The sequence below is a fragment of the Tiliqua scincoides genome, chromosome 2 (genome assembly GCF_035046505.1).
Source record: "Tiliqua scincoides isolate rTilSci1 chromosome 2, rTilSci1.hap2, whole genome shotgun sequence".
NCBI classification, from domain to species: domain Eukaryota; kingdom Metazoa; phylum Chordata; class Lepidosauria; order Squamata; family Scincidae; genus Tiliqua; species Tiliqua scincoides.
Genome location: NC_089822.1, coordinates 31918471 through 31990559, shown reverse-complemented (window position 1 = coordinate 31990559; position 72089 = coordinate 31918471).

Here is a 72089-nt window from a genome sequence, read left to right as displayed (position 1 = left end):
TAACTTACGCTGGAACAGCCAGGCCAAGTGGCCTGCGTTGTATTCAGCACAAGGTGGGTGCCAGCTAGAGGGAACTTGGGGTAATGGAATATTTCCCCCTTACCCCACATAATACCCCAGCTACCCCATAGGGCTACTTGGATTTTCGCTAGCTAAATGACTGGTGCAAATCCGAACAGCCTGTGTAAGGTTGCAGGGCCCAGTACTGGGGGTCAGGATACAGTATGGGCTGCCGTCACTACTCCCACCCCCTTCCTGGCCTGATCCACCCTCCATCCCACTCCCCTGCCCCGAATACGCCCTCCCTGCCTCAGTTGTGCCCTCCCACCTTTTGTGTCAGCTTTTTTAATACTATCAAAACCATATCATGTAAACAGTATGAATTTCATTAAACATATAAAATATGTATTTATTTCAATTTTTTAAAAAAAATAAATAAAGTGTAATCATTGGAGAAGTTGTAGTTCTTCAACTACTGTAGTTCAACAGCCTTCACCGGCTTGTTGTGGGGGATAAATATGGCGAGAATTGCATATGCTGCTCTAAACTGAGGCAGATAAAAGTGTCAAATTAATAAATTGCCTTCTTGCATTTTTTCTTTCTCGCCTCACATTTGCTTAGACCCTGAAAGCCACTGCTAGATAAGAAAAATCAAAGTAGGTAAAGCCACTTGTCAGGTGAAAGTCAGGGTTGGAATTTCCCAAATACATTTGCAATGAGCTTTTATTAGGCTGGGTGGGGTATAATTTGAAGTATGGGAGTGTGTCTTTCCCAGGAATTTAGTTGTTGTGCATATCTTCAGCATGACATTTCCCTTCTTTCCTACCGGTGAAGTGGGTTCCCTTGAAATCTATAGCAACCTCTTTCTAAGTAAGGCGTATACAGTCAATGTCTTGAACCAGAACACGTACCTTTGCTCCTATATTTAGAAATGTACTCTGCTCTTACTCACTGGGTTTATATTTAGCATACCTGAAAGACAGATACAATCTCAATTTCAAAACTTATTGTGTAGGCGGCACTGTCAAACCCATCACTAACCTGTTTGTTTCTTTGCTGCAGTGGTTTTTAAATTGTTTCAAGGTACCCTGGAACTTTCTAGAAAGCTTCTCAGGAGTTTCACAGTGAGAAAATCAGTCATGAATGACAAATTTCCTGAAAGTCTTCTTGCCTCCTCCTACTGATCTCTCCCCAGAAACCTGAGAATGACAATTGAATGAGGCAACAGAGAAGCCTGCTCAGTTCCCCACATGGTCTCTATAGAGCTTACATGACCTCAAACCCTCTAAAACAGAGGTGTCAGACTTATTTTCATATAGTGGGCCAAACAGCATTAATGGAGCTTGCTGAAGGCTGGAAGTGGTTATCATTAAGTAGGAAGTGATGTCATTAACCTGATAATAGAAAAAAAGCAGGTTATCACATAGCAATTCATTAGCTGAAAATGACAGAAGAGAAAATGTGCAAATCTTCATAACATAGGCTGCCCTTTCAGCACCACTGTTTCTGCCATGGCATCTCTTCACAGCTCAGTGGCTGAGAGGTGGTCTGCAAGATGATACCTTAGCAAAAGTGGCACTGCTGAAAGGGCAGCCAGTGTAATAATTAGGCTCTCCTGGTCCCAGCCCCATACCAATGCCCCCAAGTCCATGAGGAAGCTGCTGGGGTTGCTTTGGAGGAGAGCAGTCTCTGTTTGGTAAGGCTCGTACATCCATCTTCACGTGCATCTGTCTACCAAACAGCAACTGTCCATTGAACATGGAGATGGCCTGGACAGCTTCAATTACTTGCTCAAAAGTCACAGTGCCGATCCCTTGACTTCTGCCATCTTTGTCTTTAAAAATGTCCGCACGGACAACCACACCGGCCATGCTGAACACATCCTTCAGTTTCTTCCAGCCAACTTTGTACTTCAAATTGGCCACAAACACAGTGCTTCCCAATCTGCCAGTCTGAAAAGAGTCAAAGAGGCCCTCTTTGCTGCTCCTGCAGCCCCACCCCTTTATCTCTAGTCCAGACCAGCACTTCAGTTCAACCAGGTGTCCTGCCTGTGCCTTATACAGGCTCTCTGCAGCCTTTATATCTTTGTGGGCATTTGCAAAGGCCTTCACATATGTGAGATTTTTCTCTCTTTCAATGCAAATTAGCCCTTTTAACTTGGCAACTTCCTCTCTCAGAATTCTCTTCTCCACATCCTCCTCACCTGACCCCCTGAGCCTTTTTAGGGAAAGGATGCCATATGTAATGAGTCCTCCCATATATTGCACCATCTGGAAAAAGGTCCAGAGAATGCTCAAAGTAGCCCAGACATTCCATAATAGGGCAGGAACATTTGCTTGCCATACAGCAAGGTCCAGGGCCTCCCAGATCTGCCAGAGATCCATTTGCTTGCTCTCTTGTTACACAAGGGGATACTACTTGCCTTGGGCTTGTACCCCACTCCTGGTACCAATTGTTTTGCCAAATCCCAAGCCACTGGGCCTTGTAAACCAGTCCAATCAATCAGAGTTGCCAATAAGCCAAGTTACTATCCAAAGTCAGGTTCCAGGTAGGTCAGTCCAATCCCTCAGGATATCCAAATCCAAATCAAAGTCCAAAGCCAAAGTCCAATCACAATCCAGTCTGATTCCCAATTCCATAAACCAAGTCAGTCTCCTCTCCTCTCCAACCTGCACTCCTATCATCCACCAACCCTGTCTGCCTCAGGTGCTCCTTATATCCCTGAGGGCCTTATTACCTTCCAGTGGCTCCAGCTGTGCAGCACACTCTGCTGGATGCCCAAGTCTTACCCTTAAAGGGGCCACTGCTGACATCACATCTATCTCCTCGCCAGTTCTTCCGCAATTCCAATACAAGATACGGCGACCAGAACTGGACACAATACTCCAGGTGTGGCCTTACCATAGATTTGTACAACAACATTATAATACTAGCCGTTTTGTTCTCAATACCCTTCCTAATGATCCCAAGCATGGAATTGGCCTTCTTCACTGCCGCCGCACATTGGGTCGACACCTGTCCACCCCCCCCCCCAAGATCTCTCTCCTGATCTGTCACAGACAGCTCAAAATCCATCAGCCTATATCTAAAGTTTTGATTTTTTGCCCCAATGTGCATGACTTTACACTTACTGACATTGAAGCGCATCTGCCATTTTGCTGCCCATTCTGCCAGTCTGGAGAGATCCTTCTGGAGCTCCTCACAATCACTTCTGGTCTTCACCACTCAGAAAAGTTTGGTGTCATCCGCAAACTTAGCCACTTCACTGCTCAACCCTGTCTCCAGGTCATTTATGAAGAGGTTGAAAAGCACCGGTCCCAGGACAGATCGGGGCACGCCGCTTTTCACCTCTCTCCATTGTGAAAATTGCCCATTGACACCCACTCTCTGCTTCCTGCCTCCAACCAGTTCTCAGTCCATGAGAGGACCTGTCCTCTAATTCCCTGACTGTGGAGTTTTTTCAGTAGCCTTTGGTGAGGGATCGTGTCAAACGCCTTCTGAAAGTCCAGATATATAATGTCCACGGGTTCTCCCAAATCCACATGCCTATTGACCTTTTGATCATTATCATTGCTGTTGTAAAAAATTATATCCCACCTTTCTCATGCCAAAGCAAATACCTAAGATGACTTACAAAGTTCCACAAGAAACTCACAATCTGTAACAATAATAAGTAAAATCATTTAAACACACACACACACACACAAAGTAGAACCATTGGGGTGAGGTTACTATTTGGTCCAGAAAGAAGCAGTCAAGATGCAGCCCTATTACAGAGGCACAGAGAGCAGACATCAACCCCTCATCCAATGCCAGATGAAACAGACATGTTTTGAGCCCTTGAAGAAAAGTTATGACAGAGGGGGTAGTTCTTAATTCACCTGGAACAGAATTCCATAGTTGTGGCCCCATTATAAAGAAGGCTTGCCCTGCACCATCATCCCTCTAACTGGGACAGAGGCAGCACTTGAAGAAGAGCTCCTCAGGTTACACAGGCCAACACACATTTTGCTTCCTTAAATGTTATACCAATTCCTGGGTATATTTGGGGTGCTGATTCCAAAAATAGCATCCATTTTGTCCTATCATGCCTAGTTTTGGAGACACGGCATAGCCTCTTTAGTGAATGGTTCATGCATCTTCCTCATGAGAAAGCCTACAGCATGGCTTCCTCATGAGGAAGCTGATTGAACCATTCACTAATGAGGCTATACTATATCTCCAAAACTAGATGTGATAGGGTAAAACGGATGCCATTTTTGGAATCAGCACCCCAAATTCATATCAAACCACCATAAAGTTTGGGAAAAACTTTTCTGACCTTCAATTTTGTAGGCTTGTTTTACCTAAGAGGGTGGGCTGGAATGGAGAAGGTGGACCCTCACCAAATATACCCCTTGACCAAACTGAGGATCAGGATGTTACAACCACCTTCACATGATTTTGTTTGGATTTTACTACTGAATTTTCATTGTGACAACAGGTCGCTCTTTCAAGAGGCCACTCCAGGCTGGCCACATAACCTGTGAAGTACTTGCACCTGAATCAATTTATTGTGCATAAGTGGAATGCATTTTACAGCTCAGTGCACTCACACACATTTCCTACCAAAAGAATTTCGGATGATTCATTTTCATTTAATAGGACCACATGCCAGAGTAATTGTGCACCTGTCAAGACACCCAGGCACTTGTCGAAATATTTGTTGATAGCCAGTTTAATAACTTGTTACTCAAAGAAGTGACAAGGTAGAAAAAGATCTGCCTTGATCGGCATTAAACCGCACCAGGCTACCAAATAAACTCATGATATGTACCTAACTGAGCTGCACAGAAAGTACGTTCCTCCCTGTGTTTTACGTGTCAGGCAATCACTTGCTCACCTGGAAACATAAGAACATAAGAACAGCCCCACTGGATCAGGCCATAGGCCCATCTAGTCCAGCTTCCTGTATCTCACAGCGGCCCACCAAATGCCCCAGGGAGCACACCAGATAACAAGAGACCTGCATCCTGGTGCCCTGCCTTGCATCTGGTATCTGACATAGTCCATTTCTAAAATCAGAAGGTTGCACATACACATCATGGCTTGTACCCCGTAATGGATTTTTCCTCCAGAAACTTGTCCAATCCCCTTTTAAAGGCGTCCAGGCCAGACGCCATCACCACATCCTGTGGCAAGGAGTTCCTCAGACCAACCGCATGCTGAGTAAAGAAATATTTTCTTTTGTCTGTTGTAACTCTCCCAACACTCAATTTTAGTGGAACCATTTGCAGAAACAACTGCAGAGTTCACTGCTGGTCTCACCGAGGCAGGATGGAGCCCATGCCCTTTTCAGAGTCTCAAGGTGCTGTCTGCATCTGTTGCACTACCAATCTAGTCAGTTGTGCTTGGTATATTGCTCAGCATATCAGTATTTGAAACAACATATTGGACAGCCAGAATAATCCTAATATCCCAAAATATCTCTTCTGCTGATGGAACACCATCAAGATGTGGTGCCCAAAGGCACTTTGATCTTAGAGGAAAAGAAAGCCTAGCTATTTGATGAAATGGGGGTGGGGGAAGAGAAATCTATCAGATAAAATTAAATCCTGACTTTCACCAGCCTAAACCCCTTTGGGGGCACCAGATCAATTTTTGTTCTCATCAAAACTCACCTTTATCGGCTGCTCTGTCTCTTCTATTGGATTGCTGCCAGCCCAGAGGGCCTGGCCTTGATTTGAATTTCCACCCATTTCAAGGGCAACATTTGCAGAAGGTGGAAAAGTCAGCTCCAAAATATAATCGGCCAGAAGACAGCCAAGGATTGCGCTTGACTCAATATTGAACAGGCGGCTTGGCTGGCCACTAGGGATGACACTGGACTACAAAGGATGGCATGGCAAAACATTTGCTGGGTTCTTTTGTCTGGAAACAGAGTTGACAGCACTAGAATAATTAGCCCAAGGGACTGCTGCTGGATGGTGAAGAAAAGGCATTCGTATGTGTGTTTAGTAGAACGGGAAGGCAGTATATGTATCATCATTATCATCAACAGCAAAATGTACAGTATATAGTGATTTTGATACTTCAAAGCACTTTACAGCCATGATCACTGGCTTTGGGGTGGCCATGTCTGTTTCCACCCTGTTTTGCCAAATTCCTGTTCTAAACTTGGCCTAGAGAACTTGTGTCCACTTTAAGCTAATTAGTTTCCCTCTTCATTCAAAATAACCCTAATTCTGCAGAAAGCACTGCTGGGTACTGCCCCCCACTAGGGTGGCTTGCCTGTTCAACCTGCAGAGGTCCTGTTTCTTCCCCTCTCCAGCCAGTAGCTTTTCCAGTCACCACAGCAACACCTTGGTTCTCAGCAGGTCTTGAGCATGACAGCCACACACCTGTCCCTAGCAGTCTCTGTCTGGTCTGTCTCCAGTAGTCTCCATCCATCTGTCCAGTCAATCAGTTCCCTTTCCTCCAAGCTCCTTCCTTCTGCTGTCTCAGGGCCCAATCCTATCCAACTTTTGAGCTCCGGTGTAGCCACAATGCAGCCCTGTGGTAAGGGAATACATATTCCTATACCTTGAGAAGGCCCCAGTGACTGCCCCTCCACCACAGGGAGTAGTGCACACCCCACTGGCACAACTGCACCAGCACTGGAAAATTGGATAGGATTTGGACCTCAGTCTCTCCAATTTCCTTCCACATGACACCCCACATCCTTTTTCCTTCCTCCAGGTGCTGCCTTTATCCCCAAGGGTCTTGTTGCCTTCAAGTGGCTACAGCAGTGCAGCATACTCACTGCAGTTCAAGGCCCTTGTGTCAACCCCATGCTTGCCTGCCAGAGCAAGGGGCCACTGTTGACACCGCCCTATCTCCTTGAGGGATCTTTCGCATTTCCATAACATGCCCTCACCTTCCCCTAGCTGAGTCAGGGCTTGTTTTCACATTCCTAATGATGTCATTACCTTGCTGCTGGGTTTGCCGAGCCAGGCTGCTTGCACTACTGGAATTGCACCCTGGGGCTCAAGCAGGAGGCAGCTGCCACAAAGGCTTAGAGCTGCAGTTCCCAAACTGTGGGTCCTTGTCCTACCAGTGATTCATGACCCACTTTTTGGTGGGTTGTGAAACTGACAGCAGATTAGGCTATGTACATCAAGGGTTAAACAACCTGCTACTTGGGGGGGGGGAGCCCTGAGGTCCAATCACCACAAAGGCCTGAGTGACTAATATAGTTAAACTTTTTTTTAAGGTGGGTCCTGATGCTAAAAAGTTTGGGAACCACTGGGTTAGAGTGTTGGCTATCAGCCAGGAAGACCTGGGTTCATAACTGTCCAGTGTCACCATCTCCCAGGCTAACCTACCTCAAGAGCTGTGGTGATAAAAGGGGGGGGGGAGCCGTGAACAATGCCCTGTAGTCCTTGGAGGAAATGCAGTACATAAATGTGAAAAATATTTAAATATCTCATTTGGTCCCTCATTACCTTTATATCAGCCCTCTAATATAGGCTGATATTGTTGTCCCCACAAAGCCAACAAAGGGGAGGAGCTAAGGTGGAGAGAAAGTGGCTTGACTAAGGGCCCAATCCTAACCAGTTTTCCAGTGCTTGTGCAGCCATGCACTGCATCCTGTGATGGGGAAGCAATCACAGAGGCCTCCTCGAAGTATGGGAACATTTGTTGCTGCATTGCAGCTGCACCAGTGCTTGAAAGATGGATAGGATTGGGCCCTAAGACCACTGCTGAGTTGGGGAGGGAGCTTCCAGTTCAGTAACTGTGTTTGATACACTACCTGCCTGACAGTTGTTGAGACTGTCCAAAACTCTGCCAGTAGAACCACCACCACCACCCCTGGACTTTGACATTGAAGATATTTCAAAAGAGTTGGGGAAGGTCACCTTCATCCCATAATGCCCTTGGGCCAGTTTGGATGATATTTTTAAGCTCGAACTGGCCCCATGCAACAAAGGATGTCTGTACTCATGAAGAGGACACATCCTGGCCCTTCCCATCCTGACGGGGGAATTCAGGGCTTTTTTTCTAGTTGCACGAAAAAGCGGGGCCAGCAGGTTCATCACTACATTCTCAAGACATGTGGGCTTTACTGTACAAACTTAGCACATCAATCAAAGTGCCCCTCTAGGCGGAAGAAAAATCCCTTCTCTGTGATTATGTATGTGGCCCATTTTGGTCATAGGAATGCACATATGGTGTTCTTTTGGAACATACTGAACAATAACAATAATAATAATTCATAGTACATTATGCAGAAAGTAAAATCAGCAGGTCAAATTCATGCCAACTGAAGCACATGTACCACCTGCTCCTATATCTTTGTGACAGTCTAATATACTACTTATTCTAGGCCAGGGGTCTCCAAATTTTTGGCCAGAGGGCCACATCAAATATCTGGCATGGTGTGGAGGGCTGGAAAAAAAATTTAAATATAAAATTTAAATAAATAAAATAGAGATGGAAATAAGATGAGTGAATAAATGAATGAATGGGTTCATTCATTCAACCTCTCTGGCTCTCAGAACACCCTCCAGACACAATCAGAGCACAGTTCTGGTCATGTTCAGTTGAGTGGGCCAGAGGCTTTCAGGGGACAAGAGGTTGGCTGCAGGCTGAAAAGAGGCTTGCTGTGGCCCCCCAGGCCAGGGGTTTGGAGACCCCTGTTCTAGGCTATTACCTTATTCCTAGTTTTGCAGGTGAAGCATTGAGAATCAGTGACTCACCCAAAATGATCACAAATTGACAAAAATCAGGAAATAAGCAACAAAGGGCACAATCCTATGCACGTCTACTCAGAAGTAAGTCCTATTGTGTTCAATGGGACTTACTCCCAGGAAAGTGTGGTTAGGATTGCAGCCAAAGTCAGTAAATGCAAGTAACAAGGTTACAACACACAACATCCTTTGCCTTTCATCTTCCCAAGAAAACCTCAGGACTACAAACCCCTTGGGGCAGATGCTGTTCTTATTCCTGAAATAACTTTGGCACTTGTGAACCACAGAGGAACAGAACATTCTCAGCAAAGGAAGGATAATTTGCTCCAGGTGGTCCCTAAAAGCAATGTAAACCTCAGTGGTGGTGCATGAGAATAGCACAGAGGAAGACTGGAAAGGGGGGCTGATGGCCATCTCTAAATATATTCTCAGCATTGAGAACCAAAATCTCACAAAGAATACAGGAAGTGGAGTAAGCTGTAGTAGCAGACTTGGCTTAATTTAAAGAAGTTCAAGCTTCCCCCTTTGCATGTAAAAACAATTCAGAAACATTTTGCCAATTGATAGATTGTTTTTCTTCATCACATTCCTCAGGTTGGGCTTCCTGTCAACCAAATTAGAATTTGTCAGCTTTTATCCTAAATAATTGGACAGGCACTCAATACCCTGTGCTGATGTAGAGCTGGGAATCTGTTCTCCATTGATGAGCAAAGAATGAACTTTGCCAAATAACCTTCCTTGAGGGCACCCATGATTGGCTCTGCCTGTTCCTTTTCACAAAAGAGTCACAGGCAGGGCCAATCATGGGTGCCCGCAAGGAAGGTTATTTGGCAAGGGCTGAAGAGATCAAATGGATTGCTCTCCCATGGTGTCATTGCCCAGATGCAGAATAGAACAAAAATGATTAAAGAATATGAAAGGATTAGGCCGACTGTCTTGAAGGGCACACCCTTTCTTTTGCTTCCTTCTTCCTTTCCAATTTTCTTCCTGCCTTATCTCATCATCCAATCAGCACTATAATCTCCTTTGCCATCTCTCTGTGCTATTTTCTATCCCATTTCCCAGCATGATATCTGACAAAGCCATTACAGGTAAAAGATAGCAAAAGAGCAAATGTAAATGATTGGAGGGAGCAAGGGAATAATCCCATAACATGAGAGTAGATGTGGAAGTCCCTTTGGAACCTTGATTGTTAATTCACTTTTTAGATGATCCATAGCCATTTAAAAATAATCGCATTTGCCTGTATCTTTAAAGGCTGCAGAAGAAAATCCAGAGGTAATTAGGCCAGGTGAGCCATTGAAAATTTACCCAGCTACACTGGCTAAAAATAGCCTTCCTGAGTTAAGTCAAGGAGGAAAGAAGACGCTGTAAAGTCATCTGACAATGCCTGGTCTACCCTTCAAAATGTATGCCACTATAAATCGGTCTTCCTGGTGCTACAAGGCTCTTTGTGATAGGGTTATACACTAAAGTCAAAGCGACAGGAGGATGGTAAGCCCAAACAAATGAAGCTGAAATCTACTGGGGCAGCTGAGTGAAATCAAACATGGGTGGTGAAAGGAACAAGGCAAAGACAATTACAGTTCTCCATTGTGGGTTGACACAGAGCACATGCAACAGTGCTAGCCATGCCAAAGCCAATCAAGTATGGCTACTGATAATATATTCAGTGTGCAGATACAGGCTATCAGGGACTACAGAAACAGACCCAAGAACTACTGCAGGTTTGACAACATTTCAGACCCACATGCATTATATGCAAACACACATAATGCAGTGGCATACCTAGAGGGGGGCAAGCGGAGCAAATGCCCTGGGCGCTGACCCTCCAGGGGTGCCACCTCAAGCCTTGCCCCTTGCCACCCGTTTGCCTTTTTTCTTTAAAGGGAGAGAAGCCAGCAGCTCTGCCAGCTTCTGTCCCTTTAATAAAAAAGCCTCCTCCTGATGGAGGAGGGGCACCCAGGATCGCTGCTGGAGAGGCAGCGAGAAGCTGCCTCTCCCACAATGACTCAGCACCGGACTGGGCCACCCCCTCTTCTTTCGTCATTTATAGGAGGAGAGGAAAGGGGCACCCTAGAGAGGCAGCGCGCCAGAAGTCATGTCTCCTGACACTCTGCCTCTCTAGGGTGCCCCTTTATTCTTCTCCTATAAAGGAGAGCAGGCAGCCCTAGTCTGGCATGCTGCCGGAGAGAAAGCTTCTCTGTAATGTAAGCAGCGCAGAGGTCTCCATTGCAGCAGTCTGGGGCTACTGGAAGCAGTGCCCAGCAGGGGAGCGCCGCCTGCCTCCTGAAAGCAGCACTCGCCTGTCTTGGGCGCTGCTTCCAGTGGCCCCAAACCACTCCAATGGAGACCTCCATGCCTCTTACAAGTGGCACAGAAGACTCTGACAGGGCATTGGCTGCCTCCTCCAACGAAGGAGGTAGCCACGCAGAAATAATTGTGGTGACAATGATGTTACCGCAATTACTTCCAGGTCAGGGGTGGGGGCAGAAAACGGGGTGTGGGGAGTGGAAAAGAGAGTGTGGGATCCAAAAAGTGGGAGTTGCCCCAGGCACTGGGACCCCCAGGTATGCCTCTGACATAATGGTAGACAACCTCATCACCATCATGTTTTTTTTAAACTGGAAAAACAACTTTAGAGACTGATTGGCATTGGAGGAGGGAAAGGTACCATCCTTTCCTTACCCATTGTTTCCCCAGTCCCAAGATCTCCTGTCCTGTGATTATCCTCAGTGTGCTTGACATAGTGACTGCCATTTTAAAAGGGCATTTTGGGAGGCAGTAATACTTATAAGCAATCTGTTTTATTGGCTACACAAGCTGCCATTACGTGCACTGTAGATAACAGGGATGGCCAAACCATGGCTTGCAAGCCACATGCGGCTCTTTGACATATAATGTGCGGCTCTGAAAAACATGTTGGCTGAGCTCCATTTTGTATCACAATTAACACAAAAGGTAAAACTTTCAAGCTTTATAATTATTTACCAGGTATAAACTGAGAGTCCACTGGGTTAAAACATAAGTTTAATGTTCATGGTGAGTAAATATGTTTAAGAATTTAACTGCTTCTTAAATATTGCAACTCTCAAACATCTTTCTTGGGGCTCTCAAATATCTGAAGTTTATTGTATGTGGCTCTTAAACAAGTCTGGCCAACCAGATACATAATTGGCCATCAGCCAATGGTGACAGTACAGGGTCCAATCCTATCCAACTTTCCAGCACTGGTGTAGCCGCAATGTAGCCCCAAGGTAAGGGAACAAATGTTCCCATACCCTGAGGATGCCTCTGTGACTGCCTCCTCACTACAGGATGCAGTTCACGCCCCATTGGCACAGCTACAGGGGCCCAGGAAAATTGGATAGGATTGGATCCATAGTCATCAGACCAGTTGGGAACTGCTCAGCCTACAGGCAGCTTGAGTTAGCAACCTTCTTAGATCCATGGGCACTGTTCTAATGGTGATAGTGCAACACTTTAGGGAGTTCTTTAGAAGTGTTCACAAAGCAGATAAAAATCTCACTTGGCACAGAGGGCTTCTGCAGGATGCTTTTGATGTCCAAACCAACATATCCAATACATTTAATATCATATTCCCAGGAACATAACATTTAAGGCCAGTTCTTATAGTTCCTTATTAGTAGGCTTTCTGCTTCTCAATTGCTGTCTATGGTGCCACTCCGGTAACCACTAAAATATGGAAACCACATGTGAGGTTGCATGGTGAATGGTTCTTTCCCATGCCAGCACCATCATCTTGTTCCAACTAATATCCTACTAGGAGCCACTAGAAACCACTAAGATACATTGGTAATGTTTATAATCCTACTAGGAGCCACTAAGATCTTTTGATAATGTTAATAAGACAAAAAAAATCTGCTAAATTTTATGTTGCTATCATTTTGTTCTGACTATTATTGATCATATTGTATTCAAAGGAAGTCAGTCATGACTGCATACTATTGAAGTCAATGAGACAAGTATAAAGTTGTGACTAACAGCCCAGTTCTATGCGGCAGCTGCATTCATGTTCTGGTTCTTTACGGCCATTGTAAATCTAAAACATCATAGAGTGCAACTTGAGTACTGCTGCTGCATAGTGGCCACCAAATGAGCCTTGGCACTGGTAAGTTGATGTGGAGGCAGACAGTACTATCTGTTTAAGAACTACAGTCACACTATGAGAGGCAGACAGGAACAAAGACCAACAGGGAACAGCAGATTCCCATCTCAAGTCTGGGGCACAGGCTCATTGAATAAAATGATGGGAAGAATCACCAGCACTATGTAAATTATTCTGTCTCTCTCTTTCTCTCTCTTCCCCCCCTTTGTGCCAAATGTGTGTTGTTATTATTATTATTATTATTATTAACAGTATTTATATACCGCTTTTCAACTAAAAGTTCACAAAGCGGTTTACAGAGAAAAATCAAATAACTAAATGGCTCCCTGTCCCAAAAGGGCTCACAATCTAAAAAGATGCAGAAGAATACCAGCAGACAGCCACTAGAACAGACAGTGCTGGGGTGAGGTGGGCCAGTTACTCTCCCCCTGCTAAAAAAAAGGAGCACCCACTTGAAAAAGTGCCTTACCCAATTAGCAGGGGTTAGTTGAATTCACATATGTTAAATAGGCATATGATGCAAGTCTACAGTATTACACTTCTCTCTCACATACACACTCACACCGGAATTGTGCTACACATTGGATTTCACATACTAGCGTACATCAGTGCTAGTATGAATTATTTAAATGCTTTACCAACTTTCCGGCACCAATGCAGCCGCAGTGCAGCCCTGAGGTACAAACGTTCCTTTACCCTGAGGAGGCCTCCATGACTGCCCCCACCACCGGATGCAACACACACCCCATTGGCAAAGCTGCATCTGCACTGAAAAGTTAGTTCGAACTGAGCTGGAGACCAACCTTTCTGTTAACCCAAGCCCTTTTCATACAGCTGTTAGCGGCTGTTCCTTCACATGATGAATTCCCTGGCAGTTAGCGCAGGATCGGTCCCCCTCAATCTATGCATGTCAATTGAGTGCCTAAGTAGGCCCCCCCCCCTCATAATTGGGAACTCTGCCTTTTCATGGACAGGGTCCTCTGCGCATTTAGCTGGTTGGCAACCTTCAGTCTCGAAAGACTATGGTATAGGCCTACAGCACCTGCTATTCCCAAGCAGTCTCCCATCCAAGTACTAACCAGGCCTGACCCTGCTTAGCTTCCAAGATCAGACAAGATCAGGGATGCACATTTAGCTGTATGCACAGGATCCTTGTTCAGGCATTCAGTGAACATGCTTAGTTCAGGAACATAGCCTGCTACCCTACCCCATGCATTAACTGAATGCATGGTGAAAGAGCAGCATAATGTATGTTTGACAACATTTCCCATGACATGTGCAATACAACTGTGCTGCTTCTGTGTGGCCTACACCTACACCAATCTGCTAACAATAATTGATACTGATTTTTAATTTGGGTTTACTTGTTTGAATTGCATACTATGTTTTTGTTGCTTCCTGCTTTGGGAACAGATGTGTTGAAAAATGCTTTAGAATGACTGATAGACATCATTTGAAATGCAAGAAACATGCTGATAGAGGTATGACTTAATTACTTTACTCCACAGGCTGGGAACAAGGTGATATTTGCATAGAGAGAAACCACATCATTCACCCCACCCAGGTTTCTTACATCTGAATATTACCAGAGCATTGTGTGGCCACGCCACACTGAAGTAACTAAAAAAAAAAACCTATTATAAAGGGTTGGTAGTATCCCAGTTGATTTAAATTAAACAACTAATTGGCTAAAAGACCAACTATCAATCAGTTGACAGCCCTACTAGAGACCCAGCATTGATGCCAAGTCTTTATTTACAGATTTTCCCAGCCAGACCAGGAATCAGTCCACTAAAATCCATTCATTTCAATGGAACAGATGGACCCCATACATTTCAATGGGGATTGAAATAAAGCATGCACAGAACTCACTTTATTATGATCAACTGAAGTGAATGGAAGTTATACTGCAATGGTACCTGAAGGGGTCCAGGCCCAATACTGAATGCAACCTGATCTTTTCAATTGCCTGCCTTGTCAAACCCTAGAAACATCAGGTCCAAACTGCAAACAGTGTGGTGATTCACACAGCCAAAGGCAATTCTTCCCCAGCTGAGTAGTAAAGTGACAAACATAATCTCAGCTCTGTAAGGGGAAAAAATTAAACATTCATGTTTTGAACTTGGGGTGGGATCTTTACACACACACACACACACACACACTAAAGTTCACATTTCTTATTCAGTGACAATGAGTACTTATTCAATGAAGTTGAGTACTGTACAGTGAGATTCTTGATACAAGAGGTAGCCTACATTAGTTCCACCCCCCCTTTGATCACTCTGCAGATGGAAACAGATTTTCAGGTTTGATAAAAAACACCCCCTAGACTTGCTAAAGAGTGGAACTTCTGACAGATAAACAAGCATTTTCTTGTCGTCTTCCTGCCTACAGGGTAAAGGGCTAAGAAAAAGCCATGTCTGTATTGATGAGGAGGGAAAAAGAAGATTCTCAGTGTTTTGTTTTTCAAAAGTTTTAAGTGAATGACTGCAATTTAATTAAATCACAGAACCTGCTAAATAAAATACGTTCCTGAAATTTCTGTTACAAGTCAACTACAAGTTTTGCTTTGCCCAATCTCAGATATGTAAAACTACTGTATAAACTCTACTACTTGAAATATTCTTAAAAGTGCCTTTTTTATTTATGCTGGGGAACTAACCCCCAGAAGTGATTTCAGTGCTAAAGTTTGGCTATCATTGAGAAATGCAGAAAAGCCACAAACCACTATTTTAGCAAAACTTCCCATGCAGCCTATAACTATAGTATATTGCTATAATGTGCAAGTCAGATGATTCAAAAAGAGTGTTGCCCCATCTATCCATGTCTCATCCTTACACACCATGAGTATAATTGTCTTTGTCCAGACTTTATGATATGCTTCACGTAGGGCTGCCAATTCTTGCTAGTATAACTTATTGCTCTGTTCCAGCAAAAAGAGTTCTATACATAGAAGCAGCCTTCCATGCACATAGTCAGCACACATGTGCACCTCACCATCCACATCACAAAACTCATTTGAAACTCATTTAACTGGCTGGATGTGTCCATGAACACCCACACTTGCTTACACATCACTATCCAGAGCTATCCCTTGTGATGGCGACTAGCTAACTGCCGATAGAGAGGGATCAGGGTCTGCACTTCTAAAAACTGCATGAGAGGAATGAACAGAAAGATGCAGCACAGAAATGAAAGAGGTGAGATCTCAACTGTGCACTAAGTTCCAGTGCAAATGCCTGCTGCCTGACAGGCAGAAATTCACACATGTCAGTTTTCCCTGGCAAGGAGATGCAATGATTCAACTTGATGAATCAAGGCATGGAGGTGCAAGGATTAAATTTGACATGCAGCTAGCATTTAAGTGCACAGGAATACTGCTGGAAGAAAGATGTTGGGTGCAAAGTCACACTCTCATGCAGCTGAGATGAATTATTTATACAGGAAAGTATCAATAGGATTGCAACTTTGGAGTGATTGTATTGATCTTAGGAACCATAGTGTTATCTGGGTAGGTGCATGGAGGGGAGAGTTCCAAGGAACACTAGAGAGAATTGAAACCAAAGACAGTTGTCATACTCAGATCAGCTGGTGCAGTGATAGTTGCACAGTGTCATTTGTTCCACTTTTCAGTCTCCTGGAGCACAATGTCATAAAGATTTGCAGCAATAATGTCTGTGCTGATGAAGCCTCTTTCCAGGAGTGGCATCAAAGGTTGTCCAGTTTCGGCTCTGGCTGAGAGACCACCTGGCCAGTATCTTCAGTACCAGTGGCAGTGATAGCATTGAGCAAGGGCCATTTCCCCTGCCCCCCAGTAGGGTGATGGTTTTCCACCATCTCTGCAGGGTGGTGGTGAAGGTGAGAGCCCTACCTTTCAGAATGTGGAAGCACCACAAAGTAGGCCCGCTGTCTGCCCTGGCTCCCTTCAAATGGAGCTGTTTCCAGGGCTAGAGCTCACCTGCACCAAGCAGAGGGTGTAAGAACATAAGAAGAGGCCAAAGGCCCATCTAATCCAGCTTCCTGTATCTCACAATGGCCCACCAAATGCCCCAGGGAGCACACAAGACAACAGACACAATCTGCGTCCCAGGACCCTCCCCTGCATCTGGCAATCAGAGGCAGCCTGCCTCTAATGATAAGGCTTGCTAGCGCATGCCTTACAACCTTTTCTCTTTGTCTTCACAAGTCTAAACCGTAAAACTAGGGCACAAGCCTATGCATGTCTACTCAGAAGTAAGTCCTATTGTGTTTGATGGGGCTTACTCTCAGGAAAGTGTGGTTAGGATTGCAGCCAGAGGCGCAATGCTATCCAATTTTCCAGTGCAGCTGTGCCAATAGGGTATGCACTGCTTCCTGTGGTGGGGAGGCAGTCACAGAGACCTCCTCAAGTAAAGGGAATGTTTGTTCTGTTATCCTGGGGCTGCATTGTGGTTGCACCCAGTGCTGGAAAGTGGGATAGGAGTGGGCCTTAGTCATTCTTCAGATGAGAAGAGAAAAAATAAAGTTGAGAGATAAGTACAAGGCAGTTGCTTTCCTCCATGCATATGGGACTAGGCTCCCACACCTGCTTGAGTCTGACAGCTCCCTTTTTCACCATGAAGCATCTCAACAAGCCAAATGTAGCAGGCAGAGATTTTGCAAGCATTTTCATGCCCCTCTAAAAGTGCCTCCCCATTTTGGGCATTTTTCAGGGGTACTGAAAAAGATATGAAAATGAAGCAGGTGGGTGGGGGGAATGTGCCCTTTTTACCTCTGCAATGGGCAGAAGCTCCATCTTGCCATGGTGCAGCCATTAAACCACCACAGCGTAATGGTGTGTACATCTAAGTGCAGATGTTGCCCCTCTGCATATTAGGAGCATATGTAAAGCATGATTTCCATGTCCACTGTATAATATGGAGGAGGGAGAATAGCACAGTTACAGCAACTGCTTATTTCCTCCTTTTAAGCAGGGACTAGAAGTGTGTTTCCCTGTGGTATCTGGAGTGGGCATTTCAACCAAAAGCAAAGACAAATGACAGATAAAATGCCCTGCTGCAGTCCCTCTTACTGCCCTTCCAAAGAATTTAAAATATGCACTGCTTTGAATCGACTGTCTAGACTGGTGGCAGGAACTCAGAAATGTTTCTGGCATCATTTGTACTCCTAGAGATCTGCATTGTCCATTTGTGGAAACTGTCCTCTCCCTGACTCCTCTGTCTCCCCCCCCCCCCCCAAGCAGGAGAAGGGTGGGATGAGGTATTAGCTTCCAACATTAAATCCTTCCTACCTATTCTTCACTTTCAAAAGGATCAGATGCCAACAGAAGATTCACACCTAGCAAAGCACTGAGGGCCATTTCAGTTATGACTGTAGTTAATGAAGCCAGCAAGCACTTAAGAATGAGAAAGGCATAACTTTGCATAAAAAGAGAATAGGCTCTACCCTCACATTTGGCTCAGCTATTTTCTGTTTCCATGAAGGGCTCCTCCTGTAATTCCTGTCTACCTGGCAGAAGGGAATGAGCTTACATTCCAATGATTATCACATTCACAACCTTCTCCAGAGCCAACATCTTATGCTCAGCCCTGACCTTTACGGCATTGTAAAAAGGTGCAGTTTCAGCAGTTTTCAGGTTAACTTCCTACAGGTGTTGCAAAAAATACAAATAGGAAAGTGACCCTGAATATTAGTGCTAGTCACAAAGCAGGTGCTGGTGCTCTGACAGAACCCAGGAGCACCACTAGATGACTGCTTGCAACCAGAGTGAGTGATAGCCAGAATTTAGTCCACAACTCACCAGTAGACCCTGAACCACTTTCTAGCATTCACTAGTTTCTGGAATTGTTGCAAATAATGCTGAACTAGAGGGTCTATGGTCTGATCCCACAAGGTCCTTTGTAAGTAAGCAAAAACTGAGAGATGCTATTGCTCAATGGTAGAGCATCTGCTTTGCATACAGAAAGTCTTACTCACTGTTTCCAAGAATACATATCTTCTGAATGATCAGAGGTTTCTACTACTTGTGGAACAAAGCTGTTCTGTGTGTGTGTGTGCTGTTCATAATAACTGTCAGCCATTATGGAGACACGGCTTGGGCAGTTTGCAATGAATCCTTCTCTGATGGTCTGGGAGAGAGAAAATGCGGAAAAAGGGCATGAAGGAAGTAGACTGGTGACCACACCTCCTGCAAAAGTCTCAGGGTCCAAATGTATTCAGTGCATGCCAGCTCACCACTGGCACACACTGTTGCAAACTTGCTGTAAGGCACATTTGTGGGTCCTAGTGCTGGTGGAGCACTGGAGCTCTGCCGCTCAATGGTTGCGCAGATCACCAAGCAGTGGAGAGGTAGATGGGCACGTGGGAGAAGGAGGTGGCATTCCAGGTGGAGGGGGAAGTGTAGCGAGGGTAGGGAAAGGGTGGGGAGGAGGTGTGCTGGGAGGAATTCTATCACTTACAGCAAAATCCTATGTGTTATCTACTCAGAAAAAGCTCCAATGAGTTGGGACTTACTCTGAGGTTAGGACTGCAGACTTAAACATGTATTGATCATGTATTGGGAGAAGTTGTCTTCCAGCTGTCTAATCCCAGATATGTGGGAGCAGTGGTGTAGCTACAGGGGGTGGCAACACAGTAAGTACTGTGGGTATTGCAACACACCACGTAAGCCGCCCCTCTCACTTGTCATCAGAGACATGTTGGGCAGCGTTGGACAATGTACTCCTGCATGTTGCCATCACTGCCCAGAATGGCTCCAACAGTTAGTAGGAGGCGCCACTTACACAGTACATTGCAGTTCTTGCAGTACTTACTGCGCCAACCCCCCTGTAGGTAAGCCACTGTGTAGGAGGTGGATCAGTGCTGAAGAGAATACACTCTGTATATGCACAGAAGTGCTCTTCCTAATTGCTGCTGCGCGTTCTTCACAGTGACTGAGAACTAGTGTGGTGCAGTGGTTAGAATGTTGGGATAGATGGGGGACATTTGGCTTCAGACTCCGCTGAATCACAAAACTCACTGGTGACCTTGGCTAATTCTTCTCTCTCAACCCAAATGACATCACAGAATTGTGAACATAAAATGGAGCAAGGTCACGTGCATGTTGCTCCAATCTCCTTCAAGGACGCAGGACTGGCCCATCCATGAGGCCAAAAAGATGTTGCCTTGGGCAGCGTATTTGTGAGGGCACCCACCCCTACTTGCCTCCACTGCACCTCTTTCTCTTTTCATTCCCTGGACTGAAAAAGGAAGATGGGGACAGAGAAGAAATATGGAAGAGAGGAGAGTGCTGAGCTAGAATATTGGAGCAGAGGCTGGCATATCACCAAGTAAGCATTTGGCATCAGAAGGTCTTGGGCTGGCCCTGGAAGGAAAGGTGGGGTAAAATAGAAATAAATGGATTGTGAGCCTAACTATAGTTAGATCCCAAATATGCCTATGAGTACAATCTGGAAAGGAACATAGGTATGATCAAGACTCTTTTTATCTAACTCACCACTGATGTGTAATAAAATATAGTGCGAGCCCTCCAGGCCTTACCTGATGACACAGGATTCTTTGCTACACTCTCAGCCTGCCAAAGAGGTAGAGAGAACTCCTTGGAACAAATCTGTTTTGTCTAACCCTAATCTCTTGAGTGCAGCCAGTCTCTGCATGCTTGCCTCCAAGACATGCCATTCTCAATTAGGTTTAATTCTACATGAAATAAAAGACATTTCATGTCACTGGATGCAGCAAGTACATTGCTATGGACAGCTAGAGTTTCTTTTCCAGTAGCAGTTCCAAGGGTCTCCTCGCTGCTCAGGTGTGTAACATATATATCCACTGGTGTCGCTAGGGGGGTGCGGGCCGCACCAGGTGATGCACGGGTGTGTGTGTGTGTGTGTGATGCGCCCTGGGGGGAGGATGCGCTAACATCGCGGGGTTAGGAGCTACCATGTCATGCCATACACCGTTGGAAGCAGAATGGCCAGCGGAGTGCAGTGGAAAAAACAATTGAAATTGCTCCTTTCGTTCAAAAGTTATGGCCAAAAAACCGGAAGGAAAAAATGCATGGAGCCCTATGGAAAGTGAAAGTGAGCAGTAGTGTGTTTACTGGCGAAATGAAGCCACGTGGCCATGTTTACTTGCGAGTAGGCAGATGTGCCTTGGCTGGTGGTCAGGGCAGGCAAAGGGGAATGTGAGGACACCAGAAGGGACCTGGTCCGATGGAGCTGCTCCAGAAGGTAGCCTCCCACCAAAAAAAGAACAAAAAAGAGGCTTGAAGGGTAAGGGGAAAGTTTTCTATTTTGCGCTTGCAAAGCCAGCTGGGTCTTTATTCTGATGTGCCTGAAATAGAAGAACTTTAAACTGGGTACTCAGGAGGGCTGGAAATCTCACTGATTCTTTTTGGGGGGTTGTTATTGCAGGCAGACTACAGAGTAAGCTCCATTGACTACTATGGGACTTACTTCAGAGTAGACATGCATAGGATTGGGCTCACAGGCTGCAATCCTACCCACACTTTCCTGAGAGTAAGCTCCATTGACCACTATGGGACTTACTTCAGAGTAGACATGCATAGGATTGGGCTCACAGGCCAAATTAACTTACTTCAGAGTAGACATGCATAGGATTGGGCTCACAGGCCAAATCACAAATTAATTTACATTTTAAATTTACATAAGTTTACATAAATGAATATATTAAAGATGAACTTATACAAATGAATGAAGGTCTTGCAATATAAAAGGCCTTGCACAAAGCAAGGCTGGCCTTTCCTTTGCTGCCACTACTGCATCACAGACGTCAAACAGCAAGCAGTGGAGGAAGCCCTCATCCCACAGCTCTCGCAAAGAGGTCAAACAGTTGCCTTCACGCTGAGAACAGTTGTGTCAGGCCAGTACAGGCTGCAACAAATCTCTGGAGGGCCAGAGGCTCATTGGAGACTGGGGACTCCCTTGGGGCTGCATTGAAAGACCTCAAGGGCTGCATGTGGCCCCAGGGCCGGGGTTTGGGCACCCCTGTGTTAGAACACCAGACTGGTAAATCAGGCAGAGATATAACAGGCAGCACTATCTGTGGTTGGACACTTGGCTTTACAGGAGACTGTGGTCTGTTTAATGAATTGATTTCTCTGGGCACATTAGCAGTTCTTCCTAGCCCAAAGCCTGGGAACAGAGGGCGGAGTAGGGAAAAGGGAGAGAGTGCAGGAAATTATTGTGGAGGGATTGGACTCCTGTACTGCTGCTGCTGCCTCTTCAGTCTGGAGTGGGGCTGAAGGTTCTTTTCCTGCCTGCCTTTATTTCCTTGTGATATCAAACCAATTCTTCAGTTGTCTTCAGATTAGTACAGTACTTACATCCTTTAATTACCATGATGAATTACACAGCTGCCACTGATCTCCTTGTCCTTACTTGTCTGGAGTACTAATGGGATGTTAATTTCGTCTTTTGAAAGCACCAAGTCTGGTGTGGATTCTCTATTTACTTATGTTAATGATGAGTCAAAAAGAATCTGGGGCTGGCAGCACATGACTAATTGGCCAGTTTGTTTTACCCTCCTCCTTGGGGATGCTGATAACATTTTTCTCCCCTGCCAGAATGCAAATCAAATCCACTATCAGCAGAAAAAAGGCCTGTGCTGTTTTTGTGGTGCTGGTTTTTGAAGCAAGGTTCGAGCAGGAGCAGAAAAGGCTGACTGTCTAAGCAGTTCAGTCAGTGAGGAGCTGGTGTGCAGGGTGAACAGCCTTTCACTAGAAAGAACAGGAGGATTTAAGGGGGGGGGGGAGTGAGAGAAGGGATTTAATGAGCTGTGTGAGCAGCAAAAGAATTACAGTGTAATTAACTCCCAGAAGATCTTATTGATGCTTCAGCAGTGAACCTGCAAGCAGGAGATGCTTCCATCTCCATCTGAATTAAAGTTTAATTTGGTGTCAAAGGGCAATGGAAAGCCCTGAATTATAAAGCAAAGAAATCAATGAACTGTACAAGGGAAAAGGTCACCCAGCTCCCCCACCCTCCCTCCTAGAGGTTGCTGAAGGCCAATTTGGAGATAGAGCTGTACCTTCAGGTTCACAGGCAGTGTGATAGAAACTCCCCACCACCACAGATGTAAAGATTTGACACCCCTACCCTGTAGTGAGTGTTTCCTTCCACCTCCACTCCTCATCCACCTTACCGTACCCCTTCGCTCTGAGTCACAGTCCCTCTAGTGAATGCCCACTCTGCTCTTCATGAAGGTGAAGGCTTCATGCACCGTGTCCTTCAAGTAAATGCAAACTGGATCCTGATTCTGAGCAGGCTTACTTGAAAGCAAGTCTCACTGACTTCAGTGCATCTTGTTTCCAAGGAATATGCATAGGACTGCAGTTAAAAAAACTGGATATCCTGGAAGTGAGACCAGAAGGTCCTAGGAGATGTTAGTGGTGCATCCATCAGTGAGCAGCTCTGTTTTTGTTTTATGTTTCACTATGTAATGTTAAAATCAATGTTTTAATGCCTTGTCTGATGTTTTTGGAGGGACCGTGGTGGCATAGCAGGTTAAACCGCTGAGCCAATGAGCCTGTTGACCGCAAGGTTGGCCGTTCGAATTCGTGTGACGGGGTGAGCTCCCATTGCTTGTCCCAGCTCCTGTCAACCTAGTAATTTGAAAGCATGTAAAAATGTGAGTAGATAAATAGGTACAACCTCAGTGGGAAGGTAACGGCATTCTGTGCACTTCGGCGTCTAGTCATGCTGGCCACATGACCACGGAAACTGTCTATGGACAAATGCCGGCTCTTCGACTTAGGAATGGAGATGAGCACCATCACTAGAGTCGGACACGACTAGACTTAACGCTGGGGAGAATCTTTACTTTTTGATGTTTTTACCTGTTGTGATATTTTGGACCTGATTATAAAACTTAGTAAGCCACTTTGGGCGTTTGCTTTGGGGATATAAGTTTCTTAAATAAATAAAATATATCCTGGTATGGCTATCATTGTGCCTGTGTACATGGAAATGCATTGGCACCTCTCGAGAATAGGACTGGGTCTCTGGGCACACCGACATGCGCACATAGTACTAGGCAGGAAAGAAAGGATGGAAACACTTTATCACCAATTTGACTGTATATGAGACAAGGAAAGGGGGGGCTGTGGGTTGATGGTGATGCTGTGCCAAGGACCAAGATTACCAGTCTGTTTCTTCTGTGTAGTGTGTTGCAGGAGTCATGGGGCAAGGAGGCTGAGGCCAAGTGACCCTCCTATCTCAGAGCAGGACATCAAAAGTCTGAGAAGAACTTTGAAGGGAGCCCAGTGACTAGGCTTCTACCACAGCTGTTTAAGGAGGGAAGCAGAGTAAGAGAGCCAATGCTTTTTGTCCAGGAAGAAGGGTGCACATTGCAAGAGGGCCAACGAAGGATGGATGTTGAACCCATGCTGGCACAGTGGCTTAAGGCTATAGATAGGAGAGGGGGAAAGACTGAAAAGGAAAAGGAAAGCCAGTGGTTACCAGTCCATGTTTGTCCATTGGAAAAAAGAATCTAAAAGCCAAAGGTAACGCATTGGGACCTGCTAAAATATCACAAAATAATGAGCAAGCTTTTGAGTTTGCCAGAACAGTTTATCAAGCTGGCTGTTAAACCCCAAGATCTGCAGTTCTGCTAATCTTCAGATGGACAGAGGGATATTTTATGTATACTCAGTTATTGTTGCATCTGCTAGTTGTAAGACAGAGTTCGGCTTGCACCAAAGGCTACTTATTGTTCTTCTATATTTTGAAATAGAAAATCCAGCAGTAATTCAGACCTCTTTTCTGGCAAAGATGGAATATTTATTTATTTATTTTGAGGGCATTCCGGTTCCTTGCAAGGCAGAGAGCTGAAATAAAGAGGAACAGGGTAGTCTTTGCATTACCAAAGATGGAGATTCCATTTAGGTGGTGAACTTGGTTAGTTGGCAGTAATATCCTGATCATAGTTATTTTCATTGGCATAATTAGTAGTATAATTAATTCCATTGGTGCACTACAGTATAGGTGTAATTAATTCCTTTTCAGTTATGGACACAGGAACAAAGAACCTCCATCACGGCGATGCATTCACCTCTGATATGTAGTGTATAACCCCCATATTGACCCCACTCCCCCTGGTTCCTCTGGGCCTGAGCAAGCACCCTTTGGAAAACACAGTCCTTGCTAATAGAAGACTCATTTCAGACTTCTTGTGTGAACTGTTTTGAGAACGGGAGACAACTGAAAGGGAACCATTTTCAATTTCAGCAGCGATTTCAGAAACTGCTAGCGAGCATAAATTATAGTCCTCTTCAATGAACAGCTATTAGAGAGACACTCGAGTTTCCAGCTCAGCTGTTCGAATGGGCTTGAATAAGATCTGGGAGAGACTTAATGTGAATGCAAGCAAAATACAGCCAGCAGCAAAAAGATACATTGCTGTGGCTCCAAAGCATTTACTTTAAGCAATCAAGCAGATCTGAAGATGTCTCCATTTGACAAGGTTTTGTTTTTAATTGCTCTTTTACTACTGAACGTGTTTTAATTCAGAGTTGGCTGAATGGAGGTTACAAAAGCATTATTTGCTAACAGTCACTGAAGCTTTTCCCAGCATTTTTAAGCCTGCACAACATGAGGATGAGGATGATACCATTTGCAATACTAATTTTTTATGGTAACAAAATAGGCATAAAGCCTTCCAGATACTCAGTCCTGAATTTGTTTTGGATGTGCATCCTTCTGTCTTGGAAGGCCTGAATTTGAAAGCTGTCCAGTGAGAGGGAAATTACATGTACTATGTAGGAAATGGTGGCACTTTCAAATACTCACATCACCGGTAGCATTATCTAATTAGTTGGTTCATCAATGTATGGAAGCAATAATGCACAGCTGAAAAGTCAACTCAGGAGACTAAAAAGCAAATTTAATATCTTTACCTCTTTATCTCCAGACAACTGGAGATAACAGGACAATTAGTGTACAACTGTATGCTTTCAAAGAATTACATGAATTTTTTTTTCATTTCTCACTTGCCAAATGAGGAGCTGCTAGATGGAAAATGATAATAAAATACAAGTTCCAGCGATACTCAGAACTATGGTCACAAATCAGCAAAGCAATCATGCCCTGGTCCTAACCACATTTACCCAGAAGCAATTGCCATTAATTTTGGTGCAATCTGCTTGGAAGTAAACATATTTTGAAGTTTGAGCCTGCAATTCTAAACCCTAGACTTTACTACTGGTGAACAAGCCTCACAGTTATTACTAGGGGAAAAAAGACTGACAGAACACAGGAAGACTTTCTTCCAAATAAACATACATAGGATTGAACTGTAAACCAACTGCCCAACTGACAAACCTTGTACTGGCAGTGTTTGGGCCAGCTCCACCTATACATGGAAAGGGTCAGTATTGCCAATATGTTTTGTGGGTTTACTTTTCCACCAAAAAGATCAAGGCAGATCAACATTTTCCAGACAGTATTGTGACAACCCTATTCAGGATATTCCCCAGGCAACTTGCCCCCACTGAAATGTGATGGAGTACTGACAGCAATTTAAAGCTACCCTCTGGCAGGCCTCCCATCAATAATTGTAATGCAGATGCCACTTGCCTTCCCTGAGGGCATGAGCTGCCTCAAGGCTGTTGTCCTGCCTGGCAGAACAGGGTGCCCCATTTGCACTTCAGCTGCACCACTGCAAGTGAATCAACTCCATTATTCCCAATACAGACACTGGAAATGAAAGGTGGGTAAACTAAAGGGCGGGAGAGACTGGGCAGTTTGGACTGGATTGCTCACAATTTAGGTTTCAGAGGGCATTGCAGCAAACAGCCAATGCAGGGACAAATATCATGGGGGGGGGGGGGAATTTCTAGCAAGAAAATGGAGAAAGCCTTAAATCTACCCCATGATCCAGATTTGGATTAGAGTGTCCTTGCCTCTACTTAGCAAAGAGATGTTGCCAGACTTAATTACATCTCTAAATGATCCATTCCTCTTAATGGGTGGTTTGGTTGTGACTTTGGTCGCATCAACAGAGGGCAAGGCAGTTCCTTCCTAAAGGGAGCCACCTGGAGCTGAAACATTGAGCAAAGTGACTCTTGGGGTTACACAGATCAACACCTGAGTTCAACATGCCAGTTTTTGAATAGGCAGACCAAATAAATAAGCAGGTCGCCAATTGCGTGCATTGATCTTTAACCACTGTTGTTTTTTTTCCTTTCTCCAAAATGATGGTGTTGGTGTACACCAACTATACTGAAGGTATACTGAAAACTGTAAACTGAATGAGGGTATACTGGGTATACTGAATGAGGAGGCACTGCTGGTTGGACAGGAATGAGTGAAAAGGCAGGCACACTTAGTAAAGACCGTCACTATAGCATTCGGTGGCACCCGAAAAGACCCTGCATTCTCTCTTATATCTGGTGTAGACAGAGACCCTGCCCATGCTCAGAGTAACACTTTATGATCTTGTCATGTGACTCCCCCTTCCACCCACCTGCTTTTGCTTTTATCCTGGTCAGGTCTAGCTCTTCTGTTTTGCCTCCTGTCTTTTACTAGAATCTTCAGCTTCTGCAGCCCTTTCAAGGCCAAGATCTACCTGATAATCTGCATTTTGGCTTGCCACCTTTTTGACATGTCCCTTGAATGTGTTTTCAGGCTATCTCTCTTTGAAAAATTTATATCCTGCCTTTCCCATGCCAAATCAAATCCCCAAAGCATTTGCAAAGTTCCCACAATAACATGTACAATGTTTCAAAACAATAAGTAAAATCAGTAATAAAAACAATAAAGCCATGGGAGGGGTGGGAGACCATTTGGTCCAGAAAGAGGCAGCAGAGCCAAAACCCTATTACAGAGGTGCAGAGGGCAGACAGTGACCCATCACCCAAATGCAGAGGAAACAGAAACTTTTTGCGTCCTCACCAAAAGGCTACGAGGGAGGAGATAGATCTTAATTCTCCTGGTAAGGAGTTCATGCCCCTACACTTGCCCTTGAGCCGCCATCCCTCTAACTTGGGACAAATGCAGTACTTGTAGGAGAGCCCCCTCAGATGACCTAAGAGGGTAAGCACCTTTAATCATTGGGAGTTTTGGGTACCACACAGGTTGTGCCTTTCTGTCCCTGGCATCTGGTTTGAAAGCTATGTCATGCCTGATCAAATCCTGATATTCGGGAACTTACCTTCCTAATCCTTCTCCCCCCCCCCCAATCGAGCATACCCTACTTTTCATTTTGTCAGTTCAGGCAAGCCAATGCCTTTCATCTCCTTATGATGTTTAGCAGTTGTTTATCTGTCTGTCTATAGATCTGTCTGTTCACCTTTTCTTCCTTTCAATTGGTCTAGACAAGGCAGGTACTTTTTGAAAGGTGAGAAAGATCCTAGGCTGCAATATTTCTCCTGAAGACCACATCCTTCACAACCTGAAGACCACATCCCCCCAGGGGCGGGGCAAAAAAACTGTCTGAGTATTCAGGCTTGAATATCCTTGTGACATAACCAGCCACTAGACACTTTCCTGTCTTAACCAATTTGCAGGATCACTTCCATGAGGAAATGTGGCCAGAGGTTTGGGCTACAGTTGAATGGGACCATGGGTCCCAAAAGGGGCCAAAGGAAACAGGAAGGGATGCGAGAGGGTCCAAGGGGAAAGGCAGAGAATCCGCAGATGGCCTAGGAATGCAGTGTGTAGGAAAGTCAACGGAGCTAGGGCAGGACCAGCTCAGGAGTAGGAGCAGGCAGACAGCAAGGGAAAGGAAAAGAGAGGGTGGGGGAAGGTTCCCAATGAGGCCATGGATATAGGCAAGGGAGGCAAGGGAAGGAGGAAGCAGGCATCCCCAGAACTGCAGGAAACAGAGGACTAGGAAAAAAGAAAGTGGGCAAAGTCTGTTTGGGGCAGGTAGGGGAAGCTGGAGCTACAACCTCTCACTGTTTTCACATTTCCAATATTTGATGAGCATCTTACTGGCAGTACATAAAATCCGTGGGGATTCTTTGTCCCATCCACATGAGAAAATTAACCAGCTTTTCACTGTGTATCTGTCAAGATACTGAAAAACTGCCAAAAGCACCAAGCCAAGGGAGTCCTCCCAAACAGCTTTAGTTAGAGACAATTAACATCTCAAGTTCATCTTCTCTTTCAGAGAGGCACTAAAGAGGCATTCAGAAGCAACAATGCTGTCATTCATGGACAAGAGCTCACCTGGAGCCTTTGCCAGGACTTGCTCATCCTTTCCAGGCAAGAGTGGCAAAGCAAGAGTGGCAAAGCACATCAGCTTGGGAGGAGAAACATTCAACAGCTACCTTCAGATCGCCGACAAGGACATTGTCCATGCAAAGAGAAAAGAAATCAAACTGGCTCCAGTCGTATCTGTGCACAGGAAGGCTCTTCTTCTGTGGGGCAGTGCCAGGAAAGATGGACAGAAATGTGAGCGTGGTGAAATTGATCAAAGGGTTGCTCTTGCACTGATATCAAGACAATATATAAGAGGATGTGGGAGAGAAAAACAAGGGGTTTCCATGTGTTCTGGGAACTTTCTCCTGGGCTGCCCATGAGACAATCAAGCCGCAGGGAAGCACATGTGGGTCCTATTGATTTCAGTCCAGGAATGATGCAAAGCTCCACTTCCAAGTTTCGTCCTTTGAAATAAACTTGACCATAAAGTGCTTAACTTTGGCTTGATGTTAACATTTGCCTCATGTGTCTTTCTTAAGTCGGGTCCGAGTTCAGCAACACGTACAGAGAGAGAAGCGATCATAATCTACCTTTGTGGAGAATCTCATTTTTTAAAACCGTTTGAGGATGTTGTTTTTGTTCTTTAATGTAAGCCTCTAGATTTCACTGATACTGAATAAAGCTGGAAGAAATGATGTCAACTTATGCTAAACGCAGAGGCATGTGTGTGCCTGAGCCTCCAATTGCCAAACACTCTGGATTCAACCACCATTCCTGCCCCCTGCAGTTCTGACCATTCATTGCCCTGCAATGCTGGCCTCCTTCCACTTTGTCTACTTTGGTGTTATTGGAAAGCAGCTTCCAAGAACACCAAAGCTTTACATTGCACCAGAGTAAAACAAACAACTCCCCCTGTGTTACTTTTTGGGACACATAAGATTATTAATGGGCTGAACAGCTATGAAACTAAGTGCTTCTTAAGCCCCTCATCTTAAAATTAAGGCCACTATGTCAACTGCTGCTAGTAGAGAAGTATCAGATTCCCAGTGGGACACATGATTCCCAGTAATAAATTAGAGCCATGTTACAAGAAGCTTCCTGACACAGAAATTTGTCAAGCTATTGGCTAATAAACTGTTTTAAGTGTAACTGATGGACAGATCCTCAATCCTAAGATATGTGCTGCCATGGATGTTGTGTATACTGCCTTCGATGTTATGCATTTAATGCTTATTGCTTTACAAAGAGCTAAACTGGGGCTTTTCTGGAAAAGTCCCAGAGAGAGAAATGTAACACTGCTTTCAGTGCAATGTTTGCTGCCCGTAACAGTGACCCTTTGAAATGATCCTGGAAATGCATACTCATGAAAATGCCACACTTCAGATTGGCCATCTATTGTTCCTTCATTCTCTTGAGATGAAAGCTGAGTCTTGGATAGGGTTGCTCATAGTGAGACACAGATTATTATTGTTGGCAACCTTCAGTCTCGAAAGACTATGGTATCGCGCTCTGAAAGGTGGTTCTGGAACAGCGTCTAGTGTGGCTGAAAAGGCCAATTCGGGAGTGACAATTCCGAGACACTGAGACACAGAACTGTGAGACACAGAACTGCAATCAGAAATGGTGCCTGCCGTGTTGGTTTTCTCCCCTCCCTTGAACTGTGTAGGATCCTTTACCCTATTTCATGATGTCATCACATTTGTATTTCTTCACCCTCACCAACGATGTGGAGCAGAAATCTAAAATATAGAACTGTCAAGATGTCATAAGTGATCCTACATGTTTTTTGGGTGGTGGGTGGGGTAGAACTCAACACAGAAACGTTTTGGGGCAGCGGACCCATAGTGCACATGCCATATGACATTGTTCATTCCAGGCACATGAATTCATTAACAACATAACTCATTAACAACAAATGATTCTGCAATGGAAGCAGGGTGGCAATTAGCTGCTTCTCTGGGAAGGGTACTTACCTTGCCTTCCTCTGGCACCATCTCTGTTCAAGGCACCGCTTTGAGGCAGTCACCCAATCAGCCCAGAACTCTTGAGTTTACGGCATGCTCTGACAGATTTCCATGTGCTTTTTGAGGCACTGTCATGAAGGAACCAGCACGAATAGAGTTCTCTGGCAATGCACCTAATTCAGGAATGTATGAAAAATGTTACCTCTTTTGTCTTAGGCAAATATGTTCGCTCACCCCACAAGGGAAGCAGGAGGCATCTGCCAATCTCCTGGAGGGATAGTCATTAGCATTCAAACAGGCACAAGTCTAACAAGGACAACTTTTGAAAGGTATTATATAAAGCAGGAAGCGTGTTGGAAGCCCAGCACACACCTAGCTGCATTCAGAGGGAACCTTTTGAAGTCTGACATATTAATTGAAAGGAAATTGAAAAGCTTACATCAAGGAATGCGGAGCTTTATTAAATCTGGGTAACTACAAGCAATTATACAGAAACAGAACCAAGAAAGGAAGCTTAACCCTAAGATATTTGTTATTTACAGCCTTTTGTAAGTTACAGAGAAACCATAGCTGAGCGGCAGTGCATGTGGTTCTCAAAGGCCCAGGTTCATTCTTACAAAATATAAGGCAGTTCCCTACATGCAAAATGTGTGCAGGTACCTTAAATTAGTGGATGATTTAGGAATCATTCCACTGACTACAATGCAGCTGGAAGGTTGTTTATAAGAATTTTGGATTTCTCAGTAGGCTCAATAGGCTTCAAGGCACTCTTTCCTGCATTCCTCCTGGAGACAATTATAGGGGGATATAAGGTATGGTTCAGGGCCCAGAGGATCCTGCATCGGGCCTTGATCTTGAAGGTCTTTCAGCCCAATCTGTGATTTATTTTTCTTCATTGTGAAAACGTTCATAGTCTGGTGTCAAACAGGCCACACTGACAATAAAATTGAGATAACATATTGTATGTTATCATGGTTAGCATCTTGTGGGCACTATAAAGTGCTCAACACTTGATGTACATGATCTCAGGAATCGGTACAACAACAACCCTGTGTAGGAGGTCAATATTAAAATCCCCCATGACTCCGAGATGGTGATTGAGGGCTTACCCCTTTATTGCTGCCCCAACAACAATTTACTCCACAATATTCTTTCACAAAAACCCTAAAATACACAATGATCTCGCTTATGATGTATTCCTATGTGGTTCCCAATGTCAAATAAGTTTCCCTGAACCCTAGATTCCCATTACCATTTTGGCCTGTCAGAAACCAGGACAAATTGCAGTGCTTTATACGAACATAAGAAGAGCCCTGCTGAATCAGGCCAAGGGCCCATCTAGTCCAGCTTCCTGTAACTCACAGTGGTCTCTGGGAGCACAAGCTACCTGCACAAGCTACCTGCAGCCTGTTGCTACATGCCTGCATCTGGCATTCAGAGATAGCTACCTATAAAAGGTAGAGACAGGCTATCTCTGAAAGTTACAGGTTAACCTATGATGAACTTCCAGCATGAATTGTCCAATCCGCATTTAAAGGCTTCTAAGCCAGGTGTAATCACAATATCCTGTGACAAGGAGTTCCACAGATTAATTATGCACTGGGTAAAAAAATATTATCAAACACCAATACAAGTGATTCCATGTGGCAAAAATTGCAAGCACAGCCCATATGAAAAAACTGGCATGCTTCTCCAGAAAGCAGTGAAGGACAGCCACTTTTGGCATCAGGCGCTAGAGCTCCTGCCTCCATCTGTGGATCTCACTTAAAAATGAACAGAGATGATATCATGACAACTTTTCAGAACCAGAACTTTGTTGGATCAGGCCAAGGTCTGCCTGGAGCTGGCTAATGCCCAGCCACTTGCCTCTGGAACAAGAAGTGCAAAGTCAGAGCTGCCCAGCAATTAGCTCTCAAGGTTGCTGCCAAAGACCCTATATTGGATACAAGAGCTGCCGGGGACTGTCCCTGCTATCTTTGGGAGGTAGTGCATGTGCGCCGCCACTGAGCTATGGCCTTTCCCTCACTCTACAGCTGTCTCCCTTTATTGCCCTGACTTCTGGTGCTCAATATAAACTGCCTGTGAACAGCAGTTCCACTTAGCTGCTTGTCTTAAAGCTGTTGGTAGACCATGAGTTTCTCCAAGAGTTTTTTCTCATAGGCCAGCGTTGCTTATAAAATATCTGAGAGTCACTCTTTTGAAGATCAAAGTATATTTCAGGGTGTACATTTCTATTTGTTTACCCTAATACTATGGAGTCATTCTGCAGAAAAGAACACATACTGGCTTTGGGCATGCTGTGTACATGCTTTATGTCAGTTTGATCTTTTTATTATATGTTCAGCAGTTCCCCTGCCCCCCAGAAACAACTGGTGAGAGCATTGCTACAAAGCAGAAGAGAAAGATCATATCTTTCGGTGTGTGTGTGTGTATTTTTTAAAAGTGAACCTGAAGGACAAGAATAGTCGTGTAAGTCTGAATTTGCTGTTTACTAGGGAATGGCAAGCAAAACAATGCAAGGAATGCTAAAGGCACATGGCCCAATCCACTTCACATAGCCTGCACAAGAGAAAGTCTGTTGCCTCCCGGCTGGGATGTTGACCTGAGGTCATGAGGCTGCACATATACAGAGCATAGAACATCAGGCTGCAGCAGAAGGACAAGTGACTCAGCAAGGCCTTCTCCATCAGTTTTAGAGGGGGTCAACTGCTGTTTGGTTCCTTTCCCTCTGAAAACCATGACATATAATGGCATGAACCAATGCAGGAGAACTATGCGTGTTATAGCTTTAGATTATTCTGTTCATAGTTAGTGCATGCCTCTGGGCCCTGGCAGAGAAGGCTAGAAAGAAGAAAGTAGGGCACATTGATATGCATTGTCTTATCCAAATCAGATGATGCTAGATGGGCAGTACTGCTCCTGAGAGACTCCTGCTTCTTGGAAGGTTTTTCCTCTAGAACTATCACTGCTTTTATCACAAGCATTCGCCAAACTGTGCAGCCTTGCGAACAGTTTCATTGGGTGATAATAAACTATCTCAGGGAAAACTGTAATGATGAGTGCACAGGAAATGCTTATAGGCATCCATGAACATAAGAACATAAGAACAGCCCCACTGGATCAGGCCATAGGCCCATCTAGTCCAGCTTCCTGTATCTCACAGCGGCCCACCAAATGCCCCAGGGAGCATACCAGATAACAAGAGACCTCATCCTGGTGCCCTCCCTTGCATCTGGCATTCTGACATAACCCATTTCTAAAATCAGGAGGTTGCGCATACACATCATGGCTTGTACCCCGTAATGGATTTTTCCTCCAGAAACTTGTCCAATCCCCTTTTAAAGGCATCTAGGGTAGACCCCAGCACCACATCCTGTGGCAAGGAGTTCCACAGACCGACCACACACTGAGTAAAGAAATATTTTCTTTTGTCTGTCCTAACTCTCCCAACACTCAATTTTAGCGGATGTCCCCTGGTTCTGGTGTTATGTGAGAGTGTAAAGAGCATCTCCCTATCCACTCTGTCCATCCCCTGCATAATTTTGTATGTCTCAATCATGTCCCCCCTCAGGCGTCTCTTTTCTAGGCTGAAGAGGCCCAAACGCCGTAGCCTTTCCTCATAAGGAAGGTGCCCCAGCCCCGTAATCATCTTAGTCGCTCTCTTTTGCACCTTTTCCATTTCCACTATGTCTTTTTTGAGATGCGGCGACCAGAACTGGACACAATACTCCAGGTGTGGCCTTACCATAGATTTGTACAACGGCATTATAATATTAGCCGTTTCGTTCTCAATACCCTTCCTAATGATCCCAAGCATAGAATTGACCTTCTTCACTGCCGCCGCACATTGGGTCGACACTTTCATTGAGCTGTCCACCACCACCCCAAGATCTCTCTCCTGATCTGTCACAGACAGCTCAGAACCCATCAGCCTATATCTAAAGTTTTGATTTTTTGCCCCAATGTGCATGACTTTACACATTACAAATCATGATCAAATCCAGAGGGTTGCCCCTGTAAATTGTTTCTGAAAATGTAATCAGCCTGCAACTGTGAAATTCTGGAGGATTTTAAAATATTGCACTTCTATGTAACAACCGGAAACAGAAAACAATTGTTAAAATATAAATGCATTGAATGGACTATTTGTCCATGTAGGCTGTTTTCTTTCTTTCTTTTCTTTCTTTTTTTATTTTTATTTTTTGGGGGGTACATAAAAAACACTTTTCTGAAATGAGGCCACTTCTGTTACTCCCAGATTATGTATCTGAATTTCACAAAAAGCAGTTTCCCCAAAAGCTGTATTTGGAACTCTGGAGAAGACCAGAAGCTTGGAGCAGTAATATGAAGTTTAAAAGTAGTGGGAGGGGGGAGGGAATGTTGAGCATTCCTGACACTTCTTCATCCCTCTCCTATAGTGGCTCTTTCTGTTTTTAAAAAAGAAGGTTCATTAAAATGTAACATGTCATGTATCCCATAGTCAGTCAGTTCCAGCTTAATGCAAGTTAAGCATTCCCTCCTCCTGCCCTTGTTCTCCACAAGAGTTGGACCTACTTCCAGGGCTTTTCATTGCAGAGGGACAAACCTGTAATGGGAAATTCCAGAACTACATAGAAAATGTAGTTTGGCTTTGACTATAGAAGACTCTGGCTCAAAAGAAACTGCGGAGATGTGGAAAGCATCTGCAAAAAACATATTTCCATCCTGCTGATGCTCCAGTTTGCTGATTGCAACATTTTCAGCATTTCTTCAGGGCTTTGTGAAATAACTGGAATTTTCCAGAAGACTCCTCAGGTTCTTTTCTTTCCTACTGCCTGCCCACATGGCTGGCAGCTATGGCATGGCCTTGACTGCCAGCAGGCAACTCCTAAGCAATTGCATGTCAAATAAAATTCCTAAGAAAGCAATGATATGTCTTCCCAGCGCTGCAAATTCCACCCAGCCAACGACGGACAAAACAAAATACTCTCCCTAATGCCAAAACAAGGGCCATCCTTCTCGTCTTCTGTCCCTGGAGCCTAAGAAAAAGAGCAAACACTTCTGAATCAAGGACAATTAGTAGGGAAAAAATTAACATTACATGGTAAGGGCACAATATTATACCTCTGCTATTACTGATTAATAATAATTAGTATTTAAGTAATACTTTCTCTAAATATTTTACTCCATGTGCCTAATTTCAGTGATCCTTCTAACACATTAACTTCCATACAAACATACAGATGAATGTATGGCGGCTCATTGCCAGCACGCAATGTTGCAAACGAGCCATGTGGCACGTCTGTGACCATTAAGCACTGGGCTAGCACCAGAGCTGGCCCTGAGTGAGCCTTCACTGGGCCAGCACCAGTTGGAGGCCGGCGCACTCCATGTGAAGCACTGAATGGTGGAGAGGTAAGTGGGGGCATAGGAGGAGGTGTTCTGGGGCAGGGGGAGGCAGGGGAGGGTGGGGAGATGGCATGATGGAGGTGGGAGCGGGGTGGGACTGGTGGAGCTCTACTCCACTGGATCCAGAGCCCTATGCTGGGCCTTGCAGCCTGACATGAAGCACCAAATAGCTGCCGCTGAGTTTGGCTACTTTCCATACCCAGATGAAGCAGACAAATGTCCCCTTCCCCTGAGGAGTCACCGGTGGCTACCCGGCATGCTCAGAATGCTGTGGCAGCCATTTTGGTATCGCAGCAGCCCCGCATGCTGGGCAACTCAGGATTGGGCTGCTAGTTAGTATACCTTTAGGGATGCCAGCTGTATATATTCATGGATTCTGAAGGAGCTGTAGGATTCTGGATTCTCAGGCAGTTGTGCGTCTTTTCCTAACCCACTACCGGAGAGCCTTTCAGTGTTCTAGTCCTGAGCGATGACTCCTTCCCAATCAATCAGATCATCTGTTGAGACCTTTGTAGCTTTTCTTAGAGAAAAGAAAACATTGCATGTTTGGAAAGCACAATACAGACGCAAAGAATTTTTTCTTAATATATCAGTCAGTGAAGACACAGAAGACAAGAGCTTGCAAATCCTTCCTCTGCTGTGTATACCTTTTCTGAAATGTACAGGGTGACTAAAATTTGGCTACATTGGGGAGAGTTGGGAAGATGGATCATGTGAATTTAATTCCTCCCCCCATGATCACTATTCCAAAGTATAATTTGATCACTATTCCAAAGTATTCTAAAGTGTTGTAGCTTTTCCCCTCTAGCAGAGGTAGGTTCCACACTACATCTCCACAGGGAGTGGCATTTTCCATCACCAAACCCCTCTGTTGACTGGAACAAATTTGCTTGCAAACAACACCTTTTTCCAGGTCAGCCAGCAAATTCCAGCAACAGCCTGAAAGACCCACTGCCAGGCTCCCACCCAGACCCACATTACAGCCAACATCTCCCAGCATGGAATTGTTTTTGCACATAATGTATTCTTTGGCAGAGGCGACACGGTTGGACCGAGTTGCAGCGGTCCGCCAACAAAAACACAGAGAAGCAAGAAAATCGTAAAATGACACAACCTGGCCAAAGGGAATTGAAAGTCATATTGTGCATCAGTGTAAAAAGTTAGTGTTACAGCTATCTCTGATTGCACATTTGCGGTTTGTGTTCTTAACAAACTTACGTAAGAGCCAGATGAGAAGAAACCCCAGAAGTCATGTTTTATTTCACTGGTACCGCCCCTGGGCACACCTACCTGTTGCAAATGCTTTTGACAATCCCATCCATGGCCAGTTTTCCCTTTCCATTACACTTTAAATGCTTCTTGTGTAGTGAGGGTATGCAACTCAGACTGGAGCTTGTTACTTTTATAATAGTTCTCTACAGGAGGAAGCGTAAGCAATCAGGTCTATTTCAAAGCATAGCCCAGCAATTACAACATCAGTACTTTGGTTTGCCATTTATTTTAAATCTTGTAGTGAGAATTGGGCTGCAATCCCGTGTGTGGCAACTTGGGAGTGGGCCCCACAGACCTGAATGGGGCTTGTATTTGTGTGAATATGCACAGGATTGGGCTGTATAGTAGATCCTTTCATACAGGAATTAGCAGGTTTTCTGTACACAGAGAGAGAGAGAGACTATTTAACATACTTGTCCAAGGAGATGAGGCCAGCGTTCATACCCCTCCCCCTTTTATTATCACAATAATTTTTTCTAGGCTGAGACATGGGCTCCAACTCAACATTCAGAATGCTTTAAGGTAACATTCAGTCAGTTGTCCTCCTCAGCCGGCCAAACACACAGAACATCAATTCCCACCAGAGATTCTGAGACTTGTGCTCAAGGATCCAGGTGACTATGGGAGCTTCCATCATTGAAGCTTCCTTTGCTGCTGCCTTCCTTTGCCCCAAGGTAAGAATTTTTCAACTGGGATGAAAACAGTATCGAGGCAGATGCCTGCTCCTGGTGGGCTGATAGTGCTTGCCAGCATTCAAGCCCCACAAGATGGCTTACTGGACGCTCCCTGCTTCATGTGTTTGTCCTGCCCTTAGTCTTATTGGCCAGTGGGCTGTGGCGGGCTGTGCATCACATTTCAGCTTGATGTTCATGCATGTGCATTACAGACAAGATGCTTCCCCACATCTTCAGGAGAACCTGGAGAGGAAGCTGAACCCTAAGGATGCTCATTCTAGCTGCTGACACTGCTATCATTGTCCCTGTACAAATTTATGGTGTGACCACCTTTGGTATTCTGTGTATGGTTCTGTTGTCATCATGCCTCAAGAAAGATAACCACAATGAGCAGTGGGCTGGAGCAACTTCCTTACAAAGTAAAGCTGCAGCATTTGGGGGTTTTAGTTGGAAAAAAGACAGTAAAGGGAGGGATATGATGAAGACTTATAAAGTTATGCATGTGCAGAGAGAGTGAAAAGAGAGGTTAGTTTTTCTCCCTGTTTTGCAGTACTAGAATCAGAGGGATCATCCAATGAAACAGACTGGTGGAAAATGCAGGGTGGACAAAATAAGCAACTTCTTCACATAGCGCATAATTCATCTGCAGAATTCAATGCACCATAGGATGTGGCGCTAGCCACTAGTCTGAATGACTTCAGTTAGTCATCAGCACCATAGTTAATTAATAAATTAGTTTATTAGTTTGGATGACTTTAAAAAGAGATTGGACAAACGTAGAGGGAAAAGTTCTGTCAATGGTTGCTGGTCATGATGGCTGTGCACTGGGTTCAGCAGCCATGAGCTCTTGATAGCAGTCGTGGTGGGGGAGCAATGGCAGGAGAGAAGTAAGCCCGACTCTCCTGCTTGTAAACTTTCCAAAGGCAGCTGCAAAGCCACTGTGGGAAAGAGAATGCCTTTGGCTTCTCCAGCAGGGCTTTCCTTGTGGTCTGTTATTAACATTTTAACCAGGCATGCTGCAAAAGCAAAACAACAGGACAAACTACAGACAGCAACTACAGGCAGCCCAGGGATAGGCTTCAAGAATGAAAAGTTATTCCCAGTAAACGGAGATGTTGGAGCATGTGTGTGGCAACTCATGTTGCTGTGGAAGAAGCAGCCTTTTACCTTCCTGTTCTGTTCTTTTCCTGTGCATAAAATCAGACCTGGCATGAAATGCACCTGCAAACTCCCACGACACTGTGGGGCTGTGTGTGTGGCCTTCCATGAATCCAGCGTGCATGTGAAAGGACTGGTCCAATATCTATTAAGAGTAATGAAATATTCCCACTGGGTGGAAATGGCATGCATGTACTAAATCCTCATGTATATAGTTAGATTACCACTGCCAGCACTGTTCTTATAATCAATCACATTTTCTTTAAAGTGTCACTTTATGAAAAGCTGGTGTTCCAACAGAATTTTTTTTTTTTTAATCCAGGCATTTAATACTCATCATCCTGACATCCTCAGCCTTCCATAAAAAAACACATCAAAAAAATCCAAGAGCCTTTGTTTTCTTCTGGAAGCAGCAGGGTGGCAAATAAATATTTAAATAATACCAGCACTCCTTGGGGATCCAGGATTTTTGGTGTTTTCTTCTTTATTACATTTTTTCAGAGTAATGTGGGGAGAGATAAGTATCTGGAATTAAATGCCTACCCCACTCCAGCCATGAATGGATGAGGTTTCTTTATACTGATGGCCCAATCCCATGGGCCTTTTATGACAGCGGAATGAGCATGTCATAAAAGGCCCAATGGCGGTTTGTACTGCTGACAGGCCAGTTACTGTCTCCTGCTGTGGAACACTGACCCTGGTTGGTCAGTGATGGGGCTGTTATGGATGAGTGGGGGGGGGGGAGCAGGGGGAGTTTCAAGCAAGTGAAGGGAGGGAGAAGGCAGGCGTGGATCCTGGTAGCACCAGCATGTACTAGGATCCTATTCCCTCTTTTTGAACCTGCCCTGCCCCTGTTCTCTCCAGCAGAAGGTCTGAGAGGTCCCATCAGCAGTTGGGTAGGCTGCCAGGGCTAAGTAAAGTATATTTTTACTTACTTCCTGCTGGCTACCCCACCACCACCACTATAGCATGGAGCACACTCTTTCTTCGTGTGGGTGCATGCTATAGTGTGGCAGAAGACAGGATTGGGCTGTGAGTCAGACTCTTGGTTCATTTAGATCTGTGTAGTCTACACAGACTGGCAACAGCTCTCCAGGATTCCAGACAGGGGTTTTTCCCTCAACTTACCTTCAGAGGCCGTCCTGGGCTTTTCCCCACCCAGGGCCATCTCTGCCTTTTCTGCCCCCATGCTCCTGACCCAGAAGTAATTGCAGTGACATCATCCTCACTGCAATTACTTCCATGTGTCTGCCTCCTCCATTTCCCCTTTGAAACAAAGAGGGAAGGAAGAAGGCAGCCCAGGCTCCAACAGAGTCTTTCATGCCAGTAGCAGTCCTGCCATTAACTGAAAGGGGCAAATGCCCTGGGCATGGAGCCCCGGGAACCTCTATAACTACGCAGAAGCCTTACCGAGGCTCCCAACGTAGTCAGAAATTGTGCTTCCAGTTTGGAGGAAGCACAGTTTAAGACAGCGGGAAAGCTTCAGATGGCTTCCCCGGTTTGTCCTGGAGTTGCACTAGGTTCTGTTTTGTTGTGGGGGGGGCAGATTTGTGCATGGGGTGGTGGTGATATCTCATGGGGAGCTGTTTTGCCAAATCCCAAGCCACTGGGCCTTGTAAACCAGTCCAATCAATCAGAGTTGCCAATAAGCCAAGTTACTATCCAAAGTCAGGTTCTAGGTAGGTCAGTCCAATCAGTCAAGGTATCCAAATCAAAGTCCAAAGCCAAAGTCCAGTCACAATCCAGTCTGATTCCCAATTCCATAAACCAAGCCAGTCTCCTTTCCTACCTCCAACCTGCACTCCTTCAAAACCCACAATCCTTTCTATCTCAGGTGCTCCTTATATCCTGAGGGATCTCCTTTAGCCTCTAGTGGCTGCAGCTGTGCAGCACACCTCCAGCTACCACCTGGGCCTTAATCCTGCATTCACTTAGAGCAAGGGGCACTGTGGACACCACACCCTATCTCCTCGGTAATATCTTCCGCAATTCCAATACAGGAGCGCCATCTGAGATCTTTGCCCCAGACACGGGGCTAGGGAAGTCTGCCATTGTTTTACACTGCTTCTAAGCTGCCTTGACAGAAGCGAGCCCCCCCAGCGCAGCACCCGGGGTATTTGCACCCCTTGCTCCCCTGAGTACGCCACTGCTTACCTTAAAGATACCAGGAACTGGATCAGGAACCTTCTGCATACACAGCTGGTGCTTTTCTACTGAGCTGTCTGGCCCCTCACCCAGGCAGGCAGCAGTGGCATCATGGTAAATGTTGAATTATAAGATACCCTGCCGCATGCCCCACTTAAACAAACAAATATTTAAATGTCTACATGAGTGCACTTTCTTGTCCTGCCGTTTACTGAAACTTTGATGTCATCAGCAGGTGCTGCCTTTGAAATTTTTTCCAAAGGATCTTAGCTGAGAAAGCATCAGGATCTACAGGTGACAAACTGAGAAATTTGCCTTGGAACATAGACTAATATATTTACATTGTTTTTCCTAATGATTGCCTGAGAGACAGCAGGCAGCTCATGTTGTATTAAAGCTACAATCCTTTTCAAAGTTATGTATTTCCATGGCATGTATTTCTGAGTAAGCATGCATAGGCTACCACTCTGATATACCTCTCAGATTTATTTGGGATTTATTGTTACAATCCATTTTCCCATTTTATGCATATGTTTTCAAACTATTGCAACCTGCTCCAAGAGTTGGGGTTGACTCATTTCAAGAGTCCGTTACTCTGAGTTGATATACTGACCAAGATCAGAAGAAAAGTTTGGTGCGTAAAATCTCTTTTACTGCAGGATGTGTAAAAAATATTGCAAGACCTATTAAAAAGTATGCTTTTCATAGTATCAGAACTGTGGATAATATGAGTATCCTGCAGGGCACATTCTAGTCAGTGATCATTGACTAGGGAGTTCGTTGATCAGTGCCATGCCTTCATAATAGAAATCAGAGGGGTTAGAGCAGTGATTCTCAAACTTTTTAGTACTGGGACCCACTTTTTAGAATGATAATCTTTCAGGACCCACCAGAAGTTATGTCATTACCCTGGAAGTGATGACATGGTGGGAAGTGACATCATCAAGCAGGAAAAAGTTTAACACCCCCCATATGACAGGATCAAATCAAATCAAGTAAATTAAAGGTTTATCATATATGTTTTAAAATGTATTTAAAATAAAGAACTGTCCTAATTTCCTAAGCAGTTGCTGATCCATTTTTTTAAAAATTCCCCCAAGATCCCAAAGGCTGCAATCCTAGCAGCCTGTTAAAAGCACAGATCTGTAAAATTTCACCAAATGCAATCACATACCATGGTAGCATCAAGTCTAACATGTGAAAAATAAAGTGCACATTGAAATGAATGGGGACCCACCTGAAATTGGCTCGCGACTCAGCTAGTGGGTCCCAACCCACAGTTTGAAACACTGGGTTAGAGGCATTGTGGGAACACAAGCAGGAGACCTGGAGAAGAAATGTAAACTGCATCATGTGAAGAGTACTTTCCATCAGTTATTGATGGCATGCAAGGAACTGGATTTAATGGACCCGATCAAAAAGTTCATGGCATACTTGAAGCAAAAGTATTTTGAGAGAGGCACAAAATCAGGTCAACTGAAACTGGCATTTCAATTAGCAAAAAAGCAGAAACAAAATATGATCCTTTTCTATTAGGTATGAAATAGAAGAGATGATAAAAGCATATTTTCTGTTTTACTGGCAGTTATATGTCAAACAAAGGAACCTTAGTGAGCAATGTCTTCCTGTCTGAAGACAATGAAAAGGGAAACAGGCCACACCCCCTCCAGGAAGTAATAAATCACAAGCACTGCTCTAAACAGCATGGAGCTCCAGGTCTCCACAGCTTTGCTGCTGCATATTTTTTTAATCAAAGCATTGTGCAGATGTAGGCACAGCCTTGTGGACTTCTTTAATTACTGTATCACCCAGGAATTTACCCCCTTTGGGTAAAACTGTTTTGATTTCAAAAGCTCCCACAAGTGGCGAGTCTTATAGGCCAACTGTAAGGGTTAATGGAGGGCAAGATGGGAGGAGCAGGTAACAAATGGCACTCACCTCCCTGCTCTTTGATTCACCCTTTTGATTGAGTAAACACAGATTGAACTGGGAAGATAGTTATTCTTGCCTCAGCCCAAAGCTAGGAGCCCAGACAGGAGAAGACCCCCTTGAGAAAAACCTTCCTTCCGCGTTAATAGGGGTGTCCAAAATCCAGGCATTCCCTTAAAATCAGACAGTTATGGAGCATGAGTGATCTGAAAGTAATGGCAACCCACTGCCTCCTGGATGAACTGAGATCAGGCAGGTGATGACACATCAAAAATAATCCTGTCCCCCTTTCCTGACCCAGATCCACCCTCCAGAAGTCTCCTTGGACTTATCCCAGCTAAAGAGCTAGCACAGGTCTGAGGAGATGCATTGACAGCCAGGTGGCCTATCGGGAAGTAAGTAAAAAAGATTTTTATTTATCTCTCTCCCAGGCCTTCTGGTCACACACCCCCACTGTAGCATACAACATGTGGTCCATTGGTGGCACTGTATGAGATGGTCTGGTAAGGTAGAGGACTGGGCCTGCAGTCCAGGATTTTATTCTGACTCAGAACAGGTACAAATGTCTCCTCCAAACTCTTTAGTTCAGATTGTACAATTAGACACATACAGCCCAACTGTTGGATATAAAATAAAAGTTATTGGCCTTTAAATTTAATAGCTGGACAACAACATACAATTTTCCTGTCTCGCAAATTGGTTAGACGTAGACTAGTTTGCTATCTGGGAGTAAGGCAGGAGCAGGATCTGTCAAAATTGTTTCAACTGGATGATGGGAATAGTATATTATGGAAGACCAAGAGAGGTGGATTCAGTGACATCTGCCTTGGTTTGCCAGGATTGCTACAATGAAGATGGCTGTTTTGCCAAGATGATAGTTTCTCTTCATATCACTACCATTGTTTGTTGAGAGAGAGCAAACCAAGAGAGCCAGGATGGTGCAGCGGCTCGGGAATTGAAGATCTGGAAGATCCAGGTTCAAATCCCTGCTCAGCCATGAGCTTCCTGGTAACCTTGGGCCAGCCACTCTCAGCCTAACCTTCCTCATAAGGTTATTATGAGAACAAAAGGAACCATGTACACAATCCTGAGCTCTTTGGAGGAAGGGTGGTATAAAATATGAAAAACAAATGTGAAAACAAAAGTTGAAAAGTTGGGAGAAAGTGATGCAGGCTTTGATATGACCCGGAAAACATTCCTACATGGACATATCTGCTGTGCAGGTCTATACAAAAAAGTGGTCTCATTCTTCCCAGTCTTTCACGGTATTATGAAGGGATGCAAATTCACTTCTTGAGCAATGAACCTCAGAGGATAAATTGGAGATCTGCTTTTTGGCTGAAACTGGCATTAATACGACTGCACATTCCCAAATTTCCTGAGCAATGAGTGGTGGACAGTGTGACCCAGATTCAGTTGTCTTTGAACAAGAGAGCACTGGTGACTCTGGTAGGTTTGCTTTGTAATATCAGCTTTACTTACAAATACACAAGAGCAGAAATGGAGACAAACAGCAGGTAGTCCTACAAGGCAATAGAGCCACTATTCCACATTGGATCCCAGGGAAAGAGACCCCAGCCCCAGCATTGGCAGTGCCAGGCTGCTGAGATAAAGCTCTGCATGGGTCTACCATGGAACCCCCTCCCCTTCCCAGATGGTGCATTAGCTGTAACTAATGTCACCAGGGTTCAGAGGTAGCCCAAGCCTGCCCAAATCAGGCAGGCCCTCTGCTGGGTTTGAACCCCTGGCCAGAGCCCAATCTGGCTGATCCCCAGTGCCACTCCTGCCCCCCCAACGCAACTCCTTCATCCCGCTCCTCTCTTCCTTTATGCCTTTGAAGGCTCAATTCTATCCAACTTTCTAGTGCCGATGCAGCTACAATGCAGCCCCAAGATAAGGGAACAAATGCTCCCTTACATTGAGGACGCTTCTGTGACTGCCCCCTACTGCCGGACGCTATGCAAATCTTGTTGGCATAGCTGCATTGGTGCCGGAAAGTTGGATAGGATTGGGCCTTCTGAGTTATGTTGGGCAAAAACATTCCCCCAACTGGCGGTCCTGGCTGCCCCCTACCCTGGTGCCATGGCATGGAATGCCCAACTAACTGGAAATAATTGTGGTGACATCATCATGTCACCACAGTTACTTCTGGTGTTATTGCACTGTTCTAATAGCCTCCTCCTTCTTGCCCCTTTTTTAGAGGAAGAAGGGGAGGCCATCAGAGCATATGGTGTGGAACCATGCTGAGAGTGGCTGCGAGCTTGCAGCCACTCTCAGCACAGTTCTGTGATTCTCTATGGGCCTCCCCCTTCTTCTCCCCTTTAAGAAAAGGGGGGAAGAAGGGGGAGCCCTTCAGAGCAGCATGGTCCGCAGCAATGTGGCTGAGCGCTTGCAGCCACTATCAACACAATTCTGCACTGCTCTGCTGGCTGCCCCCTTCTTTCCCCTTCATTTTTTTAAAGGGAAAGAAGGGGCAGTCTTCAGATCAGCTGCAGCTTTTAATTTACTTTTTTTCCCCTAAGGGGAAGAGGCAGGCGGTGCTCAGAGCAGCTGCCTGCCTCTACCCCTTTTTTAAAAAGACATAAAAGGTGGGTGCTTGTCATGAATATGTACAGTTTAGGCCTAGTAGCATGTAGTGCCTGAACCAAAGTAAACCAGTAACAGAGAAGTGGCTTGCAGTTCCTGGCTGCAAGGATGTGAGTAACAACAGCCAACGGAACTCAATGGAAGGTGATAATGTAGCACCTAGGCAGATAGAAAGGCGCCCATCAAGGAGGGAATGCAACTGTAGACCTCCAGTGGGGAGGGGAGAGCTGAGAGGGGTAGCATCCAGCCCCACTTCGGGAAGATTCTGTCCCCAAGAGTTTCTGATTGGACAGTTTAAAATGAGTTCAGAGTCACCTCAGTCCTGTTAGCAGGAGAAGTATAAGAACAAAGCCCAAGGGGTGTGTCTTGTTCTTTTGGTGGAAAAGGTTGTGGGTGCAAGATCCTGCAGGGAAAGCCTGATCCACCAGGGCCAGGTGGCCTCTTAGGTAACTGGGGGCTGAAAGATCTACAAAAGGAAGCTGACCCAGGTGAGAGTTAGGGAATAATAGAGATAGCCAGTTAGCTTTGTTATTTTAATGCTGATATGTTTCCTAGAAGTTTTATGCCTCTAGCATTTGCTGCCTTTTGTAACTTATGTAACCCTATGTATTTGATAAAGTAAAAATCCTTTTACTAAGTTGTTTCATTGTCTGTTGGGGACAAAGGTTCAGAATCCTGCCTAGCCGTTCAGCAAGCTACCAAGTACTCATTGAGGACTAGTAACTTGAGGACCGAGGCTTTAATTAAAGAAAGTGCTCAGTGCCTGCAAGGGATAGAATTAAGCCTAGAGGGTCTCAGTGTCCCTGGACTGAGACAGTGGCACATACAGGGTGGCAGTACTACCAAACAGGGGTCCTTGAAGGCTCTAGGGTTTGAAACCAAGAACTCTGAGCACCCCCAAACCCTGATAGTGTACGACAGTGCTGCTGTGGGGGACTGGATGGCAGTGTGGCGGCACCCCGCAGCATGTCACCTGGGGCATTTGCAACCATTGATCCTCCCAGGTATGCCAGTGGCTCCCTCACTCTGGCCCCATTGCCTGAAGAGAAGCAAGTGAATGCCCTCCCAGTCATCCACTGGGCCTGTCCTGCCTCTGTAAGATGCTTTTTTCCACATTTTTATACCCCTCCCTTCTTCCAAGGAACTCAGGGTGGTGTACATGGTTTCCCCCTCCTGCTCGAATTCTTACTATAATAATGTACGGTTGGAAAGGATGTCTTTTAAAATATCTTCATGACAAAAGAAAACAGAGCCTGATTTGGGCCTTAAAGACAAATTTATCAAATTCTCGTTCGCGAATTTACAACAAAACTACCTTTTTAAATCTGCTATAAATGGCACAGCAATGCTCAAATGAGGAGGTGTGTCAGCCAAGCAGAATACCGCTGCTTTGTGTTTTGTAAATGTTCAGATGTTCGGTACAAATGTGCTGATTTTATAACAGCAGCTGGAGAGCAGAACCGATATTTAATTCCAAGAGAAGCACTGCAGAGGAATTGCCTGGAGATGTGCCAGAAGGTCTTTAACAGCTGGAAGTTGAAAAGTGATTAAAGCTGACAGCAATAAACGCTTCACGTTCATAAGTAATTAGGTTTAGATTTCTGTACAAATTAACATATTATTGTCCAAACTCAGAACACTTTCATGTGGGCCTTTACTGCCTTGATTTTTCTCCCCCCACCTCAATTTCTAGAAATGTTCGTCCAGAATATGATAGGAAGGGCTTTGTGTGAGGCGCTCTAAATGATGAGCTCTATAGTAAGAAAAAGGGGCATTCTCACTATGGCCTTGTCTTTGGGGAGAGGGGTGATTGTGTGGAGTGAGGAGGAGCCCCAGTATCTTCTCCTGGGCCTGTAGAGCATTGATTGGTCCAGTGAGGCAAAAGTGGTGAGAAGAATTAGTTTGTACTCAAGCCCAGGTAGAGCAGACTGCAGTGTCAGTGTTAGGCTAGCGGTGTGTGGTGTTTTCCTTTGGAGGCAGACTGGCAGAACTGAGCTCAGTCTGATTGTTTGTGTGGTAGTTTTGACCAGTGTTAAGGGGACCATGGCCTCTTAAAGTGGGCCCACACATACAGCAGATGGTCTTGTAGATGGCAGAAGATGGTTCACAGCCACGGTTGGACAGCTCCTGGAGCAATTTAGGCAGGGAAGGTGAGCAGTAAGCAGGGGTAGCCCAAGCTGATCCAAGCAACCAAAATGATGGCAGATCTGCCCCCTCCCCAATTCAGCTGCCTCCAGCAGCAAAAACAAGCACAAGCATGTAATTACAAGTGTATAAGTCGGTGGAACTCCTTGCCACAGGAAATAGTGATGGCATCTTGCCTAGATGTCTTTAAGAGGGGATTGGACAAATTTCTGGAGGAAAAATTCATCACGTCATGGTAGGTATGTGCAAGCTCCTGGTTTTAGAGGTAGGCTGCCTCTGATTGCCAGATGCAGGGGAGGGCACCAGGACCCAGATTGTGTCTGTTGTCTGGTGTGCTCCCTGAAGCATTTGGTGGGCCATTGTGAGATATAGGGCAGGAGGTCTGGTCTAGAGGGTAGAGCCTCTGTTAGTCCGAAGATAACATCAGAAGGTCGCCAGTTTGAGGACACTGGCAGCTCCCTGAGCGACTGAGAATGGTGAGAACTTGAAGCAGCTGAAAAGCCCAGCTGAGTGATTCCACCTGCTCTTGGTGTGAGCAAGAAGTGTCTTGGCTGCCCTCCATGTGAGAGATGGAGCTGCTTGTCAGTCTGCCTGGGAGAACTGGAGGCCAGAAGTGAGACCAAACCAGGAAGATCCATTCTGAAATGTTGTTGGTTCTTGAAAGAGAGAACCTCTATGATTGTAAAAATCCCCTGTAAAAACGCCTGCCTATGTAAACTGCCTTGAATAAAGTCAGAGGAGTAATCAGATGACCAGAAAGGCGGTATATAAATACCGAGTTATTATTATTATATAGAAAGCTGGACTAGATGGGCTTTTGGCCTGATAAAGCGCGGCTCTTCTTATGTTCTTACATGTTCACAGACATGTGTAAGTGGTTCACTCGCCACGCACCAGCAGCCATGACACTGGGTCTCTGTCTCTGTCTGTCTGTTTGTCACTCACTCACTCACCTACCCACTCACCCACCTACCAGCACTCACCCCACCCTCCTTCAATGTTCGGTAAATGTGGGAAGTTGGAATTGTTAGAATTGGAAACACTGAACTAAAATCTCTGAACTGTATCACTGACAAATCGCATCGCTGAACTATTTGAAAGAAAACTTGCTACCAAAGTTGTCCTTGTAAATAAACCCAGTTGTTTCTCAAGGAGCTGCAGTGATTCTGCTTAATAAAGTTCTGGTGAAATGCCTGGTTACCAAAGGGTATTCTGGACTTAGGGGTTAAGAACCTAGCGAAGCATCAGATGGGTTGGCATTGTGCATCTTGGGGTCCAGGGCCAGAAACCCACTAGATCACAACACCCTGGTTCTCCTTGCATCTGATGACACATTACTGCCACTGGTACTAAGAGTTTCAAAGTCGGCCAAACCAGTCAGGCCATTGGATGGGCATGGGCCCGTGGTGAGTGGCTGACCACTGGTCCAAACCGACTTTAAACCAGGCACTTCCTAAACCATACTGAAGCCTGTCCCGTCCCCCCACTCTTCCCAAGGAGATTCCAATAAAGTGTGGGGAGCTTCAGGAGCATGTTGGCGTGGGGCGAAGCTTGTCAGTGCAGTTTTGCTCCCCCCCCCCATCACATGGACAGCATCCATGTATAGGGTCTGTGTGTTATATCATCTGTGTAGGTTTGGATCTCACCAGTATCACACCAGCTAGGATATATGCATTGTATACATACATTTAAAATGGCACTAGCATGGAGAAAATGGTGGTAACAGTGATATGCTAACTACCACAGTGCAAAAAGAGAAGTGGCTAAGAACAGTTGTTGGGGGAATCCTAACAGAGACTATTTCAATGCAGGGTTTTATAACCAAGGAGATCTATGCAAGGTTATGCTTATGGAGCACCTAGAGCCAAACAAGATTTGGTGCAGGACTTCCATGATGAGAATTCACAATGTCTTTCGTGCCTGCTGATTCCACACTTAAAATTCACCACTCCCCTCCCTTCAAACTGCTGTTAGCTGTGGAAGTGAACAATTACAGTACAAGCACAGCATTTCCCTTGTGGCTATCAGTAGCTTTGGGGGTGTCTGATTTGGAACCAAGGCAAAGGGGTTTGATTCCTCCCTGCTTCCCAATGAAGTATTAAGATATCTACTTGTTGTGCCTGACTTTAGTAGTGGGATTCTTTTTAAATTTCAAAGATTGCAATCAATGATTTGCCAGACTTGCAGAGTATTTGCGGCAGCATTAATATATGAAACAAAGTCAGCAAGGGTAACATTTGCATTTCAATCTGAAATTCAAAATGCAAAGCCAAAACAAGTCACTGCCTGCAAAAAACTGAAGAGTAGAACACTTATAGCAGATGCCTGGGGATATTCCTGATGCAATAACAAAATCCTCTAGATAGTACATCATGTGTTGCATTCAGGCCCAGTGAACTAACCTTGCACTGTCCCCTTCAGCACAATCCAGCTTCCCGACTCCCCCATCCTGTTTTCCCTTGGCCTGAGCAAACCCTGAAGCAGGCATGAGTCAAACCAGTACGCTGAACCCTGTGAATAAATCTGTTTAGCTGCCAACACAGGTGTGGTGCCTGAATTCAATAGTCAAAGATCAACACACATACAAAGAATTCTTCAATACAATTGCTAGGTTTACACAATACCAGGCTTTTCAGATCCACAAATCAATGAATATGTGATGCTCATTTATGCTTCTAGCCCTCGACTACACCTTGACTACAGCCTCGAATGGGGCTTTGCAGAGCACAAAGCAAGCTCTTTTGCTGTTGTCAGGCTCAAGTCTCAAACTGAGTGTGATCCAAGTAAATTTCTGAAATGGGAAAGAAGCAAAGGAGTTGCCTCCTAGCAATTGCTGGCCAAAAATACAGTGTGTAGAGATAGGGAAGGGACTTGGAGACAGATTTGACTGGCTTATAGATCTATTTCAAGTATCCTGGTTTAGCTTCACTAAAAAGAAGTGAATAAATAAGCGCAAGAGGGTCAGACAATATCCATAGGACACCATGCACCTATTTATATATAAATGAAAAAATTTCATATATACATGAACAAATACATTTAGGTTTTGCTTTTCATCCTAATACTACTCTTTTCTGCTTCTCTATAATAAAGTACTTTATATTCCATGCACAGCTTCCCTGGGCCTCAGAAGACCCTCTAAAAGCATAAAAGTTTCTCCAAAAACCTAGAAGTTTCCGCCAAAACCTAGAAATGACATTCAAAGGCCTTCTGAGGCCCAGGGAGGCCATGCACAAAGGACAGCTCTGGTCATGTTTGGGGATGGTGTGGGGGTGAGTAAGGGGGCAGGACTTCGGCGGCTGTGACGGGGGTGGCATTGCCAACCCCTAGAAGAGTGTTGCCCAGGATCCTGTGACCCCTGTGACCCCCCGCTCAGCTACACTACAGCTGTGTAGGCATGGATTGTGCATCATATTCGGGGGAAATGCAGCAGGGAGTTTAATAAAAGATATAGAATTTCTAAGCAAGGCTCAAAAGCATACCGTTCCAAAGTCCTTTGTTTAAGACATTAAAACTTGAGAGGGGCACTGCCTGCAAAGTTTCTAGGCTCTTCATGCACTGGAGTGCCCCTAACCAGTTAATGTGTCTCCTGTGTAGACAAGAATGAGAGAGAGAGAGAGAGAGAGAGAGAGAGAGAGAGAGAGAGACCCTTCTTTTAAAAGTTCAAGTATCCAACTTTGGTAACTAGATCAAACCTTTGGAGCCTTGGGCTAATTAGAGCTGCCTGGGTAAATCATAAATTATATCATGCACCAGAGTTGAGTAATCACATCTCTACCAGGTAATAAAATTCATTCATATTTAAACTGAGAATCCTAGAGGGAGAAAGCAGACTAGAAACTTGCTCGCTGTGGGTGGCAGACAGGATTAAACAACAGAAATGCAACACACACACAGACACGTAAGAATTTACTTGCTAGGTTGCCCCCCATAATGGGGTTTTCCACTTTTAAAATGGAAGGCACTAATGACAAACCTGCCAAACATTAGAAGTCATGAGCAACATTAATCAGGTTCATCACAAGAGTCTTCTGCCATGTGTGATGGTGAGGAGGTATCCAGTTATATTCATTAAAGATATTTTTACCTGCGGAGGCCACCAGGGTAGCTTGGTGGGATCCTTGCTGTAAGAAAAAGTGTAACAAATGTAGAAGTGTCCTTCTTTTCACCTGTAAGTTGTTGGGAGACGTTTGAAAGAAAACCACAGAATAATCACAAAAATACAAAGACAAACAGATAATGAATTGTGGTGTGGAGGCCTCAGCCTCATTCATTCATCTTATCACAAGGCCACAAAAGGGAGTTGTGATTAGGGCAAGGTTTTAAGCTTCGCCTTAAGGAAGGAATCTTAAAGGATTCAGGCAGCTTGTGCTTAAATATCAGGACTAACCACACAGACCCAGAAAACACCATATGCGAATAAACCCACTCACGAGAAACAAAGAAACCAGATTGTGATCTTGCTTCCTGAAGGCTGCAAAGGACACTTTAGGGCATAATAAAAATGAAAATCAAACACAATGAATAATGCATAGAATCAAATAGGTAGATTTTAAAAAGCAATAATTGCCACACATGCGTGACCCCTGGCAATGCACTGCCCAAGGAAAGCAACATGGCAAAGTGAATACATTAGTTCTTTTCTGTATGACGGAGCATGCATTTTGCACTTGGACCTCGCTAATAAAAGGGTGGGGGTGGGGAGATGTAATTATCATCACCTACACAGCCTGATTCTGTGCCTGGCAACTTGGGAGTTCTTAGGATTATGGCAGCAGCTGCATCCTGCACGAGGCCGCCAAGAAGCACAGCAACATAAAACATGGTTATGAAAGAACCTGAAATACACTGGAACAATTGGGCCTGTTGGAAAAGGAGGTTGGCTCTAGCAAGCAGAGCAATCAGCAGAAGACTTTTTCCCTGGGTGGAATTCCACCAACCAGCTAATTTACTGCTATCAACTAACCCACATTGGAGCACAGGCAGTAAACAGTTTCAAAAAAGCACTTTACTCACAAACCTTTCTCAAGCATACAAATCTTCTGAAATATCGGAGGCTTCTATAACTTCAGGAACAGAGAACCCTATAGCTTCCCTCTTCATGTGGAAATCAAGAGGGTTGAAGCTCTTCTGCATGTCATTGAGAACAGTGCTCAGCAAACCGGTTGCTTCTCCTTCCATGGACAGGAAGAGAGAAGCAGGAACATGTGAGAGGAAGGAAGTTACTCATTGGACACACTTCCTACAGGCACCACAGAGGCAAGGGGTATCAAGCAACTGGACAACACACTGTGCCCCCTGCCCAGAGACCTGCAAGTGGCACTGAACCACATTTCAACAGGGCCAACCCTTCTGCAAGAAGTTCCTAGATCCAAAATTGTTTCAGCAAATGCTGATTGACCAGTAGCTGCGAAAGCACTGGTAGTGGTATAAGTGTTGTGCTGTTATGTTCTCGAATGGCACTCATATGCCCATGGATTTTTTTTCCTCCGCTGAGGAAGCTCCCTGAACAGCCTGTTCCCCAAAGAAAAGTTGGCAGTGGTAATGGCAGATGAAACAGCCTCCCTCATCTTCTGTCTCTCCCTGATTGCCAGTGCCACAGCCATGAATAGCTAAGGTGAAATACATCAGAGAAAAGCAGGGAATGTACAGAATCTATTTCTACAGAAGTGGTGAGACACATCAGGAACTATCAACTATTCCACTGGAGTCATGCAGAAGGGAAAGAGACAAGCAGAGTCACTGACAGGCACAGCATTCAGGGATTGTCTGCAGCAAAGGGTTGTTGCTGCCTGCCGCTCACAGCACAGCTCTTACTGTCAAATGTCCATGATGGCCCCTCTTGGTGTAAGCATGTGGCACACAAAGATATGAAGTTCAGCCTCAAGGCCACCCAGAACTGCGGACGACTGATTCAGCAACCCTCTCCACTGTGATAAAATGCCTCCACCTGGTTCCCTTTCCCTACAATTGTAGCCGCTTGTACCTCCTCAATGCTTATGTGGTATCCCTTTCTGCTGGCTGGGCAAGCACATTCCATGGGAAAGGACAAGGACTCTCACAATCTGAATCACAATCAGGGAGGTGAGGGAGAAAGACACGCCCCAAGGACATCCTTGCAGAGATGTCCACCATCTTGCTTGCTTCAAGGCATTCCTCCTGCAGAGGAATTCAGACCTTGTGCCTGACCCTGAAGATGTGTCTCATCCTCCCAGCCCAGTTCTCATCAATTGTCTCCTAATAGGAAGGGACACTTGCTGCACTGCAGAGCAGCCTGACAGCTATTGCTTCTGTCATTTCATTCATTCCCTGGTGTCTGCTGCTTTTATGCGTGCGCCTAAATTCAGCTTGTTTTACAACCATGCTAAGAAATTATGAATACACACACACACACACACACGTTCGGCTACACATCTATGTGTGTGTGTGGGGGCGGGGGTTTAAAGGATGTCACGAAGATGGTATAAAATAACTGTTGTATGAAATTAAATGCCCTTGCTGTTTAATGGTACGGCACCTGCTTCTGCACTGAGTAAACCAGACCAGCTTCAAAATTGCTCCACACAACCTGATCCACAGTCGTGCAAGATGCATTTATACACAGGCAGCCTGAGTCTAAACAGCACGAGATATAAAACCCCATTCACAGCCTCGACAGTTCAGCCATTGTTATCGCTTTTTTTTTTTTTTTTTTACTATCAGCCTCCTTCATCACCCAAGACAATGAAGGCATGGAATTTATTCATAGTCTATTTGAATAAAATTGATTAAAGAAATGATTTCCTGTCCCTTGCAGCCTGCCTGGAAATGTATTCTGAACAGATAGACTTGCTCCTACTTTCTTTTGCTCGTGGGAGAAAATTGAACACATCCAACTGAAGATTGCTTTTAAATGGCAAACCTCAAGAAATGTGAATAAAAAAGGCCAGATTGGTTTCTTACCACAATCAGACTTCAGTATCATTAACTCCTCTGATCCTGGATGGCTAAGAAAAGGCTTGCCTTTACAATTGGGTTAAAAGGCAGCCATATACAGTATTTATTTTGTTCAAGAGAAGGAATTCATGCCAGTGTGCAATGTGGTGCCCAGCAACTTACTTCCCAGCCTCTGCCCCCATTCCCCCCCCCCCCCCACATAACAGCTACCAGTAAATGTATTGCCAGCACAGGACTTGATCCAGTTCTTGCCGTTGTCCTTCATCATCTCTGGATCTTGGAAAAGTGTTTGAGAATTCAAGGCAGCGTGTGAGTGAAATCCTGGGAAGGAGGCCAGTTATGGAGCCAATGCATTATGAATAATAGCTGACAGCGGCAAATAAAGAAAGCATCAGGCTGTGTTCTTTTTTCTTTTTTCTTTTTTTTGCTTCTGATTAATATGCCTTGCATTGTCTTCTGGCTGTTTTCTGAAGCTCCATGGCAGTCTTTCAGAGAGCACATTCGCGAACTTCATGGGCTGCAAAGCAACTGGATGCAGGCCTATTGATAGGGCTGGCACATCCATGGGGCTGGCTAGATCGTCTGCTCAGGCAGCAGAGTGGTGCAGAGGGTCCCTGTCTCCACCCACCCACTGCTGTTGCTCCTCCCACTCTCTGGATTAGAAATTAACTCCAACACTCTAGCCCAGGGGTCTCTCTCCAAACCCCGGCCCAGGGGCCAGATGCAGCCCGCAACCAGTCTCTATCCGGCCCACGGCCAGCCTCTGATCTCCTGAGAGTCTCTGGCCCAGTCAATGAAGCACAAGTGCAGTTGTGCTTGTGGGGTGGGGGAATGGGAGTCTATTTAAGTGTGTGCTTTATTTCTTTTGCTGTGTTGGTGCTTGGAGAAATCCTGTGTATTTGAGCCCATTTCAAGTGGGTGCTCCTTTTTTTTATCAGGGGGAGAGTAACTGGCCCATCTCACCCCAGCAGTGTCTGTTCTAGTGGCTGTCTGCTGGTATTCATTTACATCTTTTTAGATTGTGAGCCCTTTTGGGACAGGGAGCCATTTAGTTATTTGATTTTTCTCTGTAAACAGCTTTGTGAACTTTTAGTTGAAAAGCGGTATATAAATACTGTTAATAATAATAATAATAATAATAATAATAATAATAATAATAATAATAATTTAGTAATTCGTCTAAGTTTCACCTCTAATGCATTTATTTAAATTTGATTATTTAATCTTTTTCTGGCCCTCAATACTGTACCAGCTATTTGATGTGGCCCTTCGGCCAAAAAGTTTAGAGACCCCTGCTCTAGCCCACCACTCATCTTTTCTAGACCCTTCTTCTTTTGCCACTTCAGCTGTGGCCCCAGGTAGAAATGAATCTATCCCCACCAGCAGGGAAGTTTGGCTGCAGCCCTGGTTAGACTTATAATAACCAAATGAGTTGAGGACAACACACACACTCCTTTGGTGGGCAGGCAAGAGTATGAGTAGTGTCTGTCATTTAATCCATAACAGGAACATTGTGCTTATAAATATTGAACTTTCTCATCTGATCTTCATCTAGATTCTAATAAGATCTTCAGTTCTTTCACTCACATGAAAGAAGAAGGTAACAGTGAAATCAACAGGAGAACATCCTCCTCCTTAAAGAAGCGTAGGCACCTCTGCTTGTGTTGTAGAGTGCTATTTCATTTTAGGAAGTTCTGGTTTTATTTATTGTTTCTTGGTTATTCATCCTGAACAATAAGAAGGGATTTCAGCTGTCCTGTGTCATTCTCTCTTTCTTCAAATGATTGGACCCACACATATTTCTGTGGCTAGGTAACAAAACAAATGAAATTCTGAGGAAACGTGCAAAGCGGGTACCGCAGTGATGATTTTGATGATTCTGGGCGTCCATTGACTTTTCTGCCCATGAGGCACAGAAATCTTTAACCCAGGGTTTGAAAATGGGGAAGGACAGTTAGGCAAATTGCAGACCAAAGGAATTAAGTTTTGAAACAGAAAGACTATGAACTGGGGAGAGCTAAGTTTGCCCCAGTCCTCTGCCCTGAAGCAGGTAGTCTGAGAAGACAGCCAAAGAGGTTAAGCCTCCTTACCTTTCTCATCTTTTGTTGCTGTTGCTGCAGTATTTATTTAGATATTTATTCTTCATCTGTTACTGTTGTTAGAAATGTGACAGGTCATTACTGGTGTCCTCTTGATACATGTTAATTGCTGATGTCCTGATACATGTAAATTTTGTTGGTGTTGTCAAATGTTGATATGTGGTATTACACCTGTGAGAAGGATTTCTGGTGTTACATTTTTGATATAGTACAATGATTTGAATTGTCCTTGTTTATTGTTTTTATTAACCTAACCATTCTGAGATATTTGGGCTTTTTTGGTTAACCACTTTGGGCCTTCCTCAGAAGGGAAATGGAGGGTAGAAATATAAATGAAAGTACAACACCACCAGTGGCATATATAAGTTATGGCAAGTAGAGCATGTCCCCTGGGCTCCACTTAAAAGGGGATGCCATTGAGCAGCAGCTTCCCAGCCAACTCTCAACTTCCTGCTGCAAACCTCCTAGCACAGCACTCTGCTCGAGTGCCTGAAGCTGAAAGTCTACTGGGAAGCTGCTGGAGAAGGAACAGCAGTCACATTGCAAAGCTGCCACCATCCTCCCCCATACCCAGAAGTGGCATCATGGTGTCACATGATGTCAAGACATCATGGGATGTCACCACGGCACTGTACCAGTCAGCAGTCCCCATGGCTTTGCCTCTGACACCACCCCAAATTACAGACTCCATATGAGTTTACAATATATTGTATTGGCAACCTTCAGTCTCGAAAGACTATGGTATCGCGCTCTGAAAGGTGGCTCTGGCACAGCGTCTAGTGTGGCTGAAAAGGCCAATCCGGGAGTGACAATCCCTTCCACACCGGGAGCAAGTGCAGTCTGTCCCTGGTCTGTCTCCCTGGCTATGGGCCTTCCTTCTTTGCCTCTTAGCCTCAGACTGTTGGCAAAGTGTCTCTTCAAACTGGGAAAGGCCATGCTGCACAGCCTGCCTCCAAGCGGGCCGCTCAGAGGCCAGGGTTTCCCACTTGTTGAGGTCCATCCCTAAGGCCTTCAGATCCCTCTTGCAGATGTCCTTGTATCGCAGCTGTGGTCTACCTGTAGGGCGCTTTCCTTGCACGAGTTCTCCATAGAGGAGATCCTTTGGGATCCGGCCATCATCCATTCTCACAACATGACCAAGCCAACGCAGGCGTCTCTGTTTCAGCAGTGAATACATGCTAGGGATTCCAGCACGTTCCAGGACTGTGTTGTTTGGAACTTTGTCCTGCCAGGTGATGCCGAGGATGCGTCGGAGGCAGCGCATGTGGAAAGCGCTCAGTTTCCTCTCCTGTTGTGAGCGAAGAGTCCATGACTCGCTGCAGTACAGAAGTGTACTCAGGACGCAAGCTCTGTAGACCTGGATCTTGGTATGTTCCGTCAGCTTCTTGTTGGACCAGACTCTCTTTGTGAGTCTGGAAAACGTGGTAGCTGCTTTACCGATGCGCCTGTTTAGCTCGGCATCGAGAGAATGAGTGTCGGAGATCGTTGAGCCAAGGTACACAAAGTCATGGACAACCTCCAGTTCATGCTCAGAGATTGTAATGCAGGGAGGTGAGTCCACATCCTGAACCATGACCTGTGTTTTCTTCAGGCTGATTGTCAGTCCAAAATCTTGGCAGGCCTTGCTAAAACGATCCATGAGCTGCTGGAGATCTTTGGCAGAGTGGGTAGTGACAGCTGCATCGTCGGCAAAGAGGAAGTCACGCAGACATTTCAGCTGGACTTTGGATTTTGCTCTCAGTCTGGAGAGGTTGAAGAGCTTTCCGTCTGATCTGGTCCGGAGATAGATGCCTTCTGTTGCAGTTCCAAAGGCCTGCTTCAGCAGGACAGCGAAGAAAATCCCAAACAGGGTTGGTGCAAGAACACAGCCCTGCTTCACTCCGCTTCGGATGTCAAAAGGGTCTGATGTGGAGCCATCGAAGACAACAGTGCCCTTCATGTCCTTGTGGAAGGATCTGATGATGCTGAGGAGCCTGGGTGGACATCCAATCTTGGGGAGAATCTTGAAGAGGCCGTCTCTGCTGACCAGGTCGAAAGCCTTTGTGAGATCTATGAAGGCTATAAAGAGTGGCTGTCGTTGTTCCCTGCATTTCTCCTGCAGTTGTCTAAGGGAGAATACCATATCAGTGGTGGACCTGTTGGCTCGGAATCCACACTGCGATTCTGGATAGACGCTCTCTGCAAGTACCTGGAGCCTCTTTAGTACAACTCGGGCAAACAGCTTTCCTACAACGCTAAGGAGAGAGATGCCGCGGTAGTTGTTGCAGTCACCCCTGTCACCTTTGTTCTTGTACAGCGTGATGATGTTTGCATCCCTCATGTCTTGAGGTACTCCACCTTCTCTCCAGCAGAGACAGAGGATTTCATGCAGCTCAGTGACGATGATCTCTTTGCAGCATTTTAGGACTTCAGCAGGGATGCTGTCTTTTCCAGGTGCCTTGCCAAAGGCAAGGGAGTCCAGGGCCACGTGAAGTTCTTCTAGGGTTGGTTCACTGTCAAGCTCTTCCAGCACAGGCAGGCACTCAATGTTGTTCAGTGCTTCTTCGGAGACTACATTTTCTCTGGAATATAGCTCAGAGTAGTGCTGCACCCAGCGTTCCATCTGCTGCGCCCGATCTTGGATGACCTCGCCTGTGGCAGACTTCAGAGGGGCAATTTTCCTCTGTGTTGGACCTAGGGCCTGCTTGATACCATCATACATCCCCTTGATGTTGCCCGTGTCAGCTGCTATCTGTATCTCGGAACAGAGCTGGAGCCAGTAGTCGTTAGCACATCTCCTGGCAGTCTGTTGGACTTTGCTGCGAGCAGTTCGGAGGACCTGCAGGTTGCGCTCACTGGGACAGACCTTGTATGCTGCTTGAGCTCTCCTCTTTTCCTCAATGACTGGTGTCAACTCCTCAGAGTGGGCTTCAAACCAGTCTGCCGCCTTGTTGGTCTTCTTGCCGAATATGGACAAGGCGGTGTTGTAAACGGTATTCTTGAAATGTTCCCATCTGTTGGATGCGTTTGCGTCGGCCGGGCCTGGAAGAGATTCCTCAAGCGCTTGTGCAAATTCCTCCACTTTTCTCTGATCCCGGGTCTTGCTGGTATCAATGCGAGGTCTTCCTTCCTTTTTCGTGTGATACAGTCGCTTTGTTTGCAGTTTCACTCTGCTGCACACCAGGGAGTGGTCAGTGTCGCAGGCAGCACCATGATAACTACGTGTGATCTTGATGCTGGGAAGGCTGGAGCGTCTGGTGAGGATCAGGTCGAGCTGGTGCCAGTGCTTTGATCTTGGATGTCTCCAAGAGACTCTATGTTGGGGCTTTGTGTTGAAGAACGTGTTGCTGACACAGAGACCGTGATGACAGCAAAACTCTAGCAGGCGTTGACCATTTTCATTCATCCTCCCAGTGCCAAACTGACCTAAGCAAGTGGGCCATGAACTGTTATCAGCACCAACTCTAGCATTGAAATCGCCGAGGATGAACAATGGCTCTTTTACAGGGATTTTCTTGACAGTGGTGGCCAGGTCATCATAGAATTTGTCTTTGGCTTCTGCTGGAGACGACAGAGTCGGTGCATAAGCACTGATGAGAGTGATAGGTCCTGCTGATGACTGGAGCTGCAGGGACAAAATTCTTTCACTTCCCACAGTAGGTGGGATGATGGATTTCAGCAGGGTATTTCTGACCGCAAAGCCAACGCCATGTTCCCTGGTTTCGTTTGGTGGTTTTCCCTGCCAGAAAAATGAGAAATTTCTCTCCTTGACAGATCCGGAATCTGGCAGCCTCGTCTCTTGAAGGGCGACGATGTCCATCTGCAGTCTGCTCAGCTCCATGTCGATGACAGCTGTTTTGCGTGCGTCGTCTATTTCTTGCAGGTCATCAGAGAAGCCAGGTGTCATTGTCCTAACGTTCCAGGTGCCCAGCTTTAGGGCAGTAGTTTTCTGTTTTCTGTTGCATGGTGCAGAGTTGTCGATCCGCTTGTCGGTTTTCACCCTAAACCCCACGCACCCCATGAGGTTAACGGACCGTGGCGAGGCAACACCTTACTGGCTGGGGACTGCCCAGCTTAAGGCGGGCGGTAGCTGCCCAATGAGATGCAATGATCTCTCCCACCGTCGGAAGCAGCCCCTGGCGTCATGCTCTACGCCAATCGAGCAAAGACTTATAACCGGTAAACTGCTGCTTCCCGTGTTGTGCCGACACCGTATGGCGAAGTTGGAGTGTCCTCTCCAGTGCGCGAAGCCTGGGTAAAGAAGGTATGGAGGATAGGCTGTTACCCATGCAGCAAATCCCCCCTCTCCACGTTGCTGGAATGGTCCAATGGAAAGGCAGAAGCCAATACGGTTGGTTCCAGCGGCGTCGCAGGAGTTGCCAGAACGTGACTGTGTTCAGCCATGAACTGCCTCAGGGACTCCGGCTCCTGATTTTGCCTCGAGGTTGACTCCTGAAGCCTTTTCCAGAACTGGATGTAGCCACAAGGCAGTGGAGGTTTGAGGTCAGAGTTTCCTTCTCTTAGATGAGCTGCCTTCCTAGGCTGACGAGTCCCATCTACCCGGTGGCTGTTTAGTCGCCTCTTACGACAAGTACAGCCAAACTGAGGGCCTATTCTTAGCCCCAGCCCAGCCCAGCCCCCAGGGGACAGGGTTTGCCTATGCACAACAAAAAATATACAGAATTTGAAAACCTTACTTTTAGGATTATTTATTCAGATTTCATTGCTGCAGGTAGAAAGATAGATGATATTGGCAGTCTAATCCTATCCAATACAGGCACAGTGGGGCTGTCAGGCCCACACTGTATCCAGTGTTGGATTCAAGCAGGTGGGAGGTCTCTTCGGGTTAAGGGAATATTTGCTCCCTTAACCTGCTTACTGCCCCAGCCTGCTCAGTGGAGTGAATGGGAACTGTGCCCGCTGTTTAGCTGGTAGAGAACCAAGTAGCCCTGTGTAGGGCTTTCAGAGCCAGACAGGGGGTTAAGAAGCTGCGAAGGCCTGCTCTGCCATCCCTACCCCCTCCCAGGCCTGAACAGTCCCCTCCCCACTCTCTCCTGCTCCAAAACATCCCCTCTTTGCCTCCAGAACTCCTTCTCACCATCCTCCCTCCAAACCTCCACCGCCTGGCACAACACCTACGTGCCCCAGCAGCTTTTGGGCAGCAAGCGACCTGCCGGCACCTCCTTCTGGGTGTCAGAAAGTACTTTATGGTGCTTTTACGATACCCCAGCTTGAGTGCCAGCATTGCCCGGAAATAGGATCAGGCACTCAGTGGTTCTTTCTTTATGCTCAGACCACAGGATGTTCCAAGAAACATCTGAATGAACACTTTCGGTTGTAGGAAATAATCAGCGTATGCAACTTCTTTCATATCAGATATCATATCAGAATATGTTGCCATTGGTCATCTCTCAATTTCCATTTACTTTTTCTGGTCTCTATTTTAAAATGAGTGTCATTTACAATCATTATACATCACATAGGCCACTAGATGTCCAGAAGGTTCTGCTGCCATACTTTCAAGAATTGTAATGTATAATGAGATCTGTTTCCAGATGAGTTTACAATATAGTTTGCTTGATTTTACTTATCAATATATTTCCAGTTTCTTCTGTTTCTTTTTTTTTACATTGTCGGTAAATATGATGAAGGCTGATGAACTTCGTAGTAGAGTGACAGTACAGTCCTAGGTATGTATACTCAGAAGTAAATTCCATTTAGTTTAATGCAACCTACGCTCAGTTAGCATGTACAGGACTGCAGCATAAGGAAATGATCAGGCAGGGCCCTTTAAGAAATAAGAAACATCAGATCTAGCCATTTAAAGTTAGGAAATTAGGAGAGTGTGATAGCGTGCTTTAAGAGAAGGTCTCTCAAATGAAACAAAAGGCATTTTATTGCAATTCTCCAGCTTTCAGAAAATGCCTGTCTTGCTCCCTAGATGGTATTGTCTTTAAATGTTCTCATTTTTAATTCCAGCAGGCTCTAGGTCTCCATTCATTTTCAGGAATTTCAATCATTTTTGCTTACAACTATTCGTTTTAACAGTAAGCATTAGAGTGTGCTTTGATCTGTTGGTTATTTCTATCATTCATTTGGGTGTTTATTTTTCAATCAAAAAACTCATTAAGCCTGTGGGTGAGCTGTGCTTAGGAAAAGTAATCAGAAGATAATCAGAGTGGATTTGAATAATTTTGTCACGGCCTCTCTCCGATGTGCTTTTTTAGCGATCTAAGGGATGAGATTAGATTCTCATTAGGAACTCCTTATAACTATAATTCAGATGGATGGGAAAGTAATTTGAAGAATTTAATGAGTGTTTTTTTTTGTTTTTGTTTTTGTTTTTTTTTTAAGTTTGGAAGCCCTGGGTGTGTATGACAGATTTGTAAATAATTAGAGCTTGTCAGCAAGGAGCCAGGCAGCTGATGGCGTTTCAGCTTGTTATTAATTAAAGAGCAGCTTTTTCCACCTCTGAAAGGTGAAGGAAGGAAAATTACCATATAAACCTTCTCTCTCAAATTGAAGAGGTGTATTTTACACATTCCATCAGACAAATAGTTGAAGTCCTTATATCTCTGTTCATATCCTGCTTTATGGGTGCACCCACTGTCATCTGTTGAACAGTGATCAGGATAGGACCTCCATTTAGGGAGGGCAGATGCCCGCTGTCCATTCTCCCCTAGGGCTGCCAATTTTTGAAATCGAAGTTCTAGCATTTGGGCAGGACCTGAGGCCGGGGACAGGATTGAGTAATTAAGGCTCAGAACCCACAGAATATGTCCAGTTCATTTAAGGTGTACAGCAATTTCAGGTGATTACAAGTGACACCAAGCAAGACTAGCCACCCATGCTATCAGGCATTCACCAATCAGAATGCATGCCAAACATCAACTTTGTCACAAGCAAGAAATTGCATAACTCAAACAAGTGAGCCCACCTGTAGATTACGTGCCATCACATATATAATGCACGTTATGTCCAGCATATTGACATTTGAGAAAACGTTTATTTTCTGCAAAACAGGTTGACACGCACTGATAACACTGCTATATAGGTACTATGAGAGTTTTTTTTAGTCCACATCAAATTCCCTTAACCATTCCATTTCTTTGTGTTTTTTTTCCAAACTAATTATCAAGATATCCAAGAAAGTGTTTAAAACTTTGCTGACATTCTTGTCCGTTCCTGAAACCTCTTTGCCCCTTTCCCCACTGAAATATGAAACTGCATCCCTGTTTCAGAGGCTGCAGCTGATGCCAAACATAGCTGAGCAAACAGTTCTTCTTACTCAGACTCAACCCAACAAATCCTCAAAACATCTTCTGAGGGCATTGTGCAGACTGCCAGTTCCCCTCCAGGCATAATTCAAGGTGCTGATCTTAACCTTTCCACTCCTAAGCTATTTGGGAGTGTTCTTCCTTATATGATCTTTCTAGCCTACTCAGATCACTGTGGGAGGCATTACTCCAAGTGCCAGCCAGAATTAGCATCAGTGAGCAGCAGCAGTGCAGGGTTAGAGAATCAGACTTTTACCAAAGCAGCTCTGGGCTTCTGCAGTTATTTGTATTCTGGAAGCATCTTGCTCCTGCTTGTTCCACCCACCTTGCTCTTTGGAAGCCAGTGCAAACATTCCTGTTCAAGTGAATTTTTAAAAGATCCCTTGCGATTAGGACATCAATTGCCTTCCTTTCCTACACCGGGCTGTATGATGCTGTTTTAGCTATGGTTTTATTGCTCTTCTGCTTTTATCTATCCTGTTTTGATATGCAAGTAGCTGCCCTGATTTCAAAGAAAAGAACCATATATAAATGTTGCAATGAAAGAATGGAGAAAAGGAAGTCAGTTATAGGCTCATACTGTCTTCCTACCAACATGGCATCTAATGGGATGCATTGTGGTCTTAAGGGATCAGGTCATAGCTGGGTTCTGGATGTCACCATGGTGATATGTTAAGAAAATGCCTGTTCTCAGGATATTTCCTGAGTACTAAGCACCAGCCCAGTACAGAAAGCTGCTGTGTGAACTGTCACACTGTCATGCTCCTCAGCAAACACAGAAAGCTCATGTAAGCTCTGCTGGACAGAGACATAACTAGGGCAGAGTCTGAGAGACATCTGCCCCGGGCACTACACCAAGGGGGGTGTGAAACTGCCAGAGCCTTCTCCTTCAGAGAGAACCCAGAAGTGACTACTTTGTGCCTCTTATAGTTCTCCCAGAGGAGAAGGTGCTCACAAGGTGCTCACTGCTGTGGTTTCACACCCTTCTCCTGTGGGAGCTCCTCTTTGATGGGAAGCCAGCCACCAGTGCTTTCTTCTCCATGGAGAACCCGGATGTGATAACACAATGTCACATGACATCACTGCCCCAGGTGCCAGGGCTTCTAGTTACACCTTTGCTGCTGGAGCTGTGCCTGATGCAGCTTCAGGACAAAGATGCAAATGTGGCTCATTTTTATGTACTAAGTGTTGTATGCCAGTTTGTTCCAATGTACGTCTCTGATCTGACCTGTTTTGACAGCATCACATTGACCTTCCCCATGCCCCTGTGCTACCTGGCGCAAACTTACCTGTGCCAGCTGGTACAGAGTCTGGAAGAGGTACAGTCAAGCCAGTGTGAACCTTTACCCCTGCCCAGCCAGCTCATGTATTGGGACCACCAGTTCACCACTTGACTTAAGATCACACTGTGAAAATGAGTTTCTGGGGTGAAACCGGGGCAAATCCTGGCTGAAATTAGGCCATGAAGATCTAGTTTGCTATGAATTCAGACTGTACTGTTGTAACTTTCTTGCATTCTATGAACAATAACACCACCCATTTGAAGCTGATGACATTTCTCCACTGTAACCATATTTCTTGTTCCTGGTCTCATGCATTTAAATGTCCTTGGCATTTTGCCACCACAAGATTACCAAGAGATTTAAAATGTTTGAACTCTTGTACTAAATAAATGGACAGTGTGATTGGAATATTGTGGTGTGATTTACCACGTTGCTGCAAGATAAGGTGAGCTGACACCTGAAATCAGCTTAGGAGTTATATCAGCTGACAGTGAAAACTAAATTAAACACAGTAACACAATATTGCCTCTCCTTTTCCTGTCCAAATTTTTCCCACTTATACTGCCCATATCCTCTTAAAATGTAATGTTTACATTTGTGCACTTGAAATGAGACAGAATTTCAAAAGTCCTAGTGATTACAGGGCATCATTCTGCAATTCACAGGTGACCAGGTGTATCACTCTCTATTATAGTGATATTCAATAACATTTTTTAAAAATGTGCAGCTTAACAAGATTTTAGCAAACTGGTTATTTGTTCCTTTACACACAAACAAGTTAATATAAAATATAAAAGACAAGAGAGCAGGCCCTGGCCAGAAAAAAAAAAAATCAAGAACTGCCAAGATTGTGACTTGATAGCTTGAGAGGAAATGTATATCTGAAAGGAAAATCTGTCTAGAGTGATCAAATTATTCTCTCTTTAAAGGCAGAACAGATGTATAAACAGAAGTGATGGTGTCACTGAGAATCAGTTACATATCCTATGGGAAACAAACTTCATTTATTGGATGAAGACAATATGCTACACTGCGCATAGATACACAAGTTTAATCCATTCTTCCTGTAACAAAAGCATATGTGACAGCTGTTTCCAGTTTACAAATAAAGTGACATGTTATGTCTAAAATGTTATCTGAATTTTTTTTTTTTTGCCTCCCAACCAATACGTATTACAGTAGTAGAATTTTCTTGCAGAGTAAAATAATAGGTTCAAATCAAGCAAGCTGCACTGTGCTCTTTAGTCATTTTCTGAAATTCAGAATTTTCCACTTTCCAACGGCTTGGCTTCTTTTGTTGCTGAAAAGTCCTTCTGATGCTCTTTCTGATACTTTTACTGTTGTGCACACTGTGAGAAGTGGCACATTTACACAGTTGCCAGGCGAGTAAGTCTGGTTTTACTATTCAGCTAGTACCAATCTGAGAGAGAAAGCAAAAGTAGAAAAGAGTCAAATCTCTCATTTATGGCCTATACTTTAAGAGATTTTTCCAGACTTGTTTTTCCATAAAATCAAATGAGTAGTAATACTGTCTTATAATCAAGAACTTTGGTTGCCAGCCCATCTGTGGACATTTTTTTAAAAAGCCCAATCTTAATCAGTTCCAGTCCAGATGATCCAGCAGAGTGCTCTTCTTGAACATTAAATGTGTGGCTTTAAATCCCAGTTCGGTTTGCCAAACTTGCTGAATGAGTTTGCTCCCACAATAGGGCCCATTAGCACTGCTAGAATACCACTTTTCACCATCTGCTAGAAGTGGAATGAAAATTTTAGCTCTGCATAATATTTTAATATCTCTCTCAATTACGGAGAAATGCCTGTCCCCATAACCAGGATCTTTCTATAATGTGAACTTAAAAGTAAGTCTGGTTCAGCAAAGGCCCCCTTCAATGTTAATTAGAAGCTTCCTCTCAATTTTTTCTATTCATTTTATTTTGCAAAATAGAGCTATTTGACTATAAAAAAGGAAGAAAAATTAATGAAAAGCAATCATGAAACCCCTAACCCTACCCCATGAGGAACAGGAATGGAATAATCAAGGCCACAATATTATTTTTCTGTCTCTTTTGTATGTCTATAGAACAAACTTTAAAAAATAAATAAATTAAAAATGCTATAGAAAGAGCTACTTTTAGTAACCCAGGACATTGATTAAAGCTATAGCCTTCTAGTCTTAAATATTGAGGTAGCCCCACCAATGGTGCTTTTAGATCACAAGTATGAAAGTAAAGATTGCATTTACTGCATTACCACACATTTCACTGCTCCTTTCACACACAACCTTTAGTATACTTCCCTGTATTCTGGGTAAGCCAGTATGTTATGAAGGAAGCACTTTACAACCTCAAAATATCCATATTAATAGAAAAAAAGTGAAGGGTGAGCAGTCTTACTGTGTTTTTTGGGAAACGTAGTCTGGGTTTCCATTTCCCAAGTAAAAATTTGAAGTACAAATACTTCTTTCCTGGCTCTCCTGGCCTGAGGTGTGAGCCAAATACCCTGCAGCTGTAGGTGATCTACTCTTTGCTAAGAACCCTGTACAACACTTTTAAAAACAAAAAAACAAAAAAAAAAAGAAATCTGGAATAATGTCTATGTAAGCAAAAAAAAAAAAAGCACCTAGTATTTTCAGTGTATGTTACAGAATGCTTAATGTTGCAGTGGTGATGATAAATGTTTTCTGGATTCTCAACACTGATCAGACACGCATTCCACTGGTGCTACTACAGAATAGGATTGGGCCGTATGTCTCTGTTTTTTCAGCTGCTGTGGAATATTAAGCATCCACTGCAGGGGGCGCCAAACCTTGGCCTGCAGGTTGGATCTGGTGCCCGCCATGATCCTTCCCTCCGGTGAACGGAGCTTATGGATCCATCCAGGGGCCTCCCTCCTGCACCGCAAATTGCCCCTAACATTTGCATCATCCAGCTGCTTCTGGGGTCTTTGGCCCATGAGGCTTTGCGCCCAGATTTCCAGGTATGTGTGGACGGCCAGCATGAAGATTGGGGCAATCTGCAACAAATAGGGAGGCCCCTGGGCAGAGTAAGCTCCATCCATGCCTGGAATGTCTTTACCAGCACACAGCAGTCTCCACTTTGGAGACCACTGATCTACTGCATCAGACTGTTTTAGAGACAGTTTGGGTGTGTCCACACAGCCATTTAGGTTCATTTTGTCCCTGTGATCCCCTCATGGGCTGCTTCAGCCCTCACTGAACACAAATTATCAGTTCTCCCTGCTGTGAGTGTATGTGTATAGCCACCAGCAGTACTCCTCAGGTTGCAGTTTTCTCATGGCACTATAATACACAAGTTCTCACATATGTTGCAGGGCACCTATATGGCCACCATCCGGGAAAACATGCCTTGCAAAAGTGGAAACAAACAATGCAGAAGAGAGAAAGAAAAATGGAAAGAAAGAACAAGGTCACAAAATGGCAGGGAATTGTTATGGGATAAAATAGCATTCCAGGGTCTCACTCTGCCAAGAGTCCCACTCTCCCTCTTTTTAAAGGCTATATGAATGCTTGAGTGTCAAAGATCACATCTAAAGGATGTTAAGCATTTTAAAAAAATATGTTCAGAAAGTTGTGTGCCACTCATCACCAGTGAGATCACAGAATATCACAAATGCTCAGGACACTGGAAAACACAGCACTGCTCAGGGCCACAGTTGTTGTGTTCATTGGGAGGAAGAACTGTATGTTTGTATGTAAGCATAACCACAGCAAAAGGTTATGCTTTCCATGCTTGGAAAATGCTCATTTCCTGTGACTGCTACTTTCAGGAAACGTGCTTGGAGATCTCACAGTAACCAGCAAGATGCGTTTATCATGACAAAACAAATGATCTGCAATGGGGCACAGTGCATTGATCACATCTCCATTCCAGTTCTGTATCACATCAGGTGTCCCTGTGTTTTGCAATATCAGTTTTAAGAAATGTGCCAACCTGACAAGGCAGGCGTGGGCAAGGCTGCCAGTTGCAGAGGAATGATGGTGAGCATAAGGCTGCCTTCATGCCTTTTTCTGTAACGTCCAACACCATTTGGTTGGCAGTGTAAGAAATGTGATGCTGGTAGGGCTTTTCTCCTTAAATGTTTCAGAATCAGCGGTGCAGCTAAAACATCAGGCACCCCAGGGCACAAAAATTTTTTACACCCACCCATATGACAAAATACAGAAGCAATTGCGGTGATGGGTTACTTCTAGGTTATGGTGTGCTCTGAGTTGTGCACTGTTTTGAGCAGCCAATGGCTTTTTTTTCTTGAAACATGAGTGGGGAAAAGCAAAAAAAGTGCAGGTCACTACAGCTGCTGCTTTCTATGCTGCTTTCTAAAATGCAAATGTTTTATCTAAAATAAATACAAACAATTTTTTATGTTCATCTGTACCTGATCAGCTCCCAAGTAGTCAACATTCCAGAGACCTAGCCAAGCTGCCCCAGACAACGGACAGCTCAATTCTATGCTGCCCGGAGTGCAGGGCTGCTGCGGTGCTGAATTTGGCTGCCGCTGCATCCTGAGTGCTAACCGGGCTGTGCCAGTGGCATTTCGGGAGAAGAACGTGCTGTGCTTTATGGCACGTTTGTGATAGTGCACACCAGCAATAAGCCGGCATACACTGTTTAGGATTGGGCCCTGAGAAGTCAATGTGAAAAAACCCACGGTTTTCATTTAGAAAGAGGCAGGCTTTTTTGCTGACCTATCATTTCATTTCATCCTGAAAGGAATGGCTGAAAAATTACACGCTCTCAGCTCCCTGATGACATAAATAAATGTTCAACATTCTGATTCCTCCCTTTATTGTCTCACCTGTTGTTGTTTTTAAGTAGAAACCTTTCCCTCCAACTTTTACAGATCTAACTCCTCAAAATAGCAGATGAAATTTGCATAGGTAAATGTCAGTCCACCATTTGGTGAGTGGGGAGTGGATCAATGCCTTTCAAAATAGTAAACACAATGGGCTTCTGGATTGCTAAAGCAGGGGTGCTCACACTTTTTTGGCTCAAGAGCTACTTTGAAACCCAGCAAGGCCCGGAGATCTACCAGGGGGGAAGGAAGCGTCTGACAGACACCCCCTTTAATGTATGGAGCCCCTGCTGGAGTCTAGTCAGTTTCGTCAGTTTTGTTGCTGCATGCCTGAAGAGCAGCTAAAGTGTCCATTTCAGTGTCAATTTAGCTAAATATGTCAGTTTCGTCTAGTCACTAGACAAAACTGACATATTAACAGTTTGGAGAGACAGGGCTCCGCGATCTACTCATTTTGCCTCGCGATCTACCGGTAGATCGCGATCCACCTATTGAGCACCCCTGTGCTAAAGAATCTCAAAATAAGACTCTCTTTTTTTTAAAGCTTCCATTTCCGTCTATTGTATCTTCTCTAAGGAAGCAGCTTTCCTAAACAATGATCCAGCTGTCCTTGCTTTATGTGAAACTATCTGTTGCAGTGGCTTGGAATTCACCCATCTGCAAATTGAGACATGTATGTTCTGCTGAGGAATGAGGCATTACGGCTCCAAGGATCCATGAATGATTCCGAAATGATTATTAAGATACACGCAAAACAAAGAAAACAGGCTATTATTTTTGTGAGGTTAAACAACAGCAGTTATGAAAATCAAGATTAAAACACTTTATATGATACTACCCAGCAGAAATGAGGAATAAGTTAGAATTGGGCCCCTTTTTCTGACTCAACAATCCACCACCCAGCATTCACAGCCATGATCTATAACACTTTCTCTTCAGCCAAGGAGTGACACTGATCATACCACCAAGAGGGGGCATGTGTGGATTTATTATTTTTTGTTAGCTGTGCTAAAGACCCAACTGCCACTTCAAATATGAAGTTTATTGGAGAAAAATATCCTACAAGTTGCCAAATCAAACAGGAGGTGTGATTGCTTAACTTTTAATAGCCACTGGGTATTAGCAACTTTAACAGCCCCAGTAACACTGGGGTCTCCGGTTTTGATCAGAGCTATTGAATATGTGAGAATAGCAGCACATAGCAGGTCTTCTAATAGCTCATGGGCCTAACAGTATCCTGAAAAATCTCAGTGTGCTGAGATTAAATTGATGGAGCACAACCTATATGTGAACTGTCCATCCGGGCGTAGGAGTGTTCATGCTCCTGAGAAGAACACACAGTTCACAACAGGTTTCTATTGCAAAACTGAAACTCTTCCTCTCGATGCAGTTAAGAGGTCCTTGAGGGACTGATTGAAATACTGAAAGAACATGGTGAGTAATCCTGCTTTTCCTTCAGGGCTATCATAGTA